Source organism: Nelumbo lutea, chromosome 2 (genome assembly GCF_056320005.1).
Source record: "Nelumbo lutea isolate HS-2025 chromosome 2, American lotus-T2T, whole genome shotgun sequence".
NCBI classification, from domain to species: domain Eukaryota; kingdom Viridiplantae; phylum Streptophyta; class Magnoliopsida; order Proteales; family Nelumbonaceae; genus Nelumbo; species Nelumbo lutea.
This window is the reverse complement of record NC_142685.1, coordinates 82,633,544-82,698,543: the sequence shown is the minus strand read 5'-3', so window position 1 is coordinate 82,698,543 and position 65,000 is coordinate 82,633,544. Positions and strand designations below refer to the sequence as shown.

The window sequence follows — 65,000 nt, the reverse complement described above, 5'->3', positions numbered from 1 at the left end:
CAGCTTCAATTGATAAGCAAGGAAGACAGGAAACAATAGATACTAAGTACCAACCTTTATGCAGTCATATCTATCAGTTGCATCTCACCCAAAACCTAGGAGAAAATAGAAAATACCAGTCGCTCCTTGTAGACTTTGCAGAACATCAAGAAACTTGAATCGATCTTCAAGAGGAAAAACAAGGACCCCTTCAATCACTAAGCACCAAGGTGAAGCTCCCTATGGGGCCCACAAGCAAAATTCTCCAGTTAATTAGGGTTTGGGGCAAAACACCAGGGACTATCAGAATGATGACAAAGACAGCCTTCTTTTCTCCAAAAATCCACTAACAACTAGGCTACAAAAAGATCTTCAATCACTCTGATACCAGAAAAGCCTTCTTTTCTCCATACACACTTTGTATGGGAAAAAAAAAAGAGAAGAAAGAAAAATGAGAGCCCTCTCTGATACCAAGAAGAAAAAGAGTCTTCTAAAATAAATGGACTAATTAAAAAGTGTTAGAAATCAGCAAAAAAATAGAAAGTAAGAGGAGAGAAGAAGAAGAAGAAGAAGAAGATGGTGGTAAATAGGGTTTAGAGACAAAACTTCCAAATGAATCCTCTCTTCCCTAATTCCTATTCATTAAACATAATTTACAATATTTACAGAGAGACCCTTGATTGGGTGATTTACTTAAGTAGACATAACATAAGAAAGGCCCATTAGCTAGAGGCCCATTGACAGCATAAAAACATAAACAAATAGATAAATAAAAATAGCCTATGTAAAAGCAGCCTATGGGCCATTCGGCCCATTCTCTCTATAGAAATAGGTTTGGGTTTCGTGCTTCTGATAAACACCCATTGGTCGTGCTTGGGGTCTAACCCTATCAATTGAGACATGTTGCTCCAACTTCTTGGCAGCACACTAGTTTTAGCATTGTCAGGATAAACTCCTAGGCCTATCCAATGGTTGAGAGCATTCTAAAATAATACGAGTCTCTTTAGTGTTCAGTTTAAGGGGTAATTTATAGAAAATATACCAATATAAACATGAAACATCATTATACTTTATTCATTTACAGATAAATATTTATGTACATCAGTCTGATTGAAGTTAAAGGCATACGTTGTTTAACACAAGGGATATCGGGGTTTACTTGGATAATTATGCATAGAATAGAGTTTTTTAGGGTGGGGTCAAAATGACCAGAGGTTTCTTAGCCATTACAAGTGCACTAGATGAACATCCATGAACTAAAGGTTGGTACGATGAAGATACAAATTAAGATGGTGGCTTAACGTTTGTGGGTGTGGGCGCATACATTGTGAGGGTCAATGGGGATAAGGGTATGCCCGATGGAGGTTTGTTGGATGGGTTTTCCCTAGTTTGGGATATCATCCAATCAACCCTAGAGACCAGTGCACTCATTGTCTTAAGTTCATCAAATTCTTGGCGGGTCACCAATTGATTATCCAAGGGTGCAAACGATTCTCTCTCTCTATGAAACACCAGACCAAAGAAGCTATATTTATTATGAAAGAACGCAAAATGGATAATAAAAAAATGAGGTGATGAACTTTATTAAACAAGGATAAGCAATCCAAGAAATAGGACACCTATACTATTATATTATATAGCAGTGACAACATGACCAGAACCTTTAAATTAACCTTGCCTTGTTCTCGTTTTCTTCTATTCTTTCTCTCTCATTTTTATCTAAAGAGGTCATCAATCCTCAAATGACAGGTAATCGTATGCATGAGACAAAATAGAGGGAAAAACAGAAATGTGCATGTTTGTGTATGTGTTCCATTGGTGGAGTGAATGAAATAGGAGAAAACGATGTAAGGAATGCGTGGCAGGTGGGACAAGACCTATTAAGGAGGCAACCTAAGGTTGTTCAGAAAGTATAAGAGTCTTAAACAAGTATGGAGTCTAAACAGGAACATAAAGAATGTGGACACTGCAATATTGTGCTCATCGGTAAAGTTGCTTATCCCTCTAAAACGAATATTGAAGTCCCTTTATTGAAAAATGCCCATGAGACTTTACGCTTTATATGCATGCTCCATCTAAAGTTCTCATTTCAATGGTTTGAGTCGTCTCAATTATTAGTGTAAATTTCAACAAGAGTTAAGATCCTTAGCTGCAAGATTGGAAAGCTACCATCCACTTACCTGGGACCCTCTCTTGGTGCAAAGTGTACATCATTGTGGAAAAGTTTCAACTGGGATCAGGTATATAAAATGGACCCTCTGGATGTTCTGTTTAGAGAGGACTGCAAAGATTTCATGCTAGCTTGAAGAAGGAATCAAATTGAAAGTAGGGCCTGGAGACAACATAAGTTTCCGAAGAAGCACACAAAGTATGTTTTCGGACCCAAAATCAAAATAAAAAAAAAAAAAAAATCAGCCCTATCGGATATTAAAGCTCAAAGTTATGCTTTCTTGAAGTTTGTATACATGTTTAGTGTGAAACCCGTGACCCGATCACCAATTTACAGGTGTAATTTTCATGTTGCCCTTACTATAGCAGGTTGTGCAAGCCCGACATGGCTACTATAGTGGATCAGGCTGGCATGGCCTACCCAAGTTGGAGGTGGAGCCCAACACAAGCCTGATCTCGTAGCCCATAGGCCTTGGGTCGAGCCAGCCTATATTTTTTATTTTCTTTCTTTTTTCACTACAAAAATGAAAAAAAAAAAAGGAAAAATGACAAATACAATGATTATAAGTTGTAGCAAAAATTTGAAAAGAAAAATCATCTTAAAATTTTATTCTGTATGAATAATCAATTCATACAATAAAAATATATACTGATTAAATAAAATTGGAAAAAAACACAATGAAATTGAAAAAAATGTTATAACAAAATAGAAAATGAAATTTACAGTGGAATTAAAAAATGTACAAATAACTAACAAGGTACAAATAAAATTGATGAAAATCTCAAAATTTACGATCATCTAAAAAAAAATTTCTTCAAGTCCCACTAAGTGGTGATACATGGGATGACATATCTTGCAGTCTATCTTCTGCATCAAACCCATCTCTTAGACAAATGCACATCTCCAATGTTTCATCTGTCATCTAGCTCCTTTTACCTCTCAATCCATTTTCTGTACTAAAACAAAACTCCGCTACTACTATCGACACAAAAGGGGTTAGTAGATCATGTGCCATAACGATAAGCATAGGATAATTATTTTCCTGTGCTTTCCACTATGCTAAAATATCAAAATTTCCTATGTTGGACATCTAATAGTCTATTAGATGTCTTTTCAAATAGCTAGTGCCAATACTACTACCACCACTACTACTACTACTTTGATAGTAAAACTCACCTTTACATTTATTGCAAATTGCTCTCATGCCCTTTCCTGATACATTCTTCAAGATAAAATAATTCCAAACATCACTAGTTTTTTTTTCTTGATACCATAAAATTACTAGGGCCAGCATTAAATTGGATTTGAGAGGGGGTTTAAGAGGAACTAACTATTTTAATAAATATTAAAATCTAAAATTTATAAAAGAATCCAACCTGGTAATTGCACTTTGGTCCTCAAAGTCCATTTTGTCGATTCAGTATTTCAACTTTGAATGCAAAGCTTTCAAGTTATTCAAATTGCCAACTTCAACATGAGACACTTGGTCAAGCCTTCCTATTTGTTGAAACTTGAAATAAAAAAAAAATGAGTATATGAGGGGAGACTATAGAATAATATGAAAGTACGAGAACAGGATATAGGAGATTGAATTTGATTGAATAAGAATGATTGTTGTTATGATGAAAATGTGTAAGGGTTAGGATTTTATGGGAGGTAGAAATAATTGAATTGACCAAAATATCCTCCTAAACTATCCATTTATAGTTGTTGAGAGGGGTACTTTTATCATTTATAAAGTTTATTTATCACTTTACTTGAAATATCCCCCCATTGAATTGACCAAAATATCCTCCTAAACTATCCATTTATAGTTGTTGAGAGGGGTACTTTTATCATGTATAAAGTTTATTTATCACTTTACTTGAAATATCCCCCCCCCATACCAATTGGAGGCATTTTAGTCACTTTTGCACCCCCTTTGATAAAACACACAAATACCCCCCAAATAATAGTTTATAGATGTTGGGGTAATTTGCCATTATACCAACTTATAGCGGCTATAATTGGCACAAGTTGTGTTGTGCCTGGGCCACAGGCCGTGCCACCACGAGCCCACATGGGCCACGGACTGTGCCTAACATGGCCCATTCTGTCCTGGACCATGCTAACCTGCAGGTGATCTGGCCCATTTTACACTTCCACTAGGTTGAACAGGTCAATTGTCCAATCACCCAAGTTGGATGGTTTTTCATTAGGTCAACGATTTTTTACCAATTTCTAAGTTTTACTATAACTGGACCCAAAATCTTGATCAGGTGATGGTTCAAATGATTCTACCGGTTGGGTCCACAGTGGGTTACAAACAATATTTTAAACACCTAAATCTCATCTTCTCGCTCCATTGATCTCTTATTACAAGTGGAAACGCTTCTCTTCGGTTGCCCCCCATTACTACTGCTCCACAGTTCTCAAAGTTACGCATTTCTTGCATATTAATTTCCCTTCAATTAAGTATATGACCTTGTAAATAATCGATCACTTAGCATTTCCATATAGCCACAACTGTTGCATTCGAAAATCCTTTGCCACAAGTAGTGTCTTTCTGTTGTTGCTTATGCCATGATGATTTATGTGCCTTGATGGGGAAAAAATTTGAAGAGGAACTGTCGTTGCTTTCTTGGATGGCTCTCTTTGAACCAATATCCTGAGAAAGTGAGAACCAAACTACACATCAAACTAGAAAAGTGTCTGGTCCACGGTTTTCGGTTTTTCTAGTTCAACATGACATTTGTACCTCAAAACTACCAAGTCCATTCTAAACATTGGGTCCGGCTATGATATGGAAAACCATACCATATCTAAAACCTCTATTACTGCCACGTATACAGAAGTTACCGAATTTATTTAAGTAACCGGTAATTATTTTTTCATATATTAATTAAAATTTAAAACACTCTTTAACTTATCCATTAACCGAATCCTCGCTACCCATTCTTATCTCTTTCGAGTTTCCTCTTCTGTTGTAAATCCACAATTGGGTTATGGATTTGTCCTAAGTAAAGGATTTGGATTTGGTGAATACATACCCCAGGATTTATGCGAGTCAAAATAATGTTCCTTCCCTGTAACCTTATAAGTGAACGGGCAATTGGTTGATGGTTGTCAGACAAAGTTGGAACAATCTCAGATTGAACTTTAATCACCTTTCCATTGTCAACAACCTAATCATTTTATGCATCCTGTTTCAAAATAATCTTGTAATCCTTATAGCGCTTAACCTCTGCTAACATGCCAGCAATGCGTTGGGGATCCACCTCTGTATTTATTTTCCGCTGTAAGGCATCAATTTGATCCTCAAATGATCGCATTGTGTTTACAACTACAAGTGTTTCATCAAGATTAAATACCATGCCAAGACAGCTAAGATTTAGCATGACAAGACTAGAATTGTAAAGCACTAGTGCAACATTAAAACCCCAAAAACATAAATATTGTTTATCATTCTTCCTAGATAACATGGCTACCAAATGGAGTTCCTCCTCTCCTAGTGGCATAACTGTAGTCTGTAAACCAAAAATCAATAAACACAAGGCATAGTAAGCGAAAAAAATGCTTTGAGAAGTTGAAAATAAGCACATACGGGGAACTAGCAATTGAGTTGTATTTTCAGAGGAACTGAATGCTAACAAAGAAGCTGAAACACTTGGTCAGTCGGTAAAAAGTAATTGAGTTGTATTTTCTTCTGGGTTGGACATATTTCTGAATTTGTTACCAGCTAGAGAGATTTTGATATTTTGTTTTGTTACGATTTAATATGTTGGAGTTGGAGTTCTACCAAGAAAGACCATTATTACAAGTACGATGCTGTATTATACGAATTAGCAGTTATAGTAATGTGAATGGAAACTAATCTTACCCTCATGAACTCACCCCCTCCCCCCCCCCCCCCCTCCAAAAAAGAAAATACAGATTAATGAATCAAAAACTAACTCAATCTCTTGTGCTACAATTCAGTTACTTCACCACCTAGACAGTTGCCCACGGATATGTGCATTGTGGAACTCTTCTTCGATGGCAGAATGCTACAACAATCCCTCCTTGGTGACTGCACAGGAAAAAAGAAATCTGGTTAATAACCAAAATGCAGAAAAATACCTCTCATCTCCTATAGACTACAATCTATAGATGTGGCTGCAGGTGGTTAATAGAATAATAAGTACTTAAAGAGCTTAATTAATTAATTATTACCTTCCGCCAACGAAGGTTGTCTGGTCTCTTGAAGATGACAATGGACTCTATTGCAGCTGGGGAAGCCATTTTACATCGGCAATAAAGGTTGTCTCTCTCTATAGTGGGACTCAATTGTTTCTTGATAATAAGGTTGGCATAATGCAGGGCATGGGGTTGGAATTTGGAGATAGAGAGAAAAGGGGGAGGGTGACATTTTTTTGAAATGTGATTTAAATAGTTGTTTTTAAAACTGGTTACCTGGGATAACACGTATTCACCCAAACAAAAAGTTGAATGTTGATTGGTCCATCTCATCCGATATGATATGGATATCATAGATTTTCCCTGCTTTCAAATATCCTCTTAGCAATTTGATGAAAAAAGGGACTTCAGTCCTAAAAACCCAAGTTAAGGGTAATTTTGCATTTGACCCTAGAGATGAAAATATGCCCTCGTTACAGTACAATGAACATAGTTGATACACCTTTACAAAGCCATATTTTGAAACTAATTCTCTGATGTAAAACACAAAACTCCCCTCATTTACATTACAAGTTAAAAGGCTCAAAATTTGTAGTGAGAAAAATCATTTCTCACCTTTCTAAAGCAGTAAATTTATTTATATGTTAACGAAATCGTTCAGAAAGGGAGAATCAACGCAACCTACAATGCTCTTTTGGGATAACTTCTCACCAAAAATTCTTTGCCGATGGAATTACTATTGTCCTTTTCGTCCTCCCAACTTCAAAGCGGGAGAATCGCCTTGACTTGTTTAACTTCAATCGGACTGATGACACCTTACGTGCCACTGCCTGCCAAATCATTTGTACAGCATCATCCTTTTGTGATGGATACTGAAACTCGAAGAACCTTTCAACCTCTTTCAGTCTTTTCCACATCCGTGTCCATTCCTCCTTACTAATGCTCCTGATCAGATTGATGACGAACTTTTCTTTTAGAGCATCCGATGTGCGTACAAAGATGCAAAATTCCGAGTAATCAAGCACATCTTCATAAGGAAGCTCGATATCATCACTGATTATGACAGGAACACAGTGGCTAGCAATGGCATCAAATAGGCGGTTGGATGATGGAGTGTCACCTGCAATGTTTAGGCAGAACTTTGAGGTCTGCATTCCTAAGGTGGCACTTCTGATCCCATCACCATGGATACTCCCAAAAGAAAAATGCACGTCCTTTTCTTCTTTCAGAAGATAAAACAACTCTTGCCGAATGAACCCACCCTGCAAAGAAGCCCATGCCATATTATCTAAGAATCACATACTATAACAATCCAAGCCATCTGAGGTAACTATCAACTACACAATCAAGTATGAACTACCATTTCTTGAGTCCAATCACAGAAAAAGGCCCCCATTAGATGATCCCTGCTACCCTATTTAGATGCACTCTAGACCATTTTAAGAACTAATAGCAAACAACTTACCAAAAGGGTAGTAAATTAGATTGTTAGTATCAAATCAATTAGGTGAATTGATGGTGTAGGAATTAGAACCTGTTTGGATAGTGAGAATTCATGGCAATTGAATGTCCACCACTTAAGCAACTATTGGTTAGGCATCTAAATGGAAAAATTCAGTCATATCAATAACATTACATTAATACCATAAGAAATGTTGGTAGACCATATGGAGGGAAGTTCAATCATCACGTTTCTCAATAATGTTTATAGAATACCAATTATTTTAAGTTTATTCTAGTGAAAGACAAGATGAAATGCTATAATATTATATTATCTTATTAATAAGATTATATTAACACCAGAACCATCATGTTGGTAGACCGACTGGAGTGTTCAATTACCACAGTTCTCAATAAATGTTATAGAAACCAATTATTGAAATTTATTCTGGTGATAGGAAGACTGAAATGCTAGCTTTGGGGACCATGTTCTTTTTCAAGAACCTGTAAAATTTGAAGCATAAGCTACACTATTGATCAGAGATGGAGCCAGAATTAATTTGGATCTAGGTGATGCTAATCATCACAAGTGGAGCTAGGTTTCATTATTTTATGGGAAAATTCCCGATTAGTACCCTGTACTTTGGGCCTACTGCCACTTTGGTCCCCGAACTTCAAAATGCAACAATTCAGTACCTGAACTTTCAAAACATGTCAATCCAGTACCTACTGTTAATCAACCATTAAATGGCATTTGAAAAAGACGCAAATGCCCTTCTAGTGTGTCTTTTTCAAATGCCACTTAACGGCTGGTTAACAGCTGATTAACGATAGGTACTGGATTGACACGTTTTGAAAGTTCGGGTACCGAATTGTCGCATTTTAATGTTCAGGGACCAAAGTAACACTAGGCCCAAAGTACAGGGTACTGATCGGGAATTTTCCCTTATTTTATTATGGAAAATAAAAAGAAATATACTGGAAAAGAAGGCAAGAGAGTATATAAGAAACATATGACCTTTGTGGACCCACAGGAAAACACCATACATCATCAAAGAGCCCATCCGCTAAGGAGACCCATTATCTCCACTTTTGTTTATTTATGTGATGGAAGGCTATCCCAAATAACAAATAAAGCAATGGAGGGGGGAGTCTAGGAGGGTTTTCATGCCTCTGAAATGGATACTGAAGTCCCTTTATTTAAAAATGCCCATGACACTTTTACTCTTCATATCCATGGGCCCAGATGAACTACTCCATCTAAAGTTCTTACTTCAATGGTTTGAAGTCATCTCAATTGTCAAGGTAAATTTCAAGAAGAGTTAACTAATCCCTGTTGGCAAGATGAGCAACTAGAAGGAATTGGTAAAGATCCATGGCTGCAAGATTGGCAAGCTATCATCCACTTACCTAGGACTCCCTCTTGGTGCAATGTGTATAACTAAGGCCATTTGAGATCCAGTGTGTGATAAAGAGGTAATTAGCAAATTGGAACCAAAGTACCTTTCAGTAGAGTAGTCGATCAAGACTACAATCAGTCTTGAACTCAAAAGAAAAAGAATGAAGAAATTGCAGAAGAGAAGAAGAGAAGAAGAGAAGAAGAGAGGAGAGAAGAGAAGAGAAGAAGCACACGAAGAGATTATGGAAAAGAGAGAGGGTTGGTCTTGACATCAGCCGAGACACTCTTAATATTTATATATGTTGACTAATTGTAAAAGGGCTGAATTGCCCTTATTGCTTACATGGCAAATAAACTAATAATAAAGCTGAAATAACAAACTGAAATAACTACCAACTAACACTGACATAACTAACAGAAATATGCTGCCATACGAACACAGTGGAGACCACATCAGTGTTCTCTACACTCCCCCATGTTGGGAATAGATATTTGTCATTCCCAACTTGCATAGGTCTGCCTCTAACTTCTTTCTTGGAACAGCCTTGGTAAGAAGATCTGCGAGCTGCATGCTGGAGGTGATATACGGAGACACGCTTCTTGAGATGAAACCCTTTCTCCGACAAAATGTTGGTCTACTTCAATATGCTTAGCTCTGTCATGTTGTACCGGATTATGAGCTATATTAATAGCAGCCTAATTATCACAATACAACATTAAGGGCTTCTCTTAAGCAATACCCAACTCCTCAAATAATGACTTCCGCCATAGGATTTCAGCCACACCATTAGTCATAGATCTATATTCAGCTTCAGCACTAGAACGAGAAACAACACTTTGTTTCTTATTCCTCTAGGAGACAAGTTTACCTCCTACAAAAGCACAATATCCAGAGGTAGACCTTCTATCATCAACACTCCCAACCCAATCAGCATCTGTATAAACCTCTATCTTCATGTGATCATTATTCTTGAATAATATACCTCTACTTGGACACTTCTTCAAGTATGCTAATATCCTCTCAACTGCAAGGTGAGTAGTTCTAGGAGAGTGCATATACTGACTGACAACGTTGACTGCATAACTGATGTCCGGTCGTGTGAGACAAAGATAGAGGAGTTTTCCAACTAACCATTAGAACATAGCTTTATCTTCAAGTGGCTCTCCACCCTGGGCACTGATCTTGCAATTCTGTTCAATAGATGTATCTACAGGCTTAACACCCAACTTTCCAGTTTCTTCCAATAGATCTAGAACATACTTTCTTTGAGAAACAAAAATCCCATGTTTAGATCTAGCTACCTCAATACCCAAGAAGTAGCGTAGCTCTCCCAGATCTTTCACCTCAAACTCTTGATGGAGTTGTTCAAGAGACTCAATCTCACTGTTATCATTCCCTGTCATTACAATATCATCCACATATACAACAAGCAAAGTCATGGAAGAGTCCACTCTCTTAATGAACAATGTATGATCTGACTGGGCCTGTACATAGCCGAATTTTTCAAGGGCTTGTCTGAATCTATAAAACCAAGCTCTGGGGGACTGCTTTAGTCCATATAAGACTTTATTCAACCGACAAACCTTCTTTCCTGTCTTTGCATCATAAAAATCCAGGAGGTAACTACATGTAGACTTCTTCCTGTAAGTCTCCATTGAGGAAGGCATTTCCAAGAGTAACTGGCTGCAAGGGATAATAAAACTCTAATAGTGGTCATCTTTGCTACTGGAGCAAAAGTTTCCAAGTAGTCTATACCATAAGTCTGAGTAAATTCCTTTGCAACTAACTAGGCCTTATACCTTTCAATGAAACCATCAGCATTATGTTTCATAGTAAATACCCATCTATATCCAACCGGTTTCTTCCCTTTAGGTTAGTCAACTAGCTCCCAAGTATTATTCCTCAGAAGAGCATCCATTTCAACCTTCATTGCATCTTTCCACTCAGGAACTGACAAAGCTTCCTACATTGTTCTGGGAATAGGAATATCAGCAATGGATGTGAGAAATGACTCGTAAGAGGGGGACAAGTGATCGTAGGACAAGAACTGGGAAATGCAGTGAGTTGTGGATGTGGTGCAATGTTGTTTGCCTTTACGGACTGCAATGGGGAGGTCAAGGTCATCCAAAGGAGGTAAGGGTGCAACAGTGGAAGGTATCTCAATGAGACCTAGATCTGATAGAGGGACTGTGGTACCTGGATCTGGATCTGCAGAAGGAACCGGAGCTGACCTGGACTACTGATGACCGAAATCAACCTGCCTCCACTGCCTGTGATTGACTCTCAAATCCTGACACCTCTGACAACCCTCCCCATACATCCCTCATCACTCAATGGAACAGGTAAAGAAACTTCTTATGAGTTAACCCCACTCTCACTACTCTCCCCCTGAGGAGAAACCCTAGGATAATAGGGTACATCCTCAAAGAAAGTAACATCCATAGAGAAAAATCTCCTTCTAGAAGTAGGTTCATAGCAACAATAACCCTTTTGAGTTTGTGCATAACCGAGAAAAATACATTTGAAGGCCTTAGGATCAAATTTGGAACAATGAGGTCCAAGAATCTGAACAAAGCAAGTGCAACCAAAGGATTTAAGGGGAATAGTAAACAATTCTTTATCAGGGTATAGAAGGGTAAATGGAGGCATCATGTCAAGAACCCGTGAAGGAACTCGATTAATGAGATACACTGCTATAAGAATAGCATCTCCCTAGAAACGAATAGGCACACTGGAGTTAAACATAATGCTTCTAGCCACCTCCAATATGTGCCTATTCTTCCTCTCAGCAACCCCATTTTGATGTGGTGTATAAGGACAAGTACTCTGGTGAATAATCCCATGATCAAGCAAATAAGAGGCTAATGAGTTGCTAAGTATTCTTTCGCATTATCGGATCTGAAGATTTTGATTTTGACCCCAAACTGGGTTAAAATGATCTAATGAAAGATCTGGGTCAAAGCAGGAACTTCATCTCGAGAACGCATAAGGTAAACCCAAGAAAAACGAGCATAGTCATCAACAAACAACAAGAAATATTTGTATCCCCCCATAGCAGTGATGTGATACGGGCCCCAAACATCAGTATGCACAATATCAAAAGAATTACTACTTCTTTTATTACTCAATGAATAAGATGTTCTACAATGCTTTGCAAGCTCACAACTCTCACATCTCAAATTGGACATCTGAACAGACTCAAATAATTTTTTTTTGATAAATAACAAATACTCTTATTAAGAGATATTAATATAGAAAAATACAAAGAGAGGGGTAAAAACTCTTAACCCTCCCAAGAGAACATTTCAGATTACAATGTTACCCAAAACAAATTATCTCTTCCCACCCCTTGTTTAGCCAATGAATCTGCCAAGGAATTGGCACACCTCTAAGTCCACTGAAATTTGACTTCCATATTTTGTATGAGATATCTAATTTTCTTCTTTTCATTCAAAAACTTCCACAAACTAGAATCATCTTTCATTAACCAGTTGATAGTCAAAATAGAATCACCTTCCACTATCAGGTTTCTGATATTTAATTCTCGAGCTCTTCTTAACCCTTCCGTAACAGCCAATATTTCAGCTCTAAGAGAGTCCCCCCAACCAATAGGACCCGAATGCGATAATTCGACCTTCATCATCCCTGAAAGCTCCCCCTATACCCGACAGACCTGGATTTCCTTCGTTGCTTCCATCAAAATTTAATTTAGTGAACCCTGAAGCTGGTAGGGACCAAACTGGGTGAATTACATTCTTCCTTGGAACTGAACAAGCCACTTCTTTCCACTTCCTGATGATATCTCCTTCTGAATAGTTTTCAAAAATGTGAAAAGTCTTAGCCCACTGAATCACCCTTATGGAAATTAATTCAGTAATTACACCTTTATTTCTTTCTTTCCCATGAAAGGTCTGTTCGTTCCTTTCCTCCCAAACTGTCCAACATAAAGCTGCTCTTACACATCTCCATAGAATTTTCCCTCTCTTCTTCAACCCCCTAATAGTAGTAGAATGGAATAGGCTTTGTACATTTGAGGGAGGGGTCCACCTGCATCCATAAAGGTAGGAAAACCAACACCAGATTTCTCAAATAAATTTGGAAACAAACTCTTCAAAGACCGAAAGGATAAATGACCCAACCGATTATGCCCAATGAGAACCTGACTAACAGACTGAGAAACAAAAGACTTACTATCTTCACTATCTTCCCAATGAGAGCTCTCTCCAAGTAGATAGATCCCATTCGTCTCACGGCCAGTCCCAATCAACTTCCTTGTCTCCAAGTCCTGAAAAACACATCGGTTAGGGAAAAAAGTTACTGAACAATGCTGATGTTTTGTAATGCTACTGACTGAAAGCAAGTTAGTATTAAGCTTAGGAACATGCATAACTGAAGACAAGGAAACGATATTAGACAACTTGATGTCTCCCTTGCCAGAAATGGGAACAAGGGAACCATGCAATTGACACTTTATCTCTACCAAAAGATAAGTGATAGGTAGTGAACAGTGATGGCAAGCCAGTCATATGGTCAAATGCACTTGAGTCTATTACCTAACAATGCTTAGTGTTACCTGGAGTTGAAGCACGATAAGCTAAGGCCCGAGTACCTGAATGAGCAAAAGTTGATGTGGGAGGAGCTGATAGTGGCTGAGATGATGGAGCTGAACTGCCAAATTCCTTTTCCAACTGAGTCGGGGCAGCCCGAACAGCAGCTAGGGTGTCTAGAGGTGTGCCTTTTGTGCCCAATGAGGATGCACAATCAATATTAACAACCATATTAGCATTACCCCTTTTGTTCCTAAGTTTTGCTAGAACTAGATGAGGGTGCAGCTTCCAACATGTGTCTTTAGTATGCTTAGGTTTCTTGCAATGTTCACACACTAGATCACGCTTGTCTTCCTTCTTTATATCCCTCTTTATATCACCCCTAGACTTAGGTTTAACTGCTGCCAAGGCTGGTGGAAAGGACTGATGCTGCATCATAACCTTTCTCCTAGTCTCTTCACTATGCACCAAGGAGTAGGCTTGAGATAAGGTCACACTGTCCCTTGTTAGTAGTTGTTGTCTCACAATATCATAATTAGGATTCAGACCAGTTAGGAACTCAAAAACCCTATTAGTTTCAAGTTGCTTTCTATGAGTTTGTGCATCCTTCTAACTTTCCCACTCAAGTGTTTCTAGGTGGTCAATTTCATGCCATAGAGATTTCAAGGTAGAGAAATAAACCGAGACTGGTTTCTCTCCTTGCTTAAGGTTGTTAACCTCACACTTCAATTCATAAGCCCTAGCAATATTAAGGGGTTGAGAGTAAGTCTCTTTCATGACATCCCAGATTTCCTTGGTTGTTTTTGCCCACAAATAGTTCCGGCTGATATGTAGCTATATAGAGTTGCACAGCCATGTCATAACCAAATAGTTCTCCTAAACCCATTTGGTATAAGTTTGGTCCCCCTTAGTTGGTTCTTTCACATCTCCCAACAAGTAGCTCAGTTTTCCTTTACCCCCAATGGCCAGCATGGCCGATTGAGCCCATTCTAACTAGTTTGATCCATCCAACTTCACAGTTGTAATCTAAAAGGCATTCTCAGACATGTTACCAGAATTGCTTGTCCCAAAAACACCTTCCCCCTGATTCTTGAACTCCATTCTTGATCAAGAATTAATAAAAAAAAAACTTTTTTTAACTACTGTAATAGAAAAACAGCACCCAAACAACTGATAACAGTTGGCCTAGGTCTTCCAAAGAACAAAGAAAACAGAATTCTGAATGAAACCATTTCAAAATCTTATCTGAAACCAACAACAGTTCTGAATTTTAGGGTTTTCTCTCAAAACCCTAAAGGAAAAACACAGATTTTCCAGCCGCACCTCTCAAAATAAACCAAGATTATTTTTTTCAAAGTTATTGTCAAGAAAAAGCTTAGTTTATGAAAGAAAATCTCTGGCCGCCACCTTCTGTCTAATGCACTACCCTAATCTTGAGGATCCGAGGCCTTTTTTGATTCTTCCTGACTACTAGAACTCTCCCAGCCTTCTACAATCTTCTTAGTAGCAGCCACACACTACCAGTAACCTCCAAGAATCAATTTGTTGAAAAACTTCTAAACCTAGGAGATTCTCATGTAATCAATCTAATTAGACTAACATAAGAGCTCCTAGGTCGGCTCTAATACCAATTAATCGATCAAGACTACAATCAGTCTTGAATTCAAAAGAAAAATAATGAAGAAATTGTAGAAGAGAAGAAGAGAAGAGAGGAGAGAAGAGAAGAGAAGAAGCACACGAAGAGATTTTGGAAAAGAGAAAGGGTTGGTCTTGACATCAGCCGACCCACTCTTAATATTTATATATGTTGACTAATTGTAAAAGAGCTGAATTGCCCTTATTGCTTACATGGCAAATAAACTAATAATAAAGCTGAAATAACAAACTGAAATAACTACCAACACTGAGTCACTGACATAACTTACAGAAATATACTGCCATATGAACACAGTGGGGACCACATCAGTGGGGTCCACGTCAGTGTTCTCTACAAGTAGAAGTATAAACAACTCTACCGATGAATACACTATTGCTACTGCCCATTTTCTTTGTCCCTGTTTTGAATTCTAGCTACCATGATAGAAAGGTTGGAGAATTGACAGAATTTCTATGGAGGCTGGAGGGAGGAGGAGAAAAAATTGGACTGGGAGCAAGTTTGTAAACCAGCAGGTGGATTGGGGTTCAAAAGGCTTAAACTGATGAATACAACCTTAATAGAAAAATGAGTTTGGAGGTTTCGTACTCAATAGACTAGGTTATGGAAGCAGATCATTGTAGAAAAGTTTCACCTGAGGTCTGGGTGTCTACAATGGATCCTATGGATGTTCTGTTTTGAGAGCGCTGCAAAGAGTTAATGCAAGTTTCAAGCAAGAAACCAAATTGAAAGTAGGGCCAGGAGACAGAACAAGTTTTTTGGAGAAGTGGACAGTGTAAGTTTCTGGAGAGATATATGGTTTGGTGATAGAGATTTGATGGAGAGATTCTCAAAACTGTTCATCATTGCAGAGAATAAAGAAACCTGGGTAGCGAACGCCTATAAGATTGTGGAAAATGAAGTTACTTGGTGCCCTACCTGTAGAAGACATCTAAATAATTGGGAGACTGAAAGCAGCAACTGTTGGGTGTGCAGAAAGCAAGGTAGAAGGGAGCACAAAGATTGATTGTCTAAGGTGAGTCTGATGTGGTTATTAGTTGTCTACTAGATGGGACAAACACATCTTGGTGTTTCAGAAATGAAATTAGGCATTTTAAATGGTTCTCAAAGGATTTTCAGATTGAAGTTCATTGGGTACAAAGATCAGCCAACAGCCTGGTTTGTGGTTTGGCAAACTTCTCCTTGCCTGAGAAAACAAAGCCAAAGTTTTACTCACTTCCACCTCTATATTTACCACTTTCTACAAGTCAAACAAACTTTCAATTGCGTGTGTCTCATCAATGTGAACCTCATCATCACCATCATTCCAACACTGACTCCACTTCCACTTCCCAAACATCATAAAGGGGCATAGTTCGATATTTTTTCCTTTTAAACACTTTTACTCCATCAATGCTCCTACTACCTTCAGCCCCACTTCAATCCACCTTATCTCCTTCAACTTGACCAAACCCACTAATCTTTCAAACCCCGCATCCCTTCTAAACCTTGCTCCCTATCAGATTTCTTCAAAAAAATCTCATCCAAATCTTGTCGAGTCACCTCCTCACCACTAACCCCTCCCTAGTCCCTCCATCCTTCCCCCTTCATCTTGCACCCCAACACCAACACCCTTACCACTCATCAACGAAACACCCACACCAACCCCTTGATTAGCATCAACCTTCACACTTTCAACTCTAATCCCTCCCTCACCACCTCTTGGCTCAAAACTCCCACCAACAGAACCAAATAAACAACTATCAACCTCCAAACAATTACTTAGATTCAAACCTTCCTTCATCCTCAACCCATGAGACTTTGAAGGACCTAGCAAAATGCCTCCAATAGCCCTACCTTATCTCTATTCTTATATGCACAAGTTCATGAATCATCTCCAGACCATCACTAGAACACACTATTGCAACCTCTCCACCGACATCTGGCATCACGCTCTTTGCCAATTAAGGCACCATGAACCAATCCATTTCTTCAGGGATTTGAACCTCTTCCACCCCAATTGGCAGGCTCTACTTACCTCGCTCATCAATCTTGCTACTGTATTAACAGGCACAAACCTTAGACTTGCGTCCAATGGTTTTCTACGAGTTTTCTTTTTTGTATTATTCTCTTTCTCGTTGTCGAGTTTCTTGTCTTCCAACCCATCTGCAATCTCATAACGCATAACAACCCAAACCCACTCCTCTTTTCTCCTTATTGATCGAGTGTCACAAGGTGACAAAGCCCCAAAGAACTCGTTGTGCCAAACACTGCTCTGCAACTGTAGCACCTTACCTAGAGCTTTCAAGCACCCTTCTACCAGTCTACCTCTAAGTCTTTGTCATGGTCTTTTTCACTAATCTGACTCTTGGCACCATAATGAAAAAAGATCAGGTTTACACCCCCTAATGGGCCCAAAATATGGTCCACCCCCTCCATGAATAGAGGTCAACCCCACTTTCTATTGTTGGTTTCCTCACTATAAGGAGGACCAGAGGCCCTTTTACAAGGTCAATGGCTAGCCTTGCTTCAAAATACAAATCCAGACAATAGTTGCTGGGCTTCTAGTAGCAGAGAAGAACTAGAAAATAACAAAGAGAAAAGAAGAAATTATGTGTTTCTCCAACACTGATTTCAAGGAAAACTGTAGAGAAAAATAAAAACTAATTCATTCAATTCTGCTGTTCTAGATAGATTTACCTGTATACATAGACTCCTCAAATCTTAGAGATTTGGCAATTGCTAAAACTGCAGTTGGCTCCGAAATAAAATCTCAAGAATAAAAAATAGAACCTCCTAAATTACAAACACAACAATTAGAACTGTGTACAAAAAGTAAAAACTAGTTCATTCAAAATTTAGACAGATTTACATGTATATAGACTACTCAAAGTTTAGAGATTTGGCAATTACTAAAACAGCAGATGACTCCAAATAAAATCTAAAAAATAGAAACTCAGAAAGTACAAACACAACAAAATAGTAGTTGACGAACAATTAGAAACTGCTATTAGCTTAGTTCCTTCTTCCATATGTTTTAGTAACTTTGGGATGTCAAATATTTCCATGACTTGATCTGGTGTATTCTCTTTTTCTGTATAAGGCTATACTGCATCACTGGCCCATTCCATAGGGTTCTTAGTCTGTAGCAGGATTTGAATCTTCTGTGGATTAGTGTAGTGTTATTAGAGTCATTTTAGTGGAGTTACAAGTCCTTATTTCAATGTCCTTACGGATTACCTAGGATTTTTTTTTTGATCAATAACAAATTCATTAATTCAATATAAGAATAATTACAAAGAGGAAGACAAACTTTCTTATCTTCCAATTACAATTTGAGCCCCCAAGAAACGGATTACCTAGGATTACCCATTGGTTTGCCTTAGTCCTAAGACAAGTAGGAGTTCTATCTAGTAAGCTTTTAGTCTAATTTGGAGTTTGCAAAGAGAGATCCAAGTCCTCATTGTTAAGTCTATAAATAGAGTCAATTTTAGAAGAGTCAATTTAATGAACAGAAGTTTGTCTTAGTAAAGACAAGTCTCTCTCTCTCCAATTGCTTCTTCCCTAAGCAATCTATCTCACTATTGTTTGTTCTAGAAGTAAGATTTCTTCTCTTTTTCCTTTTCCTTCTAACACTTTGGTGAATAGCAAGTGATTTACTTGTTTCCTTGTTTCTTCAACTTTGTTAGTTATCAATAATCACTGAAATTACCTCATTAAGTTGTGGGTCCCACACCATGAATTAGGAGTTCTAACTTGTAAGCAGATTGGGCGAGGGCTCTTGCAGCCCTCCCAAGTCAATAAATAGAGAGGAATGAGAGGGGATCAAACCATGCTTTGTTCTCTCTACTAGCTGAATTCGATCCCCCATTGTGAGACACTTAAACTACACTATCCTAGTAAGGTGGGGCACAAGCCTTTTTGAATCAAGGCACAAAATTACCAAAAATGCAAAAATTTAAAAAAAAAATGTCAGAAAAATAAAAAAAATTTGCCAAAAATTTTAAAAATGAAAAAATTCAAAAAATATTAAACATGATGTTAATAAAAAATATAAGCTTAAATATTAAAATAAATGTTTTAAAAACCTATTATCTAAAATTAGAATACATAAACATAACATGTAAAGCATATTCAAATGAAATTTTAAAAATAAAAGCAAACATAAAAAGCATTTTCAGCATGTAAAACACACAATCTCTTTTTTTCCTCAATTGCATTACTTCAAGTAGCTAATGCGATGTAAAACATATTGCATCCTTGATTGTATGAGTCGCCTTTGTACCACATCCCTTGAGGAAAGCCCGAACAAGTCCATGTTAGGGTTTTAAATTCTTATTTCTCACATAAAAATTATTTATTTTATAACTTTAATTGCCTTTTAAGAAGATATTTTATTGGAATGAATGAATGAACAACATTAGCAAATTTTTGAAAAGGCGCACACCTGGGTTGAGGCACATTAGGCACACGTCTAGGTGCACCAAGCGTGCACCTTTTGAAAGGAGTGTGCCTAGGACCTGGGCGAGGTGCATTTACCCTAAAATGCACCTCGCCTGTGTGCCTAGGCACACCTTTTAAATCACTGCCTGAGTCAATATCCATTGGTTCAAGCATCACTCCAGCCTTCTTTTGGGTCAAGAAAATCACCCAAAAACATCACAAAGGGCGGAACTTTGCTGTTGTACTTTCTGGAAAAGAAACCCAACACTGCAAACATAGGGTAGTATTATTGGAAGGATTCAAGCTTGGGTGTGAACACCACTTTAAATCTGCATTTGTGGACTTCAATATAAGGTAATGCACTCAATCTTCATCCAAAAAGATCTGATCTTTCATGGTCCAAGAACCCAATCGGTCCTATGAGAAAAACCGGTTTTCTCATATGCGCGCTTTCAGCACTAGTCCACCTCTCTTGTTGCTGGGATTTTGTGCACAACACGATCATTAGATGATCAACTTTCAAAACTGGCGACTGGATGGAAAGGAGTGTCAAGCATTCTGAAAGAATACACTTGCTTGGTAGATGGATTGAAAGGTACCAGGAGATTTGTAGCGGAAAAACAAGAGAAAAGCACAGGCTTAACGAAGATGGAGCGGAGGCCTCCCACGGAGACTGTTGGAGAGGTGACCATGGATCAAGCAGCAAATAATGGTAGAATAGTTTGTCTTGCCTCCAAGAAAGAATGGGAAAAGAAGCTAATACTAACCACCTTACTACCACCAAGGGACTGGAGGAAAGTAGGCGGGAAGTTATAAAAGAGTTTAAGTGAAACTGCATCATTATTCTAACTCCTTTTGAGGATCGTAAAGCCCTGTTGGAGCTAGTAGAGTCAGAGGCAGGGATTGATGCTATTGTTAAGCTAGCTTCACTGCTTCAGGTACAGTAAGTGTTTCCAGATGGCCTCCCACCTCTAATTCCAAAAGTTTCAGCGTGCAAGACAGAGTAGTGGTTCAGTTGCTAGGTCTCCCTTTTCATTTGTGAAGGCCAGAAGTGTTTTACTCAATTGCCTCCCTTTCCATGGCTCACTTAGATGGCCATTTTATGAAAGACCTGTGATCAGCAGCTATCAGCATGAGCAAGGTTTGTCCTGAAGATGTTCCCCAGTTAGTGAAGGTAAGTGTTGATGGGGTTTTCTACTCTGGCTGGCTGGTAACCACCATTGAAGCATCCTTGTGGTGTGAAGATAGAAAGGAAGAAAAAGATGAGAAGGTTGAAGAAGACTAGGTCCATGGATTGCAGAGAGTGGAGAGTTTAAACTACTTTGAGACTTTCGCTAATATGGAAAATCTTAAGGAGGAACATTTAAAAGGGATGGAACCAGATAAAAGATTACAACAAGTAGGAAAAAGAGTTGGTGTGGCAGGTCTTATGTGCAGGCTGTGACAGGTGGGTGTATAAAGCAGACAAATGTTAAGCAGGTTTCACCAGAAAGGGATGGAAATAGCAGTACAGGGGGTTGTAGACCGGGTACTAGTAGGGAGGGAGCCCTCTTAAATTCGAGGAAATGTGGAAAAGGGCCAGCATTGAATGTTTTGGAATCCCATTCTTTAAACACTATGCTGAGTCATTTAGAAAAAGAGATGAGCCCCGTTGAGTTAACACTTATGATCTCCTTCAGAAAAAGAACCATGGAAGGTCTTATCTATCCCTCATGTCCGTTGTTTCTGCCTTAAAGCCGGGGAATCTGTCAACCACATCCTGCTTCATTGTGAGGAAACTAGAAAATTTTGGAACTTTTTCCTAACATTATTTGAACACAGTTGGGTTTTCCCAGAACATGTGGTTGAATGCCTAGGACAATGGTCAGGAAGAGGTTTAAGCAAAAGAGGGAAAACTTTATGGCAATCTACTGCACATGCTATTCTTTGGAGCATTTGGGAAGAGAGAAACAATCGGGTGTTTACCAATAAAACAAAAAACTGTGAGGAGCTTATTTCTCTAATCTGTTACAGATGCTTCCTGTGGACTTCCAGCTCAAATTATTTCAGAGGTGTCACATTTACTGACCTCCAAAGAAATGCCGTAAATTTTCTTCACTCTAATCACATACACCTCAACACTTCCCACAGTTTCAGATATGCCGAGGAAGGGGAGACAACTTTGTACTTTGATGGGAGTGCTTTCGGAAACCCAGGTGCAGCGGGTATTGGAGGCGTAATTCAAAGAGATGATACTATCAGTTGGGTTTTTAGTGGGCCAATCAGGATAGCTTCCTCAACAAAGGCTGAAGTCATGGCAGCTTTAACCGGCATCAGGATTGCAAAAGATCTGGGTTTATTAAATCTTACCATTAAAGGAGATTCAGCCAAACAAATTAATTGGCTCACTAATCCTGACAGTGGGCCTTGGGCCTTAGCTCAGTACTTGGCTGAAGTGAGAGACATCCTCTCCTCCTTGAATGCTCATGTGGGCTGGCTGGGTTCCAAGGGAGCTAAACTCAGAAGCTGACAGTCTAGTTAAATCTGGCGCTTACAGGGATTACTTATTCAGTGAGAGTTTTCTGCCTATGTAACTCTTTGAGTGTCTGATTTCTGTGTACATCTCCTCATGTACCTTTCTTATTTCGAATAAAGTTAACCATTTCTCAAAAAAAAAAGTCGGTGACCTTTTAAATGGTGACGTGAGACCTTTGAAGGGGTTGATAATGGATGGTTCCTCGGGTCCATCATCTTCTTCCCCTCGACGATTACCTCTTTCTAGGAACCAAGGGAAGGATAATTCCCTTCAATGTTCAGCAAAACAGAAGACATTCTCCAGATTGCCACAATCCCAAAAACAAGAAACCTGCTCCAGCCAAGCCTGATGAAGGTGTGGAAGACTGTTTTTCAACGAGTGAAAATGAGACTGACTCAGAAAATTCTGATGCTTCAAGTCTTGGCAGAGTTTGTTTGGGTTTACAGAAGGCTTTAAAGAGAATGAAAGCTTTCATACAAAGCTGTTATTCTTGGAGGAAGATGAAGAGATGAATCCAAAGTTGAATGAACCAGTGGTCTCTGAAGCTTCCTTGGGGATTGGCAGAAAGGAAGAACCCTCAGTCAGTTTTAGCTTTATTCACTATCCCTTGGGATCAAAAGCTCCCCCAAACTTGCAACAAGCGCAGGGTGTCCCGTTCATGGCTCTTACATCCCCTCTTTCTCTGAGCAAAGGAAATCCAGTGGCATCTCCTCATCTTAATCAGGGTCTAGGGTCTTTGTCCAAGTCTCCAAGCTGGCCCAACCTGTTCCCAGCCTTTTGGAAAATGGTTCCCTTGGGTTGAGTTCCAATCCAAATGCTCAGTTGAATGGCTGTCCTGTTGTTACCTTATCTCCAGGTATGCATGTCAATAAGTTAAAAGGCTACTAATGAGTTTCATTTGCCTCTTTCAGATACATTTCAGCGCCAACTACGACAGCAGGAGCCCAAGAAGAGTTTTTAGGAGGTTTGGAGGGTAGGGCCACAACAAGGGAAGAGGAGGTTGCATGTAGGGTTCATGGAGACTGGATTTGGAATTTGGTATGTGAAGCTTTCGAGGAGTTGCTAAATAAGGAAGTTGTGGGGGAAGATAGCGAGAGGTACAGGGGATTTTAGAAGGTGGATAGGCAGAGAGGGACTTAATGGCGGAGGTTAATGAGAAGGGAGGGGGAGAACATTTGGTTGATTTCACAGAGGAGTTGGGTTTGAAGGTAAAAGAATTAAAGAATATCAAGGTTTACTTCAAAAAGAAGGGGGACAAGGAAGTGCATAGGAGGAGAAAGTTGACAGAGGTTGAGAGATTAAAATCTGATGTAGCAGAGGATTTAGAGTTTAGTGCAAGAGGGGAAAGAAGGAAGATATAGAAGTAGTAGTTGGGGTCGATTAGGGCAGTCTAGTTTTAGCTAACATAAAGATAATCAGTTGAAATGTTAGGTTTGGGCAGTGCTAGAAAGTGGTGGGTAATAAAGGATCTACTAATGAAGGAAAATCCAGATATAGTGTTGCTACAAGAAACAAAAATTGCAAATCTAGATAGAAGATGGATTAGAAGTGTGTGGGAATCTAGAGGTTTAGGATGGTCCTTTATACTGTCAAGAGGGGCATCAGGGGGTTTAGTATCTGTAGTGAGAATGAGCCGAATAGGCCTTAGTGATTTATTTCTTTTAAGTTATGTTCGTTTAGTTATGGGCCTCCTTTGTTTTCTTTTAATTGTTTCTTTAGTGCTGGCTGCCCCATTAAGGGCATCCAAGGAATTGTACTCAGTTTAGAATTAAGAGAATAAAAAGCATCCTGGGGGGCTATAGAGAAAGGATTGAACTCTTCTCTTCTCTCTTTCCTTCCCTTCTTCTTCCACAAACTACTGCTGAAACCTCTCTTTCTTCTTTCTTTCCTCTTCCTTTTTTTATATTTTCTGAATTATTACAGGTGTATTTCACAACTTGGTATAAAAGTAGGTTTTCACCTTCAACATCTTTCTCTTTTTTCTTTTTTTGATAATTCAACATCTCTCTTTTCTTTGCCCATACATAATGTATGGAGAACTAATCGGTTGATCAATTAACAGCCTATGCAGCCCAGTTAGGAGGGTTTTTGAAGAATTTCTATTGAGAGTTTCATTCTTAGTTGAAGCCCAAGGCAGGTTCTTGGAGATTTTTCCCGAAAACCCAAAATAACAGGCAAAACATTGTTACAGGTTGTAGTGACATTTTGAAGCTGGCACTTGGGGATCAGAAGGAAGCCTTTTGATTTCTATTGAGGGTGGTTTGGGTTGGACTGAGATATGGAACCTCTAGTAGGAGCGGCTGAAGTTTATCTCCTCTCATCCTGCAATGTCTTATGAAACCCTTGACAGGTTGAAGGGTTGTTCTTTGCTTGGAATAGCAAATCTAGCCTAGTAAAGCCCTAATTTGATTTTCGTTTGCCTTTGTTCACTCAATGGAGCAAATTGGAGGAGAAACCAAATATCCCACAGATTTTGGGTTGGACATGGGGGGTCAGTGGATAATCTTTTTGGGGCAATGACCACTATGAAGTTGGATGGGACCAATTATTTAGCCTGGCCTCAGTCCATTAAGATCCATGTGTGTAGTAGAGGGAAATGGGATTACATTACCGGGAGCAAGAAAAAACCAATGGAGGATGGCCCTACCTATGAAAGGTAGATGCAAGAAAACTACACAATAGTAGGTTGGTTAGTGAATTCTATGCAACCACACATTACTCAACACTACCTGTTGATGGAAATTGCAAAAGAAGTGTGGGATAGTGTCACGAAGACTTATTCCCAAAAACTTATTGTTGCTAAGGGCTACAAATTGAAGAATGATGTGAATAATCTAAGGCAGGGGAAGAAGCCCTTAACCATCTACTTCTCCTTGCTGAAATCTCTTTGGCAAGAGATTGATCTGATGGAGACTGTTGTTTGGGGTTGTACAAAGGATGCAGAAACACATAGAAGGCTTGTGGAGAGAAACTGGGTCTTTGAGTTCCTCACCGAACTCAACCTGGAGTATGATATTGTGAGGCAGAATGTTTTGGCAATGAATGAGGTGACTTTGTCTCGGACTTATGCTATGGTGAGCAGTGAGGAGAGCAAAAGACAAGTTCAGTCTGTAAAGCCACTGATATATGCCAATGCTGGGATGAAGCCGAAGGTCAATACTGAGAAAAAAGATGTTATTTCTAAATACTGCAAGAAGACTAAACACACTAAAGACACCTGTTGGAAGCTACATCCAAAGCTTATTCCTACTAGACTCAAGAAAGAAAATAGTGGTAAAAGGTTTGAGAATGGAAAAGGTGGAAATGCAAATGTAGCCACCTCCTTACAAAGTGAATAGGGACTGAGTGGTAAGAAGTCAATGGGAGAGCAGTTTTTTGTAGCCGCCAGGGCTGAGTATGAGAAGTATGGCCGAATAATCAGTCACTTGGAGTCCACTGCTACAGCATCATCAAAGACCATTCCTTCCTCTACACATGCACACTCAGGTATTCGTGCCACTACAAATAATGCTTCTGTCTCATGTACTCATAAAATCCCTTGGATAATTGATTCTGGTGCCTTTGACCATATTACCAGTGTTTCACATTTATTCACCCCTTACCAACTCCTTTTTGGTTGGAACAAGATATCCCTTGCCCCTATCACAGGAAAGGGAGACATAAAGACCTCACATGCCCTAACTTTATCATCCATTCTTCACGTACCTAAACTTAACACCAATTTGCTTTCAATTAGTAATTTAACTAAATCCCTGAATTGTAGTGTGACATTTTTCCCTTCATAATGTGTTTTTCAAGAAATGAAATCTTAGAAGGTGATTGGGAGAAGCCATGAAGTGAATGGTATCTATTTGTTAGACATGCCTGAGTAGAACCAAGTACAACCTCTGAGAATTGTGTTTGTTTTAGAGTCCACTAGTCGCATTATGTTATGTCATAGTTGTTTGGGTCATTTGTCTTTTTCTTCATTGTGCCAATTGGTTTTCAGAGTTATTTAAAGGAATAAGTATGTCAAGTCTACATTGTGAGTCTTACAAGTTCTCAATGCATTGTAAAAACCCTTATCCCTCAAGTAATAAAAGATCGACTATTCCTTTTAATATTGTTCACTGTAGGGTCCTTACCATTTACCTTGTATAGGTGGCTATAGATATTTCATCATGTTTATTGATGATTTTTTACGATATACCTGAATTTACCTTATGCACTCTCGTGCTGACGTGCCTAAGCTTGTGCAACAGTTCCATGAATTTCACTCAGTTTGATACTCGCATCAAAATATTTCGATCGGACAATGCTAAGGAATATTTTGAGGACCTTACCCTTTATCTTGAGAAATTTGGGACTGTCCATCAGAGTATTTGTGTCCATACCCCACAACAAAATGGAATAGCTAAGAGGAAAAACAAACATATTGTGGAAGTCACAAGGAGTATTCTTTTTGCTACCCATGTTCCTGTGAAGTTTTGGGGTGATGCAGTTTTAAGAGCTACCTATCTTATTAATTGTATGCCTTGTCAAGTCTTGGGGTTAAAGTCTCTTTTTGGAGTCCTCTTTCCTGGTGTTGAGATTCTCCATTTCTCTACAAGTCTTTGATTGCACTTGCTATGTCCACATTCCCAATTCCAAAAGACATAAATTTGAACCCAAAACTCAATAGTGTATCTTCCTTGGTTATGCCTCCAACAAAAAGGGTACTAAGGTGCGCCTAGGCATACAGGCAAGGCGGATTTTAAGGTATGCGCCTCACCTAAGTCCTAGGCATAGCCCTTTCAAAAGGCACATACCTGGTGCGCCTAGGCATATGCCTGATGCGCCTTGTGTCTTAGCCTAGGCATGTGCCTTTTGAAAATTTCACACTTTTTTGCTTTTTTTTAACTTAGCGGCTAAGCTAGGGGCTTCGGCCCTAGACTCCTGTACCATGCTCCTCAAGGCAAGCCCAAACATGGCCTAAGGGGCGTGGCACAAAGGCACTCGTAGAATCAGGAATGTAATATATTTTACATCAGAGGTAAGGCTTTGTGGATTGAACTTTTTCAGCAACGGATAGAGGCTTAGTGGAAGGAGGCTTTGTGGAGAAAGCAAAATGGAGGTCAGCTTTGAGGGTAGAGGCCAAAGATTTTCTCTTTGAAGAAATACGGATCAAAGGAAGAATGGGACTGAAAATAAGAGAACAGAAGAGGGCTACGGTTCTTGTGGAAGGCTCAGACATGATTGTCTGGGTGAAGGAATGTCTTTGATGCAGCAACTAAAGGGAAACAGACAAAATGGAATGAAAAGTCCTCAGAGTCAGGTAGGAGGTATGTGATGGAGAACAAAGGGAATGAAAAGGGTGCATTCATATCTCTTACTGAATATTTTTCTAAAGGAAGGAAGTAGATGGTTTGCTTCCCTCAAGGGAAGAATGGCAAAGGATGGATAAAGATAGCTGGGATACTAACAAAATTCCTAAATAGAAGGGAATAGGAAAAAAAAGAACTATCGGAAATTGATGAAAGGGAACTAAGACCAGAAACTAGAAGACAGATCATGTATAAGGAAAAGGTACTAGAAAAGAAATTTTTAACCATGGAAAACAGTAGGAGGGATCCTGGATAGCAGATGGAACAGTAGGAAAATGGGAAAGAATACTAGTGGTTGAAGCTGGAGGATTGGTGACAGATTGGTGGAAAGTTGCAGAACTACTGAAGCTCAAACTGGAGCTAAAAAGCATCTTCATCTTAACTCCGTTTGATGCTAAGGCAGTATTGGACCCTCTCGAAAACCAGGTAAATGTTAGAGCATGTTGTATCCAAGATGTTCTAAGGAACCTTTTCAGTCTATAAATGGTCTTTTTCTTCAAACTCAAAAGTGTTCTTAATGGAAGATAATGTTACTGTCCAAGTGGTTGGGCTGCCATTCCATTTTGGAATCAAGAAACTGCAAACTCAATTGCTTTGCTGTGTGGAGCTCGCCTTGATGGTGTCTTCTGGGGAGATCTGCGAAGTGCAGCCATTCTACTGGGTGGAGTAAAACCAGGAGATATACCGAGGAAGGTGACTGTAATTGTGGATGAACTGTTCTTACCAGTTGCTAGTGTCCTCCATTGAAGCTAACCTTTGGAGGGAGGCAAGGCAAGAGGAAGACGAAAAGGTGGAGGAAATGGAGTTACATGGCAGCTTGAAGTTGGTTAGAAAAAAGAGACGAGGAAGTTTCACTAAAATGGAAACTCTACCTTTAAGCAGTCCAAAAGATTTGGGTCAGGAGACTATTAGGAGACGTGTGACACAAAGTAAAGGTTTGACAACCAATAGAACCTTTGCTCAGGTAGCTACTTGTGGCGCCAAACAAAATATTTTGAATGATTCAAATGAAGGGCAAGCAGAAGTATTGGTAGCCTCAGGAATACGCACGGGAGTCCAACCAGTAGGCCCATCTCTAAATTATAATTTTGGGCCAGTAGGCCCGAAAAGTTAAGTGGGCTATGCTTAAAAGACCCAAGAGTTAGGGGGGCGCGTGACAACTTAAAGGAGCACGTGACAAGGTTGGCTCCTCAAGTAGACAGTAAAATCCGTCTACCATCGTCTTCCTCAAGCTCTTCTCTCGTTCGAACAGTTCAGCGAAGGTCTCCAGCTCGTTACAGTGGAGACCCTCGAAGAAGATGCCGCATATGGAACAGGATCGCTGTAACCCTAGGAGTGTGAAGAGCAGTGAGGTTTTCGACTCTGATTCGGAAAGATTGACAGACGATGAAGAACTTTCTGATTCCGATTCAGATTTGGAAGAAACCATCAGCTTGGGAAGTATCGACCTCCAAAAGCCAAGAGATATACTGGAAGAGGGTAGCCTAAACACTGAACTGTTATTCCTAGAGGAGGAGACAAATTCGCAAGATTCTGGTAATATCAAAACGCAAAGAAGAGTGAGCCTTGGCAGCGAAGAACAGATCTTTCCCAAACTAGGTATGCTATACAAAAGACAGGTGGAGTTGGGAACACTAAAAGAGGTAAGGCAGAGTGCATCCCATATGTGCAGCCAAGTCAGGACATCAAGCCAGAGAGATAGGAAAAAAACTTGGAGCCTTACCTAAGGATTCACGCAAAGCGAAAGAGAAGTGAAGTTTCTATGGCTGTAAAGGGTGAGGAAGTATTGGTTGTACCTAGTCCGCTTCCACTGCTGAGTCCGGAAAAGGGGAAGGGCCTAGTCCTGACTCCAAGAATTGATACAGCCGATCCACATGCAACCATCTATGCTAATTCCAAGTAAGCCTGTCCATTTGGTTTTAGATACTAACTTGGGTTCTCTACCTGTAACAGATGTCCTGGAATCCCGACCAGACCAACCAACTGGTAGCAAGGAAATGGCGATTGATAATGATGGAGTCCGGTCAGAGAAGGGAGTTGGGTTGTTAGAAAGGAAACAAGAGTTAGAATGAATTTGGGAGCAGATTTGTGCCCTGCTGGAGGAATATAAACAGGAGGAAATGATAGAGGTGGCGCCAAAAAACCCTGAATCAGAGGCAAGAACCAATAGATTGGGGCAAGAATTAGGAAATAAAGGGCAGGATAGGAAGTCAGTGGGAAATAAGGGTAGGAAAATGAAGAAAAAGTCTGAAGTAGAGAGACTAATAATGGACATTGAAGGGGATATCGAGTTCAATGGCAGAGGGGAAAGAAAGAAGGGTTCTAAATGAAGGAACACTATATTGGAGGGCTAAATTCTTGAGAGGTAATTAAGATAATAAGCTGGAATGTAAGGGGTTTGGGTAGTGCCAGAAAAAGGAGATCGATGGAGACTGTTGGTAATGGACCTAGACCATTCAGGTTTGAAAATATGTGGCTGACACACCCGGACTTCTTGCCTAAGGTTAAGGAATGGTGGAGTGAAGAGATGAGAGAAGTGAAATGGGATGGGGTTAGATTCCACAAAAAATTAAAATGGTTGGGAGGCAAAATAAAAGAATGGAATAAAGTTCAATTTGCAAGAGTGGAGGAGGTAAAAGCTAGATTATTGGTTCAGATTGAGGAGTTAGATGCAAAAGAATCCCAAGGGATGATGGATGAGCAAGACAGAGAAATGAAGAGGAAACTGAAAAAGGAGTTAGAGGAGACTTTGCTGAGGAAGGAGATCTCTTGGAGACAAAAATCCAGACATAAGTGGATCAAGGAAGGGAATGGGAATACCAAATTCTTTCATGCTTTGGCTAATGGGAGGAGGAAAAAATTGATACTAAAGCTTGAGGTTGATGGTGTGGAGATAACCTCTCAAGAGGAGATTGTCAGTAGGATTGTGGATCACTTCAAAGCCATCTTTCAAAGACCCTTAGAGAATCGGTTAATAGTAGGGGAGGAGAATTGGCCAACTTTGAACCAAACAGATAAGGGATGGTTGGAAAGAATGATTGAGGAAGAGGAAATTAAACAAGCTGTTTTTTCTATGGATAGGGCTAAGGCACCGGGTCCTGACGGATTCACAATGGCATTTTATCAGGACTGTTGGGACATAATCAAAGAAGACTTAAGTATTTAGAGAATTTGAGGATAAACATTTTGTGAGTCCTGGAATCAATGCCACCTTTATAGCCTTAATTCCCAAAAATAATGATGCCAGACACCCCAAGGATTTTCGACCAATTAGCCTAGTGACAAGCATCTATAAGATTCTGGAAAAAGTGCTCTCTAGAAGGACCAAAGTAGTTCTCCCCTCTCTCGTTAGCCAAGCACAAGGAGCCTTTATACAGGATAGAAAAATTACAGATCAGATCCTTATTGCAAACGAGAGTGTGGAAGAGATAAGGAGATCGGGCAGGAAAGGATTTGTTTGCAAACTGGACTTGGAGAAAGCCTATGACTTAGTGGATTGGAATTTCCTATTGGAGATGTCGAGAAGACGTGGATTTGGGGATAAATGGTGTAATTGGATAAGAGGATGCTTAAACTCTTGCCGTTATTCAGTGTTGGTGAATGGAGTGGTTAAGGACTTTTTTCCAGCCAATAGAGGCTTAAGACAAGGGGATCCACTCTCCCCTTTCCTCTTTACACTTGTTGTTGATGTCTTTAGTAGGATGATCTCCAAAGCAGATGAGGAGGGCCAAATAAAGGGATGGAGAATAATGAGCACAGGCATTCCAGTAACTCACCTTCAGTTTGCTGATGATATTATTATTTTCTGTGAAGGGAATGAGTTGAGAAAAGTGGAGAACCTTAAGATTTTAATAAGTACTTTTGAGAGGGTCTCCAACTTGAAGGTAAATTTTGATAAAAGTTGTGTGGATGGAGTAAACTTCAAGAATAGGGAGATTGAATCCACTGCAGAATGCTTAGGTTGCAATATTTCTTCTTGGCCTTTGACATACTCAGGGCTACCCTTAGGAGCCAACCCTAAAGAAAGTAGTTTCTGGACCCCTATTGTGGAGAAATTTGATAAGTGCTTGGAGGCTTGGAAAAAGAATTACATTTCAATAGGGGGTAGTTTGACTTCAATTAAGGCTACACTTGCCAACCTTCCAACCTACTTCCTTTCAGTGTTTAGGATTCCTCCAAGGGAGGCTAAGAAATTGGAGAAGAGAATGAGGGACTTTCTATGGGAACTAGGAAAGGTGAAAAAGGATCACTTGATCAAATGGGAGATAGTTAACAAACCAAAGGAAGAAGGGGGTTTAGGGATAAGGAACATAATGCTGAAGAATGTAGCCCTTCTAAGGAAGTGGCTATGGAGATGGCCCCAAGAGAGAGAGAGATTATGGCACGAGGTGGTGGCAAGCATTCATGGTTGTGTAGGAAATGGTTGGGATTCCAGGATATCTCGTCGAGCTACCCTTACTACACCTTGGAAGGCTATACATGGTATTCTCCCTCGCTTCCTCAGATTCATCAAGTATGATGCTTGTTCTGGTAATGCTATTCTGTTCTAGGAGGATATTTGGGTGGGTACTCAACCCCTCAAAGATTGTTTCCCTTCACAAACATGAGCCAATTGCAACTTTTCTCCTGAGCCCGTTAAACCCTTTATCTTTAAACTGGGACTTTGGATTTCGTAGAGGGTTAAGGGATGGTGAGTCGAGTTGTGTTATTGAGCTAATTCATTTACTAGAATCCGTTTTCCTGGACCCCACTTCTTCTGATCAAAGGATTTGGACTCCTCTTCCAAAAGTTACTTTTACTTGCTCTTCTTTTCTAAAATCCCTCAATTCTAACCCCACTTCCCAAGGATTCCCTGTCAAAGAATTATGGGCGCGACCTATTCCCCCAAAAATTGTTGTATTCTACTGGGAAGTCTTCTATGGGAAAATCAATACTTTGAAAAATTTACAGAAAAAGAGACCCTCGCTTTGTCTTTCCCCAAATTGGTGTTCCTTGTGTGAGGCCGAGAATGAGGATTGTTTCCATTTGTTGATCTCCTGTTCCTTTGCTATAGCTATATGGAGGTGGAGCCTTTGTTTATTTGGAGGTAGGTGGTCTATGCCTTCTGATTTAAGCTTGTTATTCAACCCATCTGTCTTTATTTGGCACACTAGAAGAGGTAAGGTCATGTGGAAATGTGTCAGGGCAGCCACTCTGTGGACTCTTTGTGAGGAAAGGAATGCAAGAATTTTCTTAGAGAAGGAAAGAGAGTTAGATGAAATGAAGGATTGTATCCTAACAAGAGCAATCCATTGGCTGATGGAATGGCAAGGTGGCTAGAAAGGGATTTCGAGGAAGAAGAGATTAAGAAAGTTGTATTTCTAATGGATAGATCCAAGGCTCCAAGTCCAGATGGCTTTACAATGGGTTTTTATCAAGACTGTTGGGAGGTGTTGAAAGAGGATTTGGTTGAAGTCTTTAAGGAATTTGCAGACAATCACATTATAAGCCCTGGAATTAATGCCACATTTTTTGCCTTGATAACTAAGAAGAATGATGCCAACCACCCAAAAGATTAAATTCTGGCTAAAGTGCTCTCGTTGAGGATCAAAACAGTCCTCCCTTCTATCATTAGTGAAACCCAGGGGGCTTTCATTCAAGGGCGACAAATAACAGATCAGATCTTAATTGCGAATGAGTGTGTGGAGGAAATGAAAAAGTCTAGTAAGAGAGGTTTCATTCGTAAATTGGATCTTGAAAAGGCCTATGATTTGGTGGACTGGAAGTTTATATTAAAGGTTATGTGAAACTGTGGATTTGGGGACAAGTGGTGTAGTTGGATTTTTGGGTGTATCAGTACTTGTCACTACTCTATTCTGGTAAATGGTATGGTGAGGGACTTTTTTCCAGCTTGTAGAGGTGTCAGGCAAGGGGATCCACTCTCACCCTTCCTTTTTACCTTAGTAGCTGATGTGATTGGTAGGATCATTACTAAGGCTGACAGTGAAGATGCCATTAGGGGTTGGAGAATAGGGAGACACCAAGTCCCCGTCACCCACCTTCAGTTTGCAAATGACCTAATGATCTTTTGTGAAGGAGGTTTTAGCGAAAAGGTAGTCTTGACAGTGTAGCCGGCCAGAGATAGGTGAAAGTGTTAGACAGTTTTGTATGCCCTTAGCTTCAATCAAAATTGATGTACTTTATGAGTTTATTGTAAATGATTAAAAGTACATATTTGATTCGTGTTCCCTTGGTATGTTTCTGTGTAATACCCTTAAACTGGACACTTATTGAGACTCGTGTTAGTTTAGAATGTTCACAGCCAGTGGGTCGGTCTGGGGAGACCTATCCTGACAAGGCTGACACTGTGGTGCCACCAAGTCGGTTGGGGTGGCTTGTCTCAGCTACCGGGGTGAGACCCTAGGCACATACAGTGTGGAATTAATTGAATCTTTGAACTATACCAGATTTCCAGTATTGCCCTGGACCTTGGAGATTGATGGGCAAAACTGGAAAGTTACACCCGACCCCTAGACTCGATTATGATACTGCACTAGGTGTCGGATCGGGCTGTCTTTGATGTACCAATCAGTGAGATCCTTAGCAGGGGTCAAAACCTGGGTATGTTGGGACAATCCGAGAATTCATCTGAGTGGGTGATCATAGTGACAGGATCAGCCCCTTTGTCGGACAAAGGTAATGATCGGGGATGCACTCTCACTGTTGGAAACCAAGACTGCCGGCAGCCGATTTCAACCGTTGAAATTTGTTTTGCAAAATATATTTTATATGAGATATAAAAGTATATATATTATGGTTTCTAAAATGTTTGCAAAAGGGTTTTAATTCCCGGGATCCATATAAGTGGAGAGTGCAACACTGTTCCTTGCAGCCGAGGGAGAGGTCCTCTCTTGTCGGGCAGTGTATGATCATTATGGGCTGAGAGGATAAGTGTAAGACCATTGAGGATAATACCTGATGGGATAATCTTGCATCTGCCCACAGTCCCTGGGTGTTACAAGGTGGCTTGGCCCAGGGACCACTTAGGATAAGTGTTGGGCCCATAGAGCCCATTTGATGGGTTTCAGGGGGTGCACTGTCTTTAACAGTGTATTCGACCAGGCCTTGTAACAAAGGCTGGGCCGAACCCATGTGGCTGATGTGTAGATCAATGCTAGGGTCCCACGCCATACAAGGAAGCCCAACTGGGCAGCAGTTAGGAAGGTTAAGTGAGCACATAAGCTTAATGGGCCTAAAGCCCATTTCGAACTAGGCTATTAATTTAGTTAATTAAAGGGGCAAATTCTGAGATGGATTAGCAGTTAGGATAGGGTCTTAATCCTATCCACTCAGAGAGTCCAGATCTAAATGTGATTCAGATCTAGAAACCTCCTAATAAGATTAGGATAAAGCTAATATAATCTGCAGATAAGATAAGGGTTTATCCTTATCATTAGAAGAGAAGGCTGATCCAAATATGATTTGGATAAGCACCTCCTAATGGGATTAGGAGCTGTTCTTTTCAAGTTAACAAAAGAAAGGAGGGGGCGGCAGCCTTGAGAGTGAGACTAAGAAACACATCAGATCCTCTTTAGTGCTGAAATCAAGAAGAGAGAATTCTGCACCCTGCGAATACTCTCTTGCCGCCTCCCTGCTCTTGCCGCCCTGTTTGCCAGTTCGATCTCCAGCTGTGGGAGAAGTCAAGATTGGATCTTGACATCAATTCTTTGAGAAAGGATTGAAAAGGAAGCTGTGCTCACGTTCCATCCTGCTGTTTCTTGCGAATGACAGAGTTCTTGGGGAAGAACACTGTTGATTCTGCTCCATCTTGCACTGCGCCATCTTCAGTGGGAGCAGTCTTTGGATCCTTCCTTGGGCGTGAACACCTTCGTTGGGAGATATTGCTTCTCCGTATCAGGTATCATTCTCTCCCATTCCTTTTGGTTCAGATCTGGTTCAGTTTAAGGTTCAAGATTTATCCTTGAAAATATGATTTTCTAAATAGGGAATGTGATTCCAAATTGAAGGGAGAGAAAAAATTTTTGAAATTCACCCCTTATTCCGCAATCTTTGGGCGTCCATCTGATGGATCTCTCAACCCTTCAGAAAGAGGAGAGAAGAGAAGAGAAGAGAAGAGAAGAGAAGAGAAGAGAAGAAAAGAGGAGAAAAGAGAGGGTTTGCAATGCAACAGTACTGGCGGCGCTAGTGTTTATTTAATATATATAGGGCGACAGAAAATAACAAGGGAAAAGACCCTTGTGCCCCTGAGTACAATAACAGACATAACAGAAATAAAAAACGAAATAAAAAACACTTTAATTTGGACAAACAGGCCCTAACAACTGCAACTAAGTTATTCTAACATTATTCCAACACTCCCCCTCAAGTTAGAGCATAGATGTCAATCATACCCAACTTGTCACACAAATCTTTGTGCCGCACATGATGAAGACCTTTGGTGAAGATATCTGCAAGTTGCTCTTCCGAGTTGACATATGGTGTGCGAACTTCTCCACTTTCAATTTTCTCTCTGATAAAATGCTTGTCCACTTCAATGTGTTTCGTCCTATCATGCAGAACTGGATTAGCAGCAATATTGATGGCTGCTTTATTGCCACAGTTGAGTGAAGTAGGATTGTTTACTGCAAAACTCAGTTCACCTAACAGATTTCTTATCCACATGATTTCCGCAACCCCATGAGCCATCACTCTATACTCTGCTTCAGCACTGGATCTAGCCACCACACTTTGTTTTTTGCTTCTCCATGTGACAAGGTTTCCTCCTACAAAGGCACAATAACCACTGGTGGACTTCCGGTCATTGACTGCTCCTACCCAATCTGCATCAGTATATACTTCCACTTTTAAGTGATTGTGTTTCTGGAACAACAAACCAGCTCCAGGAAACTTCTTGAGATATCTCAAGTCCTCTCTGCAGCCTCAAAGTGAGTTGTCAGCGGGCTGTGCATGAATTGACTAAGGACACCCACTGCATAGGCAATAACAGGCCTGGTCATAGACAAATACAGAAGTCTCCCCACGAGTCTCTGGAACATCTTCACATCTTTCAAAAACTCTCCCTGACTGTCTCCCAGATGGTGATTAGGTTCAACAGGTGAATCAGATGGTTTTACCCCCAACTTGCCTGTATCTTCTAGTAGATCTAGTACATACTTCCGTTGGGAAATAAAGATTCCCTTGTGAGAGCGGGCAACTTCAATTCCAAGGAAGTATCGTAAGGGGCCTAGATCCTTCACCTCAAATTTAGTGGCTAAGAATTTTTTTAGTCTCTGGATTTCAGCCTCCCAATCTCCTGTGATCACTATGTCATCCACATACACAATAAGAGCTGCAATTTTACCTTCACCTCTTTTTACAAACAAGGTATGATCTGACTGGCATTGTTTGAATCCCATTTGTTGGACTGCTACATGGAACTTACTAAACCAAGCCCGAGGTGATTGTTTCAATCCATATAGGGACTTTTTCAACCTGCACACCTTTTGTTCACTACCTCTAGCACAGAACCCTGGGGGTTGGGTCATGTACACCTCCTCTTCCAAGTCACCATTCAAGAAGGCATTCTTGATGTCCAATTGGTGAAGATCCCAGTCAAGATTTGCTGCCAAGGAAAGGAGAATCCGGATGGAGTTCATCTTCGCTACAGGGGCAAAAGTCTCTGCATAGTCCACTTTATATACCTGTGTGAAGCCTCTTGCTACCAGTCTAGCCTTGTACCTTTCAACAGTTCCATCAGCTTTGTGTTTCACTGTGAACACCCACTTGCACCCCACTGGTTCCTTCCCTTCATGAAGATCTACCAACTCCCACGTACCATTTTTATGTAAGGCATCGATTTCTTCCTTCATTGCATCTGTCCATTCAGGTTTTGACAAAGCTTCTGCCACGGTCTTAGGGATGGGAACACTTCCACAGAGGAGAGGAAGGCACGGTACGAGGGTGAAACATGCTCATAGGACACAAAGTTAGAGATAGGATGATTAATGGTATAAGATCTAACACCCTTTCTCTTAGCAATAGGAATATTAAGATTACTGGGGACATGTGAATCAACATTTAAAGGAGCAATGGGAGCAAGTGTACCTGGCTGATGAGGCGGATCTGCCTCGGGTGAATCCAATGATGTTGGTTGCATAGTGTCCGGCTCCACGGCTCTTGAACTCTACTGGCTCTTATGACGACGATGGAAAACCCGGAACGGAGGAGGATCGGGTAAAGGAGGTAGTTGAATCTGAGTCGTCGCATGTTTCTCCTCAACCCTACTCTCCCCCTAAGGAGAAACCGAGAAGAACGGTTGACTCTCAAAGAATGAGACATCAATGGAAACATAGTACTTGCGGGCAATGGGATCATAGCAACGATACCCCTTTTGAGATGAGGAGTAACCAGGAAAAACACAAGGAATAGCCCGAGGGTCAAGTTTACCACGAGTAGGTGAGAGGTTGCGGACAAAACAACGACACCCAAAAACACGCATCGGAATGGTGGACAGTAGGGCTGTAGGGAACAGGAGCTGATGTGGGGCCTTATACTCTAGTAGTCGAGAGGGCATGCGATTGATGATATGTGTCGCACACAATACTGCATCCATCCAGAACTGTTTTGGCACATTCATATGAATCAGCAAGCCACGAGCAACTTCGAGTAGATGACGATTTTTTCGTTCAGCCACACCATTTTGTTGGGGTGTCCTGGCACAAGAGCTTCGCTGAAGTGACCCACTCAAATTAAAGAACTTCGTGAGATCACTATGGAAATATTCCTTTGCATTGTCCAACTGGAAAATATGAATTTCCGTTTGGAACTGAGTGAACACCATGCGTTGGAAATCTTTCACAATTTGTGGCACTTCATCTCGAGATCGCATAGGATAAACCCAAGTGTATCGAGAATAATCATCAATCAACGTAACAAAATACTTATATAGCCAGCCGCAGTAGGTAGAGTAACAGGGCCCCAAACATCAGAATAAACAATATGAAAGGGAAATTCAGATCTTTTATTTCTTAAAGGTAAAGAGCTTCTACAATGCTTACTCAACTGACAAGTTTGACACTGTAACTAACTCACTGACAAGGACACAAACAACTTTGGGAACATAACTTTTAACGACTCAAAAGAAAGATGACCTAAACGACTATGCCATAAATAGGCCTGACTCTCACTCGACGAACTTGTAGACTCAGTCGCCACTAGACCAGCATTATTCTCCAACACGTAGAGACCATCCACCATGCTTCCTCTACCAATCGTCTTCCCCGAGGTCAAATCCTGAAACACACATGAAGACGGAAAAAAGGTGACTGAGCAGTTCAAAGAGTGAGTAATACTACTAATGGACAACAAATTAATAGGTAATTTCGGAACATGCAGGACATTTGGAAGAGTAAGGCCAAGTGGGAGAGATATGGTGCATCGGCCAGCTATGGTAGAAAAAGAACCATCAGCTAGTCTTACCTTATCTCTCCCAGAGAGAAGGTTATATGTCTGGAACAAATTTGACTTACCGGTCATGTGATTTGAGGCTCTGGAGCCAATAATCCAAGGTGAATCATTAGTATGAGATGACACATGGAAGGTTGTGGCATTACCTGATGTAGACGCAAATGAGGTAGAAAGAGTAGGCCCAGAATCCACCTGGCGGAGAGTCCTACCATACAATTCCAAATGTTCACGGAAGGAATTGATAATATCTTCCTTAGGGTCAGAACCGAGATGTCTCTCCTGAGTTACGGAAGGACTAGTCTCTGTCGATGCCAGATTAGCTGAGTTATACCTTCTTTGATTCTGCTGGCCTGGTTTCTTGCCCTGATCCGGTGCTGACTTCTTACCCAAATCTTGTGCCCATTTAGGTTTTCCATGGAGATCCCATCATGTATCTTTAGTGTGTCGCGTCTTCTGGCAGTGAGTGCACCAAAGCTTGCTTTTATCTTCTGTTTTTTTCTGAGTGTCACCCCTTTTAAAACCACCTCCGACATTTGTATCTGAATTTCCCCGGACTGCTAGGGCAACTGACTCCCCTTCTACACCGTTCATCACACTTCTTCTGCTTTCTTCTAACTGCACCAAGGCATACACCTCCTGAACTGATGGCAAGTCTTTACTACCCAAGATCTGTACCCTGATGGACTCATATGACTGATTCAGCCCTAGGAGAAAGGCAAACATGCGTTGCTGTGATACAAGTGACTTATAGGCTTTTGCATCTTCATCACACTTCCAATTCACGTTCTGATAGTGATCAAGTTCTTTCCATATTTATGTCAAATCAGAATAGTACATCGAGAGACTCCTCTCCCCCTGCTTGCAAGTAGAAGATTCAGCTTGTAGTTGATATATCTTGGCATAGTGTCTCTGTTCTGAATAAGTGGACTTCGCTTGTTCCCATATCTCACAAGCAGTTTCAACCCACATAAAGGTCTTCCTTACTTGTGGCAGCATTGAAACCAAGAGCCAAGACATCACCATACTGTTCTCTTGGTCCCACCTATCATGCTCAGCACTTCCATACTTCGGTTCCTTTACTCTCCCATTGATGTATCCTATTTGCCCCCTAGCAGTGATGTAGAGTTTTATCCCCCTAGACCACTCAAGGTAATTCAGACCATCAAAGGGAATGACATCCATGGGAAAGCTCATATCCATTCCCCCACTCACTCCATTGTGGCTCCCTAAGATTTCTGAAGTAGCAGAATTCTCAGTCGACATGGTCAAGCAGTTACTCAGTCCCACACACCGGATTTAGGACCCCTCCTTACTCCACAAAGCAATGCTCCACTCAGTTCACACCCACACACTAGGGTTTACCAACCAGATTGTGCACAAACCGTACCAAATTCTGGACAAAACTGAGGTAATATTCGGCAGTTTCAGACCTGCCTATCAGAATTCTAGAATGGCTAACAGCCACTAATCAGCAGGAGAGATCCTTCTTGCTTATGGTCAACTCAAACCATTGAGAAGAAAGGTCAGCATTGACCTACAGGTGTCTTAACACACCAACAGGATCACACGATCCAAGACAACTAGGGTTACACAGGTTCGATAGCATTCATCCGCCCCAGATTCATAGGGTTTTCACTCGGCCCATGATCAAGGAGTGTAAAGAGGAGAAAATTAGAGGGAGAACTGTACCAGTCGCAGCTATTCTGTAGTCCAGAATCAGATTTCCTTTCTGCTAGTCTGTTCGACCTATTCTTTGGGTTGATCGATCTTCTCTTGACAGTAGGGTTGATCGGTCTTCTCTTTTTAATCAGTATTCCTGCTCTGATACCATCTTGACAGTGTAGCCGGCCAGAGATAGGTGAAAGAGGAGAGAAGAGAAGAGAAGAGAAGAGAAGAGAAGAGAGGAGAAAAGAGAGAGTTTGCAATGCAACAGTACTGGCGGCGCCAGTGTTTATTTAATATATATAGGGCGACAGAAAATAACAAGGGAAAAGACCCTTGTGCCCCTGAGTACAATAACAGACATAACAGAAATAAAAAACACTTTAATTTGGACAAACAGGCCCTAACAAGTGCAACTAAGTTATTCTAACATTATTCCAACAGGTAGCAAACCTAAAGGAGCTAATCAAAGGATTTGAAAGTATTTCTAATTTGAGAATAATTTGGAAAAGATCTGCATAGCGGGTATAAATTTGGAGGTAGGGGAGGTCGAGGCTATTGCGGAGTGTCTTGAGTGTTCCACCTCTGCTTGGCCTATGTCATATTTAGGGCTTCCTTTAGGGGCAAATCCTAGGGAGAGTAGATTTTGGACCCCAGTGATAGAAAAGTTTGAGAAGAGATTAGCCTCATGGAAGAGGAATTATGTCTCTTTAGGAGGGAGAATTACCCTAATAAGAGCTACCTTGGCTAACTTACCCACCTATTTTTTGTTTGTTTTTAGGATACCAGTTAGGGAAGCTAGAAAACTGGAGAAGTTGATGAGAGATTTCTTATGGGAGCCGGGACAAGAAAAAAATGATCACTTGGTTAATTGGGAAATTGTGTGCAGAAGAAATAAAGAAGAGGGGGTTTGGGACTTGGGAGGGTAACTAGAAAAAATCAAGCTTTGAGGGAAATGGTTGTGGCGATGGCCATTGGAAAGAGAGAGATTGTGGCATGAGGTGGTGGGAAGCATTCATGGGAGGTCAAAGAATGGATGGGATGCTGGTGTATCAAGGCAAGCTAACCTAGCAGCACCTTGGGAGGCCATTCACAACACCCTTCCTCAATTCCTCAATTTTATCAGGTATGAAGTTTGTTCTGGCAACACTGTTCATTTTTTGGAGGATATTTGGGTAGGAGACACACCTTTAAAGGATTTGTTCCCTTCGCTATTTTCTGTTTCTTTGTACAAAAAAGAGGTGGTCTCAAAATTTGTCTCACCTTTGGGAACACCCTTAGATCCTACTTGGGATTTTGGGTTTCGTAGAGGACTTAGGGATGATGAAATTGAATCTCTTTCTGTTTTGCTTGGTTGTCTTAATCAGGTTTGTTTAGATCACTCCAAGCCAGATAAGAGGGTATGGACTCCTAGACCCAATGGAACCTTCACTTGTGCTTCTTTCTTCAAGTCCATCTCTCAACTTTCTACTCACCAACCATTTCCGTCAAAAGAAATTTGGTGCAGGCCAGTTCCCCAAAAAATTATGACGTTTTGTTGGGAAGTATTCCATGGGAAAGTAAACACTCTAGATAACCTACAGAAGAGAAGACCTTTCCTCTGTATTTCTCCTAACTGATGTGCTCGTGCTGCCTTGATTATGTGGAGATGTGCTCGTGTTGCCTTGATTATGTGGAGATGTGCTCGTGCTGCCTTGATTTGGACTCTTTGGGAATAAAGGAATATTAGAATTTTTCAAGAAAATGAAAGGAGCTGTCAGGAATTGAAAGACTGTTAAATAGGGCAATACCTTGGCTGAAGACCTTGGAAATCTTTCATCAATTCTCCTTTAATGACCTTTGGAAAAATTGGTCAGCAATAGCGAGATGTTCATCTCTAAAGGACAAATCAATTACCAGCTGGTCTCCTACATCCAAAGGCTCACTAAAGTTGAACTTTGATGGATGTAGCATGAGTAATCCAGGATTATCCGGAATGGGGGGTGCTTTGAGAAATGAGAAGGGAGAGATTTTGTTGCTCTACTCATGTCCCTTGGGAATTGGGGACTCCATCAGGGCAGAACTTTTAATTGTTGTACAAGGAGTGCAATTTGCAAACCAGCTGGGGGTACAACACCTAACAATCGAGGGGGATTCCAAAGTGGTGGTGGGTTGGTTGATGATAGAATTCAGGTCTGCCTTAAGAGTTCTACCTGTCTGAGTTCAGTTATGTAGAAGAAGAAAAGGTGAAAGAGAGAGAGAGAGAGAGAGAAGAGAGAATTCTGGTTCGAACTGAAAGAGTCAACATGACTTCTCCCAGTCGGCCAGGAAGCATTTATATTATTATTAAAGCATAACTGAAAAGACCTATGTGCCCTTACTTAAGTTAAGAGCACTTGTTCCAACACAACATTATAGATCAGCAACATTAATCTAGGTATAAAGACAGAAATACCCCTACGCTAACACTCCCCCTCATATATACTCACCAGCTTGTTACATATGTAGTCCACTCTTCCCCGACTCAAGCCTTTTGTAAATAAGTCAGCCCACTGATTTCCTATATTAACATGTGTAGTGTCTAGCTTTCCATTCAGCACCTTCTCCCTCACAAAGTGACAGTCAACCTCAATGTGCTTGGTTCTTTCATGAAACACTGGATTAGAGGAGATATGAACTGCAGCCTGATTATCACAATAGAGCTTCATTGGAGTGTTAATGTTGTACCCTACTTCCTGTAGAAGGTTCCTTAGCCACACTAATTCACAAGCGGTATGCGCCATAGCCCTATATTCAGCTTCTGCACTGCTTCTTGCCACAACCATCTGCTTCTTACCTTTCCAAGCCACCAAGTTACCTCCCAGAAACGTGCAATAGCCTATAGTAGACTGCCTATCAGACATAGAACCGGCCCAATCAGCACCAGAATACCCTTCAATTTCAAGTTTTCCCCCACTCTTGTATATCAGACCGCGACTCGGAGCCCTTTTAGATACTTCACAATTCTCAGAACTGCATTCCAATGAGGAATCAGAGGTTTTTTCATGAACTGGATTACCACACTAACTGCAAATGAGATGTCTAGTCTGGTAATGGTTAGGTAGTTCAGTTTGCCCACAAGTCGTCGGTATCTGCCAGGGTCTTCAAACACTTCACCCATATCACTGCTTAGCTTGGTATTTGTGTCCATGGGTGTTAGAGCTGGTTTGGCACCCAACAAGCATGTTTCTTCCAGCAAATCAAGCACATACTTCATCTGGCATAGGTTAATCCCATACTTGGATCTCGCTACCTCTATCCCCAAGAAGTATTTCAGTTTATCCAGATCCTTTGTCTGAAAGTGATCCTGCAAATAAGTCTTCAGCCTGTCAATACCAATGTTATCATTCCCAGTAATAACAATATCATCTACATACACCACCAACAGTATTTTTCCTCCTGGAGAGTCATGAATAAATACAGAATGGTCAACTTTGCATTGTTTCATACCAAATTTCTTTACCACCTCACTGAACCTACCAAACCATGCTCGATGAGACTGTTTAAGCCCATATATAGCCTTCCTTAGTCTGCACACCTTACCATCCTCCCCCTGAGCAACAAACCCTGGAGGTTGCTCCATGTAGACCTCCTCGAGTAAGTCACCATGCAAAAAGGCATTCTTGATATCAAGCTGATATAATGGCCACTTATACATGGCTACAAGAGAGATCACAACACAAACTGACCCTATCTTAGCAACCAGTGAGAAGGTCTCAATGTAGTCAATACCATAGGTTTAGGAGTACCCTTTTGCAACTAATCATGCTTTCAGGCGTTCAACACTACCATCAGGCAAATACTTAACCGTATAAACCCATTTACAACCAACAGCTTGCTTCCCAGGAGGAAGAGCAGAGGTCCCAAGTATGATTATGATGAAGGTTGAGAGTTCTTCTTCTATGGCACGGCACCACCCTGGAGAGGCAAGGGCTTCCTGAACATCTTTAGGAACAATAACTGATGATAACAAGGTAACAAACTGGCAATGGGAAGCGGAAAGGTGAGTAAGAGAAACATAATTAGAAATGGGATGAAGGGTGCAAGTACGTTTACCTTTCCGCAAAGCAATGGGTAGATCAAGCTCAGATGCTAAGTGTGGGTCTGGTGTCGAATCCGTCGACGGAGATGTAGCCGGAGGAGTAGTAGCTGGTGCACGTGGGCGATGTGTATACACATGACGGATAGGTGGGCGTTCAACAAATGGTGGCACCGGAGGCAAGGATTTGGTCACGATTGGAACAAAGGAAGGAGGATCGACAACGGGAAGTGGAAGAGGAGGAGGTGATGAGGAGGAAGAAGCATCACCGAACCCCAAAAAGAACGGAATAGACTCAAAGAAACTGACATCAGCACACACAAAGGACCGCGAGAACCAGGATGGTAACACCTATACCCTTTCTAGGTTCGAGAATAGCCAAGGAAGATGCACTTGAGAGAACGGGCATCGAACTTGTCATTCCCGAGACCCAGATTATGGACGAAGCAGACACACCCAAAAACTCTCGGCGTAAGAGGGAACGGAGACAAAGTGGGAAACAAGACTTGAAACGGAGAATGACCATCAAGGATGAACGTGGGCATCCGATTAATCAAAAAGCAAGAGGTAAGCACTGCATCACTCCAAAAAGGTTTGGGAACATTCATGTGATGCATTAGGGATCTTGTTGTTTCAAGGAGATGGCGATTCTTTCTCTCAACCACCCCGTTTTGTTGTGGGGTGTAGGTACACGAGGTCTGATGTATAATGCTGTGTTGGTCCAGGTATTCCTGAAATGATGAGGATAAATATTCGCGACCATTATCAGAACGAAAAACTTTGATGTGGGTACCAAATTGGTTACGATCAGCATAAAATTTCTGAAAAATGGTAAACAATTCACTTCTTTCTTTCATTAAATAGAGCCACGTCATCCTTGAAAAGTCATCCACAAAAATGACAAAATATCTATATCCATTATATGACGTCACTTTATAAGGACCCCAAACATCTGAATGAACTAAAGAAAAAGGACTTGACACACGGTTATCAACCCTAGAACTAAAGAGAGCACGATGGTGTTTCCCAAACTAACACGACTCACAATCCAAAACAGAAAGTTGACTCAAGGACGGAACCAAGGACTTCAAGACTTTTAGCGACGGATGACCAAATCGGCAGTGCCATTGGAGAGGAGAAAGAGATGACTGGAGAGCTGTTGAAGTTCTACCACCACCACCGTTAAGATAATATAGTCCACCTGCTTCATGCCCTCCACCAATCTTCATCCCCATCTTGAGATCCTAAAAAACACACATAGAAGGATAAAAGGTAATAGAGCAGTTAAGTGATTTGGCAGCTTACTAACAGACATAAGGTTAAAAGGCAATTTAGGAACACACAGAACTGATGAGAAGGATATAGGATCTAGGTCAACATTACCAACACCACAAATTGAGGATGTGGAACCATTAGCAAGGGTGACAGATTGTGATGTTGAGCAATGAGATAAGGAGAAAAACACACCTGGAGTTCCAATCATGTGATCGGAGGCTCCAGAGTCAATGATCTAGGGATCGGATGTAGATGCCAGACAAGCCATACCTGAGTGAGCAAAAGTCGTCGTGTTCTGCTGTGATTGGATAAACCTCTCATATTCATCAAGGGGAACACTCACCATCTCCTTCACGGGACCATCTGTGGATGTAGGAGGCATCTGATCAAATGAATGATTCTCCTATCTAAAGTTGGAACTTGAGTCACCGGTCACGGCATGATTGGCCCAGGTTGAGGGAGGACCATGTAGATCATAACAATAGTTGATGGTATGTCCATCCATACCACAATGAGTGCACTTCCTCGGGCCTGAGCCACGTCTTCTACCACCGGCTCCCCCTGAATCTCTACCCCCAGTACGACCACCACCACGATTATGAGTAGACCCACCATTGCCACTTCGGCCATACGCAGAACCACTACCACCACCACAGCCAGACTAAGCTCCCCTAGCTCCACCTCTAACACCACAGCCTCTCGTTACAGCAAAGGCAGATCTATCTGAGATATTAGAATTCTCAATAGATCCGATAGAAATCCTCCGGAGTCGAGCAAATACCTCTTCTAAGGAGGGAAGAGCTGATCCTCCTAATATCTGAGCCCATACTGGTTCATATTCAGACTTTAGTCCCACCAAAATTCTAGTCACAGCAAGTTGCTCTCTCTGTTGTTGCTGAATCTTAACATCATAAGTGAGAGGATGATAGACATTCAACTCATTACGTATGTTCGTCATGTTAGCATAGTATTCCTCAAGACTCTGATTGCCCTGTTACAGGTTAAAGTACTCTTGATAAAGCTGATAAACTCTGGTTGTATTGTCCTGCCCCGAATACAATTTCTTCACATGGTCCCACACATCTTTGGCAATATCAAGAAACATGAAGTTCACACTAATCTTGGGTTCCATACTGTTCCACAACCATGTGATGATCTGAGCATCATCTTGCTCCCAGTCTTCATACTCGTGAGGTCAGAGGAGGGTTTCTCCTCTCTGATGTGTTTTACCTTCTTCCTTGCCTTTATTATTATCTCCCATTATGTTATCACCGATTCTGCACACTTGCTGAATTCTATTATCACTGAGATCTGCACACTACACACCACTAGGTCACACCTGTCACACTGATTGCAGCACTTATTGTTGCTGCAATGTGTGTTCTTTACACCACAAACCCTAGATCACACCTGTCACACTGATTTCAGCACTTGTTGTTGCTGAAAAGTGTGCTCACACCACAAACCCTACTCCTACAACTATCTAAAAATCTCACCACTATATGATCATATCTCTTCCTTCAAAATGCACAAAGAAACCAGCATAAACCCTAGCACATTACTGGCTAAACCCTAGCATATGGTCTGAAACACACTTCCTATTTAATCCATAACAGATATCATGCACTGAAATCTCTTACCTTATCACTGAAGTAACACCCATACGAGCAGGAAAGTAGTCTACACACGACAGCCACTGCACACACAACAGCCACACACAACAACCATTGCCCACACAGTTCGGCCCTCTATTCTTCCTCTACTAGGAGAGGGCGATCTCAGAAATCACAGCAACCAACCACATATGACCTGACTGGAGGCATAGAAACCTCCAAGGGAAGAGGGCGATCACTCCTTTTCAGCCCTTTCCCTTATCTCCAATCGAACATAGAAAAAAAAAAAAAAAAGGAAAACCCTAGATAGGGTGCGCAGAGAATGGAAACCTAGGCAAGCAGAAATCTAGGCAGATTCAAGAAGCTCTGATACCTTGATAGAATTCAGGTCTGCCTTAGAGTTCTATCTGTCTGAGTTCAGTTATGTAGAAGAAGAAAAGGTGAAAGAGAGAGAAAGAAGAGAGAATTCTAGTTCAAACTGAAAGAGTCAACATGACTTCTCCCAGTAGGCCAGGAAGTATTTATATTATTATTAAAGCATAACTAAAAAGACCTATGTGCCCTTACTTAGGTTAAGAGCACTTGTTCCAACACAACATTACAGATCAGCAACATTAATCTAGATATAAAGACAGAAATACCCCTACGCTAACAGTTGAAAAATCCTGAAGAGGCTATATGGCGTTACAAGAATGAAATGAAGAAATTTAGTTGGTTGACAAGGAATATGTTGGTCACTGTACAGTGGGTGGGGAGATGTGTTAGCTAAGCAAGGGGTAAATAGGGAAGAATTATTTTGGGCTCAACTGTGATTCTTGCTTTTCTTTCCTAGTTTACTTGTAAGATTCAAGGAGTGGCTACAGCTCGTGCCTCTCCCTGGGATGTTGTATGAACTCACTCTAAATTTGCTTCTGAATTAATAAATTTATTATCATTCATCAAAAAAAAATGGTTTATATGTTTGATTTTATTTTTAAATTTTCATTTGAATATGCTTTATATGTTACGTTTGTGTATTTTAATTTTAGATAATAGGTTTTTTAAAACATTTATTATAAAATTTAAGTTTATATTTTATATAAATATATATTTGCATTTTTTGGCATTTTTTTGAATTTTTTGACGTTTTTTATTTTTTAGCATTTTTTTTATATTTGTGCCTTGCTTCAAAAAGGTGCGAGCCTCGCCTTGCGCCTCGAGAGCAAATTGGCCCCTACGCCTTTTTTGCGCCTTGCACTTTTAAAAAATGGTGCCTTCCTTTCATTACATCAAAAGAACTAGCAAATTTTCTAACTAAGGGAGTTCTAAAAGCAAAACTTCAGCGTTATGTAAGCAAGCTAGGCATGATTGACAACTATACTTAGCTTGAGGGAGAGTGTAGTGAGAATGGGCCAAATGGGCCTTAGTGATTTATTTCCTTTAAGTTATGTTCATTTAGTTATGGGCCTTAGTTATGAACCACCTTTGTTTTCTTTTAATTGTTTCTTTAGTGTTGGCCGCCCCACTAAGGGCATCCAGGGAATTGTACTCAGTTTAGAATTAAGAGAATAAAAAGCATCTTGGGGGACTAGAGAGAAAGGATCGAACTCTTGTCTTCTCTCTTCCCTTCTCTTCTTCTTCCACAAACTACTGCTGAAACCTCTCTTTCTTCTTCCTTTCCTCTTTGAAGAGGGGTGAAATGTGGGAGGAACTCTTTGACATTAGGGGCTTGTAGAATGGACCCTACTGCTTAGGGGGAGAGTTTAATGTAGTAAAATTTACAAATGAGACAAATAACCCAATCAAGTAGTCTCTACCAACGTGAGAAAGTTTAATGAATTCATTGAGGTTTGTGAGCTAAAAGAGATTGCTAATCAATAGGCTATTTACAGTTGGTCCAAGTTACAATACACCCCTATATGTTCAAAGCTGGATAGATTCGTTTCCAACCTTGAGTGGGAAGAACATTGAGTAGGTTTTGATGGCAAGAGCTTTACCACGAGTGACTTCTCACCATTGTTCGATTAGTACTGGAACTAAGGACTTCTTAAATGGCCCCAAACCTTTCAGGTTTGAAAATATGTGGCTCACACACCCAAACTTTATCCATAAGTAGACCTGTTCATGGGCTGGGTAGCCCGACAGGCTGGCCCGGCCCAGCCCGTTATTAAGTCAGGCTTGGTCATAATTTTAGGCTCGTGGGCTCGGGCTCGGGCCTAAAACATCGGCCCAATTTTTTTTTCAGGCTAGGCTCAGGCTTTCTCATAAAAGCCCGGCCCAAGCCCGAGACCGACTTGATACTATATATTAAATAATAAAAATATATTTTATTTAATAAAATATATATACAATATTTTTTCTTTGTTCTTCTTCTCTTTTTTTCCAAGTAATAGTGAGATGTTTATTATTTTTGAGTTTTGAAGGTTTTTAATATAAATAAAACACTTTTTTATTGAATAAAAAAAGAAAAAATTATGTTTTCAAATTTTTTGCCGGGCTCGGGCTCAAGACTTAGGCCCGATGATCAGGTCAAGCTCAGGCTCGGGCCTGAGTGTATTCTATTGATGCATATGCAAAGCCCGGCCTGAACCTGACCCATGAACAGGTATATCCATAAGGTGGAAGGCTAGTGGAATGAAAAATTGAGGGGAGTGCCTTGGAAAGGTGTTAAATTTCATAAGTTAAAAAGACTCAAATGTAAGATTAAAGAGTTGAACACAAAACAATTTGGAAGAATTAAGGTGAGGAAATTGTGTGCAAATTTCCAAATTGAACTTTTGGGTAATAAGGAAAATCAAGGGTTGTTAAGAGAAGAAGACAGGGTATTAAGATGGTCTTTGAAAAAAGAACTAGAAGAAATCTTGCTGAGGAAAGAGATATGTTGGGAGGCAAAAGTCGAGGCACCAATGGATTAAAGAAGGGAATGGAAATACTAAGTTCTTCCATGCACTTGCTAATGGTAGAAAAAGGAAGAATTTCGTAGAGAAATTAAAAGTGAAAGGTGAAGTTCTAGAGGATCAAGGAGAGATTGACAACTGTTTTGTTGATTATTTTAAGACAATTATTAGAATGTAAGATGAGGTGGGGCTTACCGTGGATGGTTTGGATTGGCCAAAGCTGAACCTTGAGTTGGAAAGTGGTGGAAAAGGATTTTGAGATGGAGAAGGTTAGAGGGGCATTGTACTCGATGGATAGATCAAAAGCTCTAAGACTGAACGGGTTCACAACGGCTTTCTACCAAGACTATTGAGAGATTATTAAATCGGACCTTTGGGCAATTTTTCAGAAGATTGCTAAGGATCATTTAATTAGTCCGACCAAAAGATTTTAGACCCATCAGCTTTGTAACTAACATTTACAAGCCCTTCCCTTTTTGATTAGCCATCCTCAAGGAGCATTTGTTCAAGGAAGACAAATTACAGACTAAATTTTGGTAGCTAATGAGTGTGTGGAACATTTCAAGAAAAGGGAAAAGAAAGGTTTTTGATGAATAAGGGAAAAGAAAGGTTTTGTGTATAAATTGAATTTTGAGAAAGCCTATGATGGTTGATTGGTCTTTTCTTGTTGGAGATGGTGAGAAATTGTGGGTTTGGAAAAGGTGTTGTGGTTTGATTGAAGGGTGTTCTAAATCATGTCATTATTCAGTTATAGTCAATGGAGTGGTTAGAGATTTCTTTCTAGCCACTAGATGTTTGAGGCAAGGGGACCCCTCTCTCCTTTCCTTTTTACCTTGGTAGCTAAGGTTTTCAATAGACTTATCTCAAGAGCTGATGGTTTGGATCTCTTCAGAGGTTAGAGGGTAGGGAGGGAGAACACGATTGTAACACACTTGTAGTTTGCTGATGATACAATCATTTTCTACGAGAGTGGGGATCCCTAGAAGGCAAGGAATTTGAAGTAATAAAGTTGTTTCAATTTATCTCAAAATTGATGATCAACTTTGAAAAAAAAAAGTGTGGTGGGGTTGAAGTTGGGGAGGAAGAGCTGGTTGTGGTAGCAGAGATCCTAGGGTGCCCTACAGGTAGTTGGACTTTGAAATATCTAGGTATGCTCTTAGGAGTTAACCCATAGGAAGGTAGGTTTTGGAGTCCAATTATGGAAAAAAAATTGCTAAGAAACTGTCAAGTTGGAAGAGAAATTATATGTGTCTTGGGGGTCGAATTACACTAATAAAGTCTGCCTTGGCAAACCTTCCAGTTTATTTTCTCTCAATCTTCAAAATTCCAAAAAGGGAGGTGTTGAAAATAGAGAAGATAATGAGGGACTTCTTATGGGAGCCTGGTGATGAAAGAAAGGATCACTTGGTGAGGTAGGAGTTAGTATGTAGAAGCAAGGAGCAAGGGAGGTTGGGCTTAGGCAATCTAGGAAAGAAGAATGTAGCTTTGCTGGGAAAATGGTTGTAGAGATGGCCTCTAGAGAGGGAGAGGCTTTGACACAAGTAAGTAGGGAGCATTCTTGATCCTAAGATTTGATCTTTCTTGGTCCAAGAATCCCAAACGATCAAAGGAGAAAAACCAAGTTTTTTTCTCCATGTGCATTTGAGCATTTGGGTTTGCAAAAGAAATTTGTTTCTCAACCTATCTAATTGCTGGAATTTTTGCACAATAACCACTAGATGATCATATTTTATTACTCACTAAAAAGGTGTGGTAAGCCTCAAGCTAATATTCTACATTGCTCAGAAACCCTGAATTCCATTCATGATAAACATCTAGTCCTTTAACAATTGGTTATGTTGGCTCTTTTGAAATCTGAAGATCATATTCATTTTTACTTTGAGTAACAAAAATCAAAAGTTTGATGCAAGGTTTACTCAAGGTATGATGAATAACTATCATTGAAGAAGCGAATGCCAATAAAATGAAACAAAAGGATAAAAGAAAGCAAGACTACAAATAAATATCAGGAAATAGTGAATATAAAAGACACTTACATCTTTCCTGTATATGGCTCCCTGGAAATACAATAATGTCGGGCGGTTGTCATAGCTAGATGAGTCATTGACAAAGGTTCTGATTACATGTTTGTAAGGTGCAATTATATCTTTCTCAATATTAGCTATTGTAGGAGGATACCTTCCAAAATCTGCAAGTATGAACATGGCAGGCCATAGCTTCATCCTTGCATCTAGCATGCTATTTGGATGATGTGCCATAATTATATGGTCACGTCCTCCTGATCTCTTCCATTCCTTTTGTGCAGTCAAAAAATTAACCAGCTTCTCTTGCAACAACTTGTTTCTGCTTATTTTTCCTTGTAGATGTACCTTGGAATAACGGTTATAGCTCAAGGAAGAGAAGAATGGAACAAATATGACATCTGCCTCACTTGAATTGTGAACTCTTATGGCACTACGAGTCCCAGATATATCAGGAAATCTTGAAGAAAGGAGATCTAGTGTAAGCCAATATTCTATGCTGTGTTGTATGTTCAATCCACCAGGATAACCAGGAATTTTGGTTTTAAGATCAGGCCACACATTATCCCCCTTCGCTTTCCAATCTAAGAGCTCAAAATGAAATTCAGGAGGCAAATCATACATGAAAACCTTCAGGACCACCTTATTTGAATGGAATTTAAATTCCTGTGTTGCTCCATCTTTACCTATGGATGCTGAATGGATGAGAATTGACAGTTCATTGCCATTTTGGTTTCGAGCTTGGGAGTTTCCATTATCCACTGTTGCAAATAGCAAGGAATTGGGTAGCAAGCTGTGATCAATGAAGTGAGAAGGACTAGTGAAGTGCAAAACAAAGAACCAGGAGAAGATGAACAAGAAAGTTGATAATGTGAACAAACAAAAAAGTGATTTTCGAGACATAACTCCAAGGAAATGACCATTCCTTTCACCCATTGAAATACTAATCCAGAAAACCACCAATACCTACGAGAAAATACTTTTCTATCCTGAAGGAAGACGATACATTGAAACAAACATCTAGGCAGAGAAAAAATTCACTGGACATGTTTCGGAATGACTAATTTCAAAACGAAAAATTAGTCATGGTGCCTTCTTACCTATTTAGAGAAAGGGAAAAGAAAAGAACAGGTTTAACAAAATTAATCAACTGAAAGAAAAACTGTGTAAGATCACATGGGTATAACCAAAGCCCTCCAATCTTCCACAAGTCCCTCATCTCTCACCATGAAAGTAACAAAGATGATATCAAAAATCAAGCAAATAAACACCTAAAACCAATCAAATTTGTCAAGAGTGATAGATGTTCTAAAAGGTCAATAATACCCATTCTTACAAAATTAAGGAACAAGTAGATCCAAGGTTGTAAAACCCAATAACTACGAATATTTATCAGCAAGAATAGTCAGTCTCTCTACATTTCAAGGAAAAGGCACCTAGCTCAAGACCCCGACCACAAATAGACTCCAAAAGATGCAATATCATCAACCCCTCAACGAAAACATTCAGAAAATGCAGAGGAAAAAGAAAAAAAAAAATCTAAGAACAGACTAAACCCAGCAGGATTTGACGAACAAACAATGCTGAAATGGAAATAGGTTTATCTGAAAGTCTATCATTCGTACCATTGACAAACCATAGCGCAGAAAAATGATCGGTTAAAGCTGAATCTTTTCTATGCCTCCCAACAAGCGTGCGGTTCGGGTCTGTCCGAGGCTGCGGGCTCGTCGCTCTGTTCCTGCATATTGCTAAATATGCAAGTGATGAAAACATTAATTATAGAAATGGTTGAAGTATTGGCCTATTGGGTGTTCGTATCAAAGATGAATATTTCGCTTCCACTCAATCGTGATTAAAATCTTTTATCAAAAGATAATCGTGATTATAAAGGATTAATAAACGCAAATACGCATTATAAGCTTCATTAAAAAATTCTGCAAATTTGTCTTATGTTTTTCTTTGGTGAAAGAGGTAGAGTAGAACCGCAAATTTTTAACAGCCCACCGGTTAAAGATCCGTACAAGTTTCAATTTAGGGAAAATTCTCCATCAGTACCTGTATTTTGGCTCGAGTGACAATTTAGTCCTTGAACTTTAAAATGCGACAATCTAGTATTCGAACTTTCAAAATGTGACAATCTAGTACCTACGGTTAACTAGCCTTTAAGTGGCATATGAAAAGATACAAATGTCCATCAAGTATCATCTAATTTTCTTTATCAACCATCTACTAAAATCAAAACTCTGACGCATGAATAACACCACAGCAACCACTACGCCAACCGATGAACCAACTTTGGCACATGCTCATTGAACAGAATACCTAAAACCTTTGGCGTCGTGTCATGAGCATTCACCACCCTCAACACCTTCACCCGAATCTCTCCACCCGCACCTTGAAGCTCACATTCCCGACTCTCAGTCCCGAGAATGAAAAACCATCATCAGAACCGCTTGGCCGACCTTTGTCGCATTTACGCCCGTCCCTTCTTTGTCATAAGCACTCAGCATCGTTAGCGTGCTACCAGGTTGTGGCCAGTCATGTTTATGCTCAACTCCTTATCTCGCGGTACTAATGCATCAAGCGCTTGACTTTGCTCAGGATATGCTCTTGAGCCGAGTACTTGTAGACCCGACATAGAAATGTTATTGTACCATATATCGAGATACCGCTTGGTAGAATTGTTTGGACTGAAGAAGCCTAAGGCCAAGGCATCTCCTGCCAATACTAAAATCCAAGGATTTTAAAACTGAATCAGACAACAAATCGATCAAGGGTTCGGTTCCTAGGCCAAACGGTCCGACCGTCAAACCGAACGAACAGGTTGTTATGAAAAAAAATAAAATAAAAAATGGCCAAAACCATTGGACAATTTGAACGGTTTGACCGCCTGGGTCAGCGGTTTGCTTACCAACAACGGTTTTTGGCAAAATAACAATTCTTGGGTAAAATGGAACTAATCACCTGATCGATTCCCGATTTTTTCGACCTGACCATCCAGTACGGTCCGGTTTTGAAAACCATGCTAAAATCTAACTCTCACTTATCATTTCCCCTAATCTAATCCAATGCAAGTTAGCAAAATCAATGACGAAAAAGAAACAATGATAGAACAGAGCACACCATGAACAGTTCTTTTGATATTGAGTTCTTATTTGTTCCATATTTTTCCATTTGGCCTACCAAAACAGGGTTAACCTACAATTTTTATTGATTGAGGGAGCAAGGTCTAAGTTTGAGAACAAAGAAGAGAACGTGAGGGCTTTAGAATTTTTGTCCATATGAAGAAGAAGATTCGCACGAAAGAAGAAGACAGCCCCGTGTCTTGGGTTTGCCTCATAGATCCAAAGCCACAATCGCAAGAAGACTTTATCTTCCCATTAATGTTTGGAGGTTTCTGAACAACGAATACAGGTTAACTCAAATAACAAATGTAGAATAGCATAAAAAACCAAAAAGAAATATTCAATAGATATGGACCTTGCAGCGGAAAGATATTAGCTTGGGTTTCTGATCTCTTCCTTCACCTTCAATCTTGTCAATTTGTTCGTATTCACACCCAAGACCATTGAGGTAATTCATTGGTGATAATAGTGTGAATTCAATTCATCAATTAAGGGCATTTTCATCATGAAACGATGGCCTGGACTATTGAGAGCTTGGGCTCTATTTCATCTTGATGAAGAAGATGATGAATAGTGTGTTATTTCCAAGGGTAACTTTAACATTTTCATAAGTCTTAAATCGCACGAGGTCACATGATATACATAACTGACGGTCCATTAATGACAAGTACTAGATTGTCACATTTTGAAAGTTCAGGTACTGGATAGTCACATTATACATAACTGACGGTCCATTAATGACAAGTACTAGATTGCCAGGCTTCAAAAGTTTGGGTATTGGGTGTCACATTTTAAAGTTTGGGTATTGGGTGTCACATTTTAAAGTATGGGTATCAAATTATCACTTGAGCCAAAGTATAGAGTACTGATCGGGAATTTTCCCTTCAATTTAAAATGGAGACTTTGATTTGTTTGAGGTTTATATAGGTAGGATTTTATGGAGACTTTGATTCAAATTAATTTGAATCATCTTGTATGGCTTTTATTGCCGCTTATAAATTCTGAGTGAGTTGATTTAGGTTATCTTGATATAATGGGTTGTTTCAAGTTAGAATAGTAAATTTAGATTTGTAATATGCATCTCTCTTACTGGTTGAAAGAACTGTATAAAGTTTTTGCTTTCATTATCTTAATTTGTTTAACGGAATTGTTTGGATTGATCCTACTTTATTTGTTATTATTTTCCTTTTTTTTTAATAGCTTTGTTTTAATTTTCTAAAGGAGTTGAGTTCATTTTCTACTTTCTCTAAATATGCTAAGTCAGTCAGTTTAGCGTAGTAATATGCTTGGTTCTTGTTATGTAAAATGATTATGTGTTGTTTTTGCTTTGATTTGTTTGAGGTTTATATAGGTAGGATTTTTCATAATGATCCAGGTTTGATGGTTTTCTTTTATATTGAGTTGGCCTAACTTCAATTTTTTAATATAGTTTAGTTGATTTCCTAAACTATCTTGGCATGCTAGTTTCGATTGAATTTGAATAGAGGGTTTGGTGATCTATTTGCTTGGTCGATGGTTAGGAATTTGATAGGAGGCCGATTGGATGCTAGGGCTTGGTTTGTCTTGGATATTGTGTAGTTGGTCTCTACCGAGGATTGGCTAGACCCGTTCATGGGATTTGAAAGAATGCCTTTAATTAAACAATTGTTATATCAGACGTGCTCCAGATTGGTAGAGCTTTATTGAGAGGTTTCGTTGAAAGTGAGTTTTATAAAGTTGTTAGCATTTAATCACAATTTTGTCGAGTTTGACTTATCCTTGTCTTGATTGGTAGGTCGGTTTGGATAATCTTGGGTTGTTTGGATTGATATTTGCTTCGATGGTTTTAATTTGGCAATGTCTCGGTGTCCTTAATTGGATCGGTTAATGAATGACAGATTGCGCCGGCATTGTGTGGTTGATTGGATGGTTTGAATAGTTTGGGATATGGTGTGTAGTTAGTTCTGTCTTGGTTTGCCTTGACTCAGTTTCAAGGGACTCGGAAGATTTCCCTACCATAAATATATATCAGATGTGTACCGGATTCGTTAAGCTATGCTGGATTGCATTCATTTGTATCTCTGGGGAGGTTTCGTTGAAAGTGAGTACTCTAAAATTATTAGCATCTAGTTACAGTATTGTTGAATTTGATTTATCTCTGTATTGATAGGTAAATCGGTCAAGATAATCTTGGTTTTTCTGGAATGATTTCAGCTATGTTTTGCTTCGATGGCTTTGATGTGGCAATGTGTCGATATCCTTGAATGGGCTGACAGTGTGTCATTTTTTTTGGTTCTAATTTGTACTACTGGCCATGTTTGGTTTCGTTTGGTGTCTATTGTGTTGGATTCGATTGGGATTGTTCTTTTTAAGATTTTGGGAATCATTATAATTTATAGGTTGCAACTGATAATTTGACAACATTGGTTTTGGACAACCCTTGGCTTTGAATTATTGTAAGTGGTTCAAATAATTATGGATTTGAATAATGAAACCGCTTTATATTGTTGGCAGAAGACAAGGTGGGTTTGTTTGAAAAGAGGAATTTTATGCCGCTAGTGGAGATTAATTTGAATCAGCTTGTATGGCTTTTATTGCCGCTTATAAATTCTAAGTGAGTTGATTTAATTTATCTTGATATAATGGGTTGTTTCAAGTTAGAATAGTAAGTTTAGATTTGTAATATGCTTCTCTCTTACTGGTTGAAAGAACTGTATAAAGTTTTTGCTTCCATTTGTTTTATTTGTTTAACGGAATTGTTTGGATTGATCCTACTGTATTAGCTATTATTTTCTTTTTTTTTAATAGCTTTGTTTTAATTTTCTAAAGGAGTTGAGTTCATTTTCTACTTTCTCTAAGTATGCTAAATCAGTCAGTTTAGCATAGTAATATGCTTGGTTCTTGTTATGTAAAATGATTATGTGTTGTTTTTGCTTCGACTTGTTTGAGGTTTATATAGGAAGGATTTTTCAGAATGATCCAGGTTTGATGGATTTATTTTACATTGAGTAGGCCTAAGTTCAATTTTTAACATAGTTTAGTTGATTTCCTAAATTATCTTGGCATGCTAGTTTCGATTGAATTTGAATAGAGGGTTTGGTGGTCTATTTGTTTGGTCGGTGGTTAGGTATTTGATAGGAGGCCGATTGGATGCTTGGGCTTGGTTTGTCTTGGATATTGTGTAGTTGGTCTCTACCTCGGATTGGCTAGACCCGTTAATGGGATTTGAAAGTATGCCTATAATTAAACCATATTTATATCAGACGTGCTCTAGATTGGTGGAGCTTTATTGAGAGGTTTCATTGGAAGTGAATATTATAATGTTGTTAGCATTTAATCACAATTTTGTCGAGTTTGACTTATCCTTGTCTTGATAGGTAGGTCGGTTTGGATAATCTTGGGTTGTTTGGATTGATATTTGCTTCGATGGTTTTAATTTGGCAATGTCTCGGTGTCTTTAATTGGATGGGTTAATGAATGACAGATTGGGCCGGCATTGTGTGGTTGTATAGGTTCTACTTTGCATTGGCAATGTTTGGATTCGTTTGGACTCCGTCGTAACGGATTTGGTTTGGACTCGTTTCTATGTTGCAACTGATAATTTGATAATATCTTTTGGTTGTTAATAACCTTTTGGTTTGAGTGATTATAAGTTGTTTGGATAATTATGGATTTGAATAATGAAACCTCTTTATATGCTTGTAAGAAGACAAGGAGAGTTCGTTTGATATAAGGACGTTTATGCAGCAAGTGGGGATTAGTTTGAATGTATTTATATGGTTTTTTGTGGAACTTATAATTTTGATTGAGTGGACTTAGTTTATCAAAACATGGTTCGTTTAAAATGTCTGTTTTAATCTTATATATGATTTGTGTTTAATTTCTATTTTATTTAAATATGATGGGCATGTTTAACTTTGTGAGTTTAGATGGAAATAAGCTAGGTTCTTGTTGGTTAAAATGATTAATTTCTTATATTTGCTCTGATTTGTTTTAAGTTATATAGGATGGATTGTATTGAATGATCCAGGTTTATTGGTTTTATTTTACTTTGAATAGGTATAATTCCATCTTTTGAAGGAGTTGCGTTGATTTCCTAGTTTATCAAGCCATGCTATTTTCGTTTAAAATAGAATAGAGGGTTTAGTGTTCTTTTATGCTCGGCTTGTGATTCAGGATTTGACGGGTGGTCGATTGGATGGTTTGAATAGTTTGGGATATGGTGTATAGTTGGTTCTGTCTTGGTTTGCCTTGACTCAGTTTCAAGGGATTCAGAAGATTTCCCTACCATAAATATATATCAGATGTGTACCAGATTCGTTAAGCTATGCTGGATTGCATTCATTTGTATCTCTGGGGAGGTTTCGTTGAAGGTGAGTACTCTAAAATTATTAGCATCTAGTTACAGTATTGTTGAATTTGATTTATCTCTGTATTGATAGGTAAATCGGTCAAGATAATCTTGGTTTTTCTGGAATGATTTCAGCTATGTTTTGCTTCGATGGCTTTGATGTGGCAATGTGTCGATATCCTTGAATGGGCTGACAGTGTGTCATTTTTTTTGTTCTAATTTGTACTACTGGCCATGTTTGGTTTCGTTTGGTGTCTATTGTGTTGGATTCGGTTGGGATTGTTCTTTTTAAGATTTTGGGAATCATTATAATTTATAGGTTGCAACTGATAATTTGACAACATTGGTTTTGGACAACCCTTGGCTTTGAATTATTGTAAATGGTTTAAATAATTATGGATTTGAATAATGAAACCGCTTTATATTGTTGGCAGAAGACAAGGTGGGTTTGTTTGAAAAGAGGAATTTTATGCCGCTAGTGGAGATTAATTTGAATCAGCTTGTATGGCTTTTATTGCCGCTTATAAATTGTGAGTGAGTTGATTTAGTTTATCTTGATATAATGGGTTGTTTCAATTTAGAATAGTAAGTTTAGATTTGTAATATGCTTATATCTTACTGGTTGAAAGAACTGTATAAAGTTTTTGCTTTTATTTGTTTAATTTGTTTAACGGAATTGTTTGGATTGATCTTACTGTATTTGCTATTGTTTTCTTTTTTTTTTAATAGCTTTGTTTTAATTTTCTAAAGGAGTTGAGTTCATTTTCTACTTTCTCTAAATATGCTAAATCAGTCAGTTTAACATAGTAATATGCTTGGTTCTTGTTATGTAAAATGATTATGTGTTGTTTTTGCTTTGATTTGTTTGAGGTTTATATAGGTAGGATTTTTCAGAATGATCCAGGTTTGATGGTTTTATTTTACATTGAGTAGGCCTAACTTCAATTTTTAACATAGTTTAGTTGATTTCCTAAATTATCTTGGCATGCTAGTTTCGATTGAATTTGAATAGAGGGTTTGGTGGTCTATTTGCTTGGTCGGTGGTTAGGTATTTGATAGGAGGCCGATTGGATGCTAGGGCTTGGTTTGTCTTGGATATTGTGTAGTTGGTCTGTACCTCGGATTGGCTAGACCCGTTCATGGGATTTGAAAGAATGCCTTTAATTAAACCATATTTATATCAGACGTGCTCCAGATTGGTTGAGCTTTATTGAGAGGTTTCGTGGGAAGTGAATATTATAATGTTGTTAGCATTTAATCACAATTTTGTCGAGTTTGACTTATCCTTGTGTTGATAGGTAGGTCGGTTTGGATAATCTTGGGTTGTTTGGATTGATATTTGCTTCGATGGTTTTAATTTGGCAATGTCTCGGTGTCCTTAATTGGATGGGTTAATGAATGACAGATTTGGCCGGCATTGTGTGGTTGTATAGGTTCTACTTTGCATTGGCAATGTTTGGATTCGTTTCGACTCCGTCGTAATGGATTTGGTTTGGACTCGTTTCTATGTTGCAACTGATAATTTGATAATATCTTTTGGTTGCTAATAACCTTTTGGTTTGAGTGATTATAAGTTGTTTGGATAATTATGGATTTGAATAATGAAACCTCTTTATATGCTTGTAAGAAGACAAGGAGAGTTCGTTGGATATATGGACGTTTATGCAGCAAGTGGGGATTATTTTGAATGTATTTATATGGTTTTTTGTGGAACTTATAATTTTGAGTGAGTTGACTTAGTATATCAAAACATGGTTCGTTTAAAATGTCTGTTTTAATCTTATATATGATTTGTGTTTATTTTCTACTTTATCTAAATATGATGGGCTTGTTTAAGTTTGTGAGTTTAGAGTAGAAATAAGCTAGGTTCTTGTTGGTTAAAATGATTAATTATATTTGCTCTTATTTGTTTTAAGTTATATAGGATGGATTGTATTGAATGATCCAGGTTTATTGGTTTTATTTTACTTTGAATACGTATAATTCCATCTTTTGAAGGAGTTGCGTTGATTTCCTAGTTTATCAAGCCATGCTATTTTCGTTTAAAATAGAATAGAGGGTTTAGTGTTCTTTTATGCTCGGCTTGTGATTCAGGATTTGATGGGTGGTCGATTGGATGGTTTGAATAGTTTGGGATATGGTGTATAGTTGGTTCTGTCTTGGTTTGCCTTGACTCAGTTTCAAGGGACTCGGAAGATTTCCCTACCATAAATATATATCAGATGTGTACCGGATTCGTTAAGCTATGCTGGATTGCATTCATTTGTATCTCTGGGGAGGTTTCGTTGAAAGTGAGTACTCTAAAATTATTAGCATCTAGTTATAGTATTGTTGAATTTGATTTATCTCTGTATTGATAGGTAAATCGGTCAAGATAATCTTGGTTTTTCTGGAATGATTTCAGCTATGTTTTGCTTCGATGGCTTTGATGTGGCAATGTGTCGATATCCTTGAATGGGCTGACAGTGTGTCATTTTCTTGGTTCTAATTTGTACTACTGGCCATGTTTGGTTTCGTTTGGTGTCTATTGTGTTGGATTCAGTTGGGATTGTTCTTTTTAAGATTTTGGGAATCATTATAATTTATAGGTTGCAACAGATAATTTGACAACATTGGTTTTGGACAACCCTTGGCTTTGAGTTATTGTAAGTGGTTTAAATAATTATGGATTTGAATAATGAAACCGCTTTATATTGTTGGTAGAAGACAAGGTGGGTTTGTTTGAAAAGAGGAATTTTATTCCGCTAGTGGAGATTAATTTGAATCAGCTTGTATGGCTTTTATTGCCGCTTACAAATTCTGAGTGAGTTGATTTCTTTTATGTTGATATAATGGGTTGTTTCAAGTTAGAATAGTAAGTTTAGATTTGTAATATGCTTCTCTCTTACTGGTTGAAAGAACTGTATAATGTTTTTGCTTTCATTTGTTTAATTTGTTTAACGGAATTGTTTGGATTGATCTTACTGTATTTGCTATTATTTTCTTTTTTTTTTAATAGCTTTGTTTTAATTTCTAAAGGAGTTGAGTTCATTTTCTACTTTCTCTAAATATGCTAAATCAGTCAGTTTAGCGTAGTATGCTTGGTTCTTGTTATGTAAAATGATTATGTGTTGTTTTTGCTTTGATTTGTTTGTGGTTTATATAGGTAGGATTTTTCAGAGTGATCCAGGTTTGATGGTTTTATTTTACATTGAGTAGGCGTAACTTCAATTTTTAACATAGTTTAGTTGATTTCCTAAATTATCTTGGTATAGTAGTTTCGATTGAATTTGAATAGAGGGTTTGGTGGTCTATTTGCTTGGTCGGTGGTTAGGTATTTAATAGGAGGCCGATTGGATGTTAGGGCTTGGTTTGTCTTGGATATTGTGTAGTTGGTCTGTAACTCGGATTGGCTAGACCCGTTCATGGGATTTGAAAGAATGCCTTTAATTAAACCATATTTATATCAGACGTGCTCCAGATTGGTTGAGCTTTATTGAGAGGTTTCGTTGGAAGTGAATATTATAATGTTGTTAGCATTTAATCACAATTTTGTCGAGTTTGACTTATCCTTGTCTTGATAGGTAGGTCGGTTTGGATAATCTTGGGTTGTTTGGATTGATATTTGCTTCGGTGGTTTTAATTTGGCAATGTCTCGGTGTCCTTAATTGGATGGGTTAATGAATGATAGATTTGGCCGGCATTGTGTGGGTGTATAGGTTCTACTTTGCATTGGCAATGTTTGGATTCGTTTCGACTCCGTCGTAATGGATTTGGTTTGGACTCGTTTCTATGTTGCAACTGATAATTTGATAATATCTTTTGGTTGCTAATAACCTTTTGTTTTGAGTGATTATAAGTTGTTTGGATAATTATGGATTTGAATAATGAAACCTCTTTATATGCTTGTAAGAAGACAAGGAGAGTTCGTTGGATATATGGACGTTTATGCAGCAAGTGGGGATTAGTTTGAATGTATTTATATGGTTTTTTGTGGAACTTATAATTTTGAGTGAGTGGACTTAGTATATCAAAACATGGTTCGTTTAAAATGTCTGTTTTAATCTTATATATGATTTGTGTTTATTTTCTACTTTATCTAAATATGATGGGCTTGTTTAAGTTTGTGAGTTTAGAGTAGAAATAAGCTAGGTTCTTGTTGGTTAAAATGATTAATTATATTTGCTCTGATTTGTTTTAAGTTATATAGGATGGATTGTATTGAATGATCCAGGTTTATTGGTTTTATTTTACTTTGAATAGGTATAATTCCATCTTTTGAAGGAGTTGCGTTGATTTCCTAGTTTATCAAGCCATGCTATTTTCGTTTAAAATAGAATAGAGGGTTTAGTGTTCTTTTATGCTCGGCTTGTGATTCAGGATTTGATGGGTGGTCGATTGGATGGTTTGAATAGTTTGGGATATGGTGTATAGTTGGTTCTGTCTTGGTTTGCCTTGACTCAGTTTCAAGGGACTCGGAAGATTTCCCTACCATAAATATATATCAGATGTGTACCGGATTCGTTAAGCTATGCTGGATTGCATTCATTTGTATCTCTGGGGAGGTTTCGTTGAAAGTGAGTACTCTAAAATTATTAGCATCTAGTTATAGTATTGTTGAATTTGATTTATCTCTATATTGATAGGTAAATCGGTCAAGATAATCTTGGTTTTTCTGGAATGATTTCAGCTATGTTTTGCTTCGATGGCTTTGATGTGGCAATGTGTCGATATCCTTGAATGGGCTGACAGTGTGTCATTTTCTTGGTTCTAATTTGTACTACTGGCCATGTTTGGTTTCGTTTGGTGTCTATTGTGTTGGATTCAGTTGGGATTGTTCTTTTTAAGATTTTGGGAATCATTATAATTTATAGGTTGCAACAGATAATTTGACAACATTGGTTTTGGACAACCCTTGGCTTTGGGTTATTGTAAGTGGTTTAAATAATTATGGATTTGAATAATGAAACCGCTTTATATTGTTGGTAGAAGA

At 39.4% G+C, this 65,000-nt stretch overlaps 1 protein-coding gene across 6 annotated transcripts; it reads right to left on the bottom strand.

Moving 5' to 3' along the window:
• Positions 1-5,924: 5,924 nt before the first annotated feature.
• On the bottom strand, positions 5,925-54,427 carry LOC148871645 (putative arabinosyltransferase ARAD1). Of its 6 annotated transcripts, none has more exons than XM_088974083.1 (4): positions 54,199-54,390; positions 52,589-53,334; positions 7,016-7,566; positions 5,925-6,197 (listed from the first exon to the last, which is right to left on the bottom strand). In XM_088974083.1, exons 1-4 carry the CDS (start codon positions 54,344-54,346, stop codon positions 6,119-6,121), a joined length of 1,524 nt encoding a protein of 507 aa, XP_088830209.1. In that variant the 5' UTR covers positions 54,347-54,390; the 3' UTR covers positions 5,925-6,118. The 6 variants fall into 6 exon arrangements, with proteins under 6 accessions (XP_088830209.1, XP_088830214.1, XP_088830211.1 ...); XM_088974088.1 differs by lacking the exon at positions 7,016-7,566 and adding an exon at positions 13,336-13,429 and having other exon boundaries at positions 52,589-53,366; positions 54,199-54,358; XM_088974085.1 differs by having other exon boundaries at positions 52,589-53,366; positions 54,199-54,358.
• Between the last annotated feature and the right edge of the window lie 10,573 nt (positions 54,428-65,000).

Bases quoted from the DNA above. Each gene is read 5' to 3' on its own strand.
- LOC148871645 (XM_088974082.1), bottom strand. From the start codon at position 53,509: ATGGGTGAAAGGAATGGTCATTTCCTTGGAGTTATGTCTCGAAAATCA. The intron at 7,567-52,588 runs GTAAGTGTCTTT...GCTTCTTTGCAG, and splicing joins GAGCCATATACAGGAAAGAT to GGTGGGTTCATTCGGCAAGA. The intron at 6,198-7,015 runs GTGAGAAGTTAT...TTTCCTGTGCAG, and splicing joins CCATCGGCAAAGAATTTTTG to TCACCAAGGAGGGATTGTTG.